Genomic DNA, 72,089 nt, shown 5'->3' on the forward strand with positions numbered 1-72,089 from the left:
CTATGTTTCAAAAAACATTCCATTATTGTTCTTTTCATAGTCGTGGATCTTAAAGTATAGTCCGCAATCCTAGGCTTTGTGTCTTTGGGATTTTTGAGGATTGGCATCGATTGATGAAGACCCCCAGCCTGATTGACTATCCTTGAGGTAGACAGTACTTGTGTATCTTTGACGATATGCATCATTTGGGGTTCTGTTTTGATTAGCCTTTTCATAATTAGTTGCCTGCATTGTTTCATGTAGCTCGGGGGCTTTGAGATTATCCGAAAGTGTTCCACCTCTTAAGTTATACATGTATGCCATGTTGATTTGATCTGCATTGTTTTTGTGTTTAGTGTAGGACATTGCTCCTTCACTAACATATATGGGTCAGCTCCTCTTGTGATTGCCGGCCTAAGTCCTTCACCACTTTCCTCTGTCTTGTTATGTCTGTTGGTAGTCTTTGAGAGAGTGACAGGTTGGGAGCCAAGGGCTCAAATGATTATTACCTGCAGTCACCCTTCGATGAGCAAGTAATAAGTCCCCTTCCGCAACCAAGCAGTTATCATTTCTCTTTCTCAACTATTGTCGAGAGATTGCGTTGTTGTTACTGCTCCTGATACAGAAGGAAGGAAGACCAGTGAGGAGCCACATGCTGGTACCTGCTGTTGACTTCACGCTTTGTATGCCACTCTAGGCACTGAAAAGGATGAACAATAGGTGCCCTGTGTCTGCAACCAACGCTGGCCCCCTTGTTTCAGTGCCTATCGCATGCCACTGATTCCGTGTTGTATGACAAGGGAAAGGGGATGGGGGAGAGGGGAAAGGCGGATCAGGGGAATGGCTTCCCTACTGTTTACTATTCGCTTTGTGGTTAGGTTTACAGTGTTTTTTCAATCACAAAGTCAAATGTAAATACTCACGGTGTCCTTACTTCTTATCACAAAAACTTGGTGTATGCATTCATAGACAGGAATGTCGAGTAGGATTAAAGTCTCAATTACAGCCGACCAGCCGAATGCTGCCGGCCGAACCACAGACCCGCTCACTTGTGCTGTGAGCATGCGCACATGAGTGCGGCACTGCAGGTTAATTAGGAAGTGCGGCAAGATGTCCTCTGAAGGGCCTGGTACGAAATCTGCCAAAAATAAGTTCGGAAAGGAAAAATCCACTGCAAAACCGCTCACATATGCTTTCTTGTACCCCTATTTCACCTTAGCTCTCAGATTGTATGGGGTTTAAAATGTCCCAAAACACATTCACTCACCTCAGATCCTAAAGGAATGCACACAACAGGCACATGAGTCACATATTAAATCGTAAATTGCTGACAGAATGAACATATTCCTTTTTTTGGTCTTGCTTTGCGTGCCCGCAAAGCCAATGCCCACATGGCTGACAATAGCAAGAAGAAGCCGCTAAACAACACACCAAAACACAGATAATAACACTTCATCAATGTACTTGTATACTCATGTAGACTGCAGAGTTTAGTTAGTTCTCACCATTAAAACTAGCACAAACATAAATACTATGTGTTCATCATTTCAAACTGGCACAGATGAAATAGTTTCTCTGAAAGATCACAGATAACTAAACAAATGTTTACGTTTCACACTCCTGGCTTAGAAGATAAGAGTTTATAACACCACAAGCCAAATGAGTGGCACTATGTTCCGATGTGTAACACAATGCCCACTTTTGTGTGCACCTAATTTCCATGCTGCATTCGGCACCACTAGTCCTGCAAATCTTGCAAGACTTACAAAGAAACGGTAGCTCCAATTCGCTGTTCTCACGTCCTCGGGTGTGTGCATGGCAATGTTTTGGGTTCTTTCCGCAGAACGTGCAGCACCCAAAGCCAACAATGTCATCACTTCTCCGAGGCATAGGAGGTTGAAAGGAGCTCCGCTCCAACTCATTGAACTGACAGAGCCTGCCAGCATTTTTCAAGTAGCCGCCATGTAAAATGGCGTCAAGACTTAAAGGCCACCAGCGGTGCACTACAATTTATATTTTTGAGGTCGTGATCTCAATAGATCTGAATTTAAAATCGAGATTCCACCATACAAGTAAAAATAGAGTGAATAACTTGTTTTCCTTATAATTAAATGAAATGGTGGATTTAAAAAAGAGCCTTTGGGTTTTGAGTGGAGCTATGGAAACTACTCAGACAATCAACAACAGTAGCTTTCACATGCCAGCTTGCACTGCCATGTATACATTATCTGATTACTTCACAACACTTTTTATCTAAATGACACACCCATTTCTTCTCAAAAGAATAGAAACATCCAGAACTAGTGACGAAAAACTGATGATATGTCAAACATATGGCTAACTGCTCTTCAATAACATCTAAATTGTGGGTAAACATTAAAAAGAAATAACACCCAAAGACAACGTGCTTCACCCTTATACTCCACTTCACTTCCTTCTCTGATAGGAGGATCTTTTACATTTCAACACCAAGGTCTCCATCAGAGAAGAAATAGTCACTACTATCATCAGACATCCTGTTGAACACTAAAGTGTAAAACCTCATGCAATAGAAAAAAACAATGTGAACAACATCACCTAATGTCAACTACCAACTAAAAAAAAAATCTCTCAATTTGTATTGGTCCACACACTGATTAATTGCAATGAAACAGTGTCTTATTGGTAGAAAAACATACCTATACCTGAGGTACTTTGCATCCTATTGACTACGTGTAAACCTGTACAAAGAGCAAGTCACCATTCACACATCATATACACACATGCCATCCCTTCACTTCAGTGAAGAAAGGGAAAATATTGTATTTCTTCTAATCCCCACAAAAGAACAGAACAAGTAAGTACAAAAATAAACTATTAAAGAAAAGGTCATCAGCTCAAATACATTGACACTAAAATTCCAAAAACACAATTTGTAATATTATAATGGAGAACTATTCTTGTCTTGATATTTGACATAAGTTGTTAATAATATAAAACAATATAAAACAAACAAAAAATTGACAGTGAACATGTTTACCCATATCATCAATTCATAGATTCACGATTGTCACATCTTCATCATCATATAGTCTTGAAATGAATCCACCTATACATAATTATTACTAAGAAAACTCTTTAAAAACAATACTTTAAAAATCAAGAAAAGCTATTGTGACTGGTTGGAGGAAAAAACATTTCAAAAGTAAAAAGAAAATGAGGAAGAGTATGCAGAGGAATTGCACATCTTCACGTTTGTTTAAGTATATTATTGTGTGTGAAATCTAATGAATACTACCAAATGTCACTCATACATTTCAGATTCACATGACAACTTTTTATAGTTCATGATTTTAAATATTCTTACCTTTTTTTACATTAATTCACTTTACAGTCTTTCATTATACAAACGTGACCCGAAACATTTTAAAATACACTATTTTAATTATCTAATACTTATTTTTGTGTTTATTTTTGCATTCATAAATGGTGCTAAAACCAGAATGCACTTAGGTGCTGGTTGCAGAGTGAGAGAAAGGGTGGGAAGAAGGGGAAAATGGGTATGGAGTAACAGTCCTATGCAAAAAGGACCATTGGTATGGTATGGTATGGTATATTGTATAGCGCCTATACACAGGCAAGTGTGTCAAATCGCTCAAGGAGGGTGGGAACAAATGATATGATATGATATTTAATTTGTATCACACTCATACACACAGGTTTCAGAGCACAACGAGGCAAGGGAGGGGAAACAAGAGAGGACAAAACAATGATCTTACTAGGCCCAGTGAAACTGACAACGCACAAGAGAAATTGACAATGCGCACGTGCAGGGGAGATGGAGGTGGGAAAGTGCAAGGGAGAGGGAAGAGGTGGAAAGTGCTGTGCAAGGGTTTAAACAAGGGATACAACAACAACTGGTAGCGCAGCTGGCAGGGTGACAAGTGCAAGGTTTTAAGTGCAGATAAGCGGTAAATGATAAGTGCAGGTAAGGGGACTGTAGAGTTAATAAATACAGACCCAAGTGCAAGGGTTTCTGGGAGGCAGTGCAGGTGTGTGGCTGGGTGGCAGGGACCTGGTCCCGAAATCAGAGGGTAGCCAGGTGCACGGAGCCAAAGTAAACAGATCAGCGGGGGCGAAGAAGACTGAAGGCGGAAGCAAAGAGGAAGGTCTTGAGGTGCTTCCGGAACCAGAGATTGTTCTCCTCAAGTTTCCGAGGGGCAGCGAGGATGTTACAGAGGGAGCCCCAGTTCGAGGAAAGAGATCTATCCCCAACTCATTGCTTGGAGAAGCGACAGACCCTGAGGGAGTTATAGGTGGAGTAGCATAGAGCTTGAGTGGGAAGGTATTTACGGAGGGAGAGTTGAGGGTATTTTGGAACCAGGCCCCAGAAAGCCTTGTGAACAATGCAGAGGGTCTTGAATTTAACCCTTGCAGCCACTGGGAGCCAATGAAGAGATTTCAGGGCTTGAGAGGACACATCTTGCAGTCCCGTTCTGGATGAGTTGCAGAGGGCGGAGAATAGGCATATTTAGAAAGAGGCTGTTGCAGTAGTCTAGCCTAGAGAGAACCAGTGCTCTAGAGACAGTAAGCTTCTGGGGGAAGGAGAGGAAAGGAAGAATACATCTGCGTAAGTGCAGTTGATAGTTTGACCTATTAGAGACGTCAGAGATGTGAGAGGAAATGGAGAGTGTGGAGTCGAAGATGACTCTGATGTTCTTAGCCGCGCAGGTGGGCGCAGGAAGAGGGCCAAGAGATGCCGGCCAGAGAGTGACAGGAAAAGAGGGTGCAGGTGTGCTGATGCGGAGAATCTCTGTCTTGCTAGCATTAAGACAGAGATCATTGGCAGCACACCATTCCTGGATGGCAGCCAAACAGTCATAGATGAGGGAGGGAGAAGAGGTGGTGGAGGGAAGTCTGAAAACGAGCTGAGTGTCATCCGCATAGCACTGAAAATTGCAGAAGAGAGCAGTAATGCAGTGAGCAAGGGGTGCCAGGTATTGGTTGAACAACCAGGGAGAGAGGTTAGACCCTGGGGAACACCACACGTAGAGAGTGAGATGGAGGAAAGGAAGAACCCAAGTTGGAACTGGGAGGGTCAATCCGAGAGGAAAGAGGTCAGCCACGCCAGGGCCTGATCCGTGATACTGAGGTTATCACGGAGCAGGATGGCATGGTTGACCGTGTCAAAGGCAGAAGAGAGATCGAGTAGGATGAGGACAGAAGGGATGTTAAAGTCAAGGTTGGAGAGCAGGTCTTCACGGATGTTCAGGAGAGCAGTTTCCGTGCTTCTGGCTGCTCTGAAGCCAGACTGATGGTCACAGAGACAACCAACAGAGTCGGTGTGAATATTAAGCTGGGAGATGGCAGCTTTTCCAAGAGTTTGATAGGTGATAGATATCGGGCGATAGTTAGCCAGGCAAGAGGGGTCGGCTGTGGTTATTTTGAGAAGAGGGTTCACAAGAGAGCAATTTAGAGGAGAGGGGAAGACTCCAGAGGCAAAGGAATGGTTACAAAAGTCAGCCAGAGTCAGAGCAAGGGTATCAATGTGGTCCTTGATGGTTTTGGACAAACAGGGAAAAACCTGTTTTGATGAGACTTTCATAGATCAGACTTGTCTGGAAATCTTGTCAGGGGAGAACGGAGGAAAAGAGGAGAACAAGGGAGGGAAGGCAGCTGCAAGGGGGCAAGAGCAATCCAAGAGATAAGGGGGGGACGAGAGGGTGGGAAGGATGTCCTCGGTTTTTTATATGAAATTAGAAGCCAAGGCCGTGCAAAGGACCTGGGAGGCGAAAGGAGAGGTAGAGACTGCAGCAGGGTTGGCCAGCTCCTTGCAAATTTTAATGAGTTTGGCTGAGTTGGTAGATGCCACAGAGACGCAGGCTTGGATATGGTCTGTCTTCTTAGGGCGGACAAGGAGCCGGTATTGCCTTTGGAGCAGGTGGCAGTCCAGTTTGTCAGAGGATGCACAAAAAGTCTGTCATTTCCTCTCAGCCCCCCTAAACTTGTGTTTAAGGGTGACTAGGTCAGAGTCGTACCAAGAGTTGCACTTGGCTTTGGGCTTCAAGCGGATACTCATGACAGGGTCAAGAACATCCAGAGTATCAGAGATAGAGGATTAGAGTGAGGAAAGGGCTGTGTCAGGATGTGAGTCAGGCTTAGGTAGAGGAGGGGAGAGTAAGTGGTATCGAAAGCCTCAACTGACACACGCTTCATGGGTCAGATGACTGAGAAGGTAGGTGGGACAATTGGAAAAGGCTTGGCCTGACGGGTACTGAGGGAGAGATGGTAGGAAAGGACATAGTGATCACTCCAGGAGAGAGGAGTGATCAGACAGATAGAGAGGGGGAGGTCTGAGGAAATCAGAGCATCCAGAGTGTGTCCTGCAGAATGAGACGGACCATAGGGAAGAATATAAAAGAGAGAGAGGGTTGCAGAGGTCGTGAAATAGTCTGTAAGAGGGACAAGAAACATCCAGATGTATGTTGAAGTCTCCAAGATGGAGGAGTTGAGTGGCCGAGGCCAGGAGGGAGGAGGAGAGGTCTTCCCACTCAGAGAGGAAGGAGGATATCTGACCAGGTGAACAATACATATTGGCCATGGTAAGAGAGTGGCCAGGAAAGAGAGACAGCCTACAGACAAGGCATTTAAAAGAGGATAGGCCCATATAGGAATAACAGAGGCAGGAATCCACTCCGGGAAGATCAGGGCTACACCACCTCCTGAACAGTTTGGTCTTGGTGCGGAGAGGATCTTGTAGCCATCAGGGAGGAGAGTGTCAAAGCTCGGGACAGAGCTGGATGTGAACCATGTCTCTGTGAGACTGTGAACTTTGAGGTTGAGTTCTTCCAGGAGGCGGCGGATGTCAGAGGAGTGTTTGACAGCTGAGCAGGAATTGAGAGTGGTAATATGGAGAAGGTTGCCATCCTTGAAAGACTTCTGGGGAGGGGTAGAAATCAGAGGTTAGCCCTGCGAAAGTGTAGAAGGAGCCGGGGGGGGAGGGGCAAAAAGAGGAAGGAGGAGAATGCAATGTAGCCAAGGAGGAGGCATAGGGGGGAGGCAAGGAAGCAGAAGCAGGGAGAGATGGGACAGCAGGAGAAGAAAGGAAATTGATGAGGCATGTGAATCATCTGTCAAAGAGGAGAAGGTTGGCCTGAGGACCTTGGACCATGACAGTGCCATTCAGGTAGATATTAATGATGACCTTAGAGGAGTGGAAGGGGTCCAGGAGTGCCTCCCAACAGGTGCCACGATTAAGGGCTGAGGACGAGAAAGGAGAGAGAGCACAGGGAGCATATGAGGAGTCCGAAGATCCGGCAAAGGAATGACAAAGAGGATGCTATAACATATTAATTGATCCATTCATTTTTCTATTTATCATAAACATTCAAGAATCGCCTCCCACATTAACTAACAATACACCAGAGGACACCACAACATTCGTTACATGGCTAAAATAGAATATATTTTATACATACAAAGTATCCTCTACTTTCTTTTCCATTTGGTATCAATCTAGTTCTCAGATCCTGATCCCGCTGTAAAACACAAATATCACTCTAAACCCAGTGACCATGCACTTTTCTTGCCACAAAATATGAATTTCATACTAGAAAACCATGCTGTAATGTCTTTAGCTTTTCTTAACATCCACATTAGAGATTTCAATTTCGCCTGAGCTCAGATGCCCCACTCGAATCTAGGCCTACAGCATAGCCACTCAATGAATAGAAACCTGAGGACAAACGGTGTGGATTTCTCTTTTTTCTAAAAGTGGCTTCACCCAATTTTCCATTTCATATACCCCGTACATCCTCCCTTGATCCACTCAAAGTTACTCACATCTGTAATCCATGTTTAATTTCATTGGATATACGTCTGGAACAAAGTTTTTTTAAAGTGACTTAGTGTGCTTTCACACTTCAGGTAAAACGGTTTTGTATGTAAATGTCCTATTGCTCCATCTAAAAAGATGTTACTCTATACTGTCTCTTTGTTTGATAAACTGTTGTTATCAATCAAGGGACAGTCATACAGAACCATGAGGCAGACACTGTAATCAAGTGAAGTAAGGCAAGAGGTAAGCCATTAGCACATTGTAACAAAGTATCAATTCCAACAATATGAACACTGGAAAAGGACACATTCTGGGATGGCCTGTCCAAGGACATGATCATTAAGTACCAGTTAAAGGTTTCAGGAAACTGCCGCAAGGTGATTCTCTACTTGCTTTCCATTACACCCAATTCTCGAAGGTTCATGGTCTTCGTGATACTGAATTATACACATATGAAAGGCTATGCCAAGGGTGCTGCGCTAAAGGCAGGCATCCTACATGTCCTTGCGCTTTAATTTTATGGACAAGTGGGTATGAAAGGTCTAAATGGATCAACAACTACCTCTGTTTGTATTGGTGCTACATCACCAACCCCGGTCCTTGCAGGCATCAACCCGTTTGAACAACAGCACAGCAGAAGAGCTATACTTTGTTTGGAATCCAGGGTACTGATTGTCTTTGAAATTGTGGCGAGAAATATTGATATAAAAAAGGGGATTTATAAACTTGCTAAAGTGCAAGGGTTGATCTTGTTTGACAGGCAACATTGTTCTAAAATAGCTACATTAGCAATGTGCAAATTACATTCTGAACTAATTGATGCATTGCATTTACCATGGGAGAACCTGATTATCTTAATAGAGATGCAAGGGAATTAGAAGCAATTATCCAATGCAAATGTGTTTCTTTATTTTTAAATAATATTCATTTGTATATTCATAATGGTAGAGGATTGTTGTAAGAGTTTTGACAGAACCATTACGTTTAATTACTTGTTGCATCCTTTGTAGAATGTGGAAATAAACAGAAAATGACTTTTTCAATGCAGTATTAGGTGGAAGCGTGTGGGTCTAGGATTCCAATGAGTCAAGAGCAATTACATGCATACAGCAGAACATAGTCCTTGTGTATGAACAAATGAGGTACATGCGATGCGAGACATCAAGAAAAAAAAACACATGGAAATCAGATGATTCAGAAAGGAACCATGATAACGTGCATGGGTCATGCCCAAACAGCAGAAGGGAAGGAATCATAAGGTCATCTAGAACATGGACCATGTCCTAATGTGCTAATACTTGAATACAGTGTTAAGGGAAATAGCAACAATGCTCATAAGATGTTAACAAACAGTCTAAAGAAGAGATATTGCAACCAGTAGGTGAAATGGGACATAGGGAAGGTTAGGTCTCCCAGAAAAGGAGTACGCATAAGAGAAATGCCAAACAAGATCTGTCAGTATCTTTAAGGAATGTGCCCCAAGCTGAGGATCCTTCCAAAATAAGGATGACCCAGACAGGGTGTTGTATATCTTATGTTAATCTTCTTAAACCGTAGAAGTAGTTTTCAGAGTCTGTGAAGTGTCTATTTTTGCCAGTCCCCTCTTAGGCGGAAAAGTGGTTCCTATTGGGGCTTAATCTAGCAACCCGATGTAAAACTCAATAGGGAATGACATGTCTGAAGCAGAACAAAAAAGAAAACCCATGCATGAATGATTGAAGCTCATCTATCATAATACATGCGATTGCTGAGAGGCTGAGGGGTCAAAGGGGGGGGGGGGTTGCATTCATGCTAGTGGTATATATTCTCCAGTGCCTGTGACTGGGTTGAATGGGACAGGGAAATAACAGATTATGTGCACGTTATATACATTTGTGTTTACATATTTAAAATTAATTACATAGGCATAGGTCATTGCATGTGGGAGACCTGGGTAATTCAAATAATACATGATTGTACAGAGCATCTGACTCACATGGGTAATCCTTTTAAGCAAAACAGAGTCGAAAATCTAGGAGAATATGAGTGAGATACGGATAACCGTATTGTACACAGATCAGACACAGAGATAACTCTGTGGCAGAGTGATGGAAGTGCAGCTTATAGTTGGCAAAGCCAGCGGTTGGAGATAGGTGGGTAGGTTGTTACCCATCAGAAAGTTCTTGAAGAGAAATGGGGTTCCAGTCTTCTCAGGTGCTAGCAGTGGGCAGAGGGAAGAAGCTATGTTGATCATCAGGATTAGCGAAGCAATGTGTGCACTGAACAGTGCAGCTTACAGGCCTCCTAAATTCTAAAAGAAATAGCATACTTGTTTTTTAAAAATATTTTAGGCTGCCATTCCATTAGTTTAATGTTCTGACCGGCGGTTCACACTGTCCCATGGAGCCATGCCATCTTCAGCAGCAGAGTGTCCTGAGCAAAATCACACTTTGTTTGTCATGACTGTACCATATTTACTAGAGCTCAATAAACATCCTGCGATGTCTTCGCTAAATATGGTATGCATACCCTTGACGATGACAAGATACCCTCTACCACAGAGATCATACAAGTAAAAACTGTCTTCTAACAAATTCAACTTTAAAATCTGCATTGCCTTTCGCAAGCTCCTAGGATCACTGTGTGTGCCAAGTGGCAACCCTGGCCATGCAACTATGTGCAATGACATTCAGGGAGAACTTGCCAATTCATCTGCATTAGCTACAAACATTTTGCTACATAAAAAAGGGACAGTTCCCATAGAGGGAAAAAATAAATAAAATGGTTTGATGGTGTTAAGGCCCATCCCCGTTTTAGCACGTGAAATACCAATAAATAAGACACACCCCAACAGGGAATGAGACTAAGAGAACAGGTTGCGAGATTTAGTCTTTCTTTATAAAGAATTGGCATTCAGAGAACTCTGCTGCCTGAGAGCGCTCTGGCCAACAATACACTTACAATTGATTATAAGGGCAAAAAGCGTCATTAATGATGTCAGACATGAATGTTGCAAAGTTCATTATGATTGGACACAAGCTTGCGTTGTATAGGTGCATATAGGTGCTTCTCCTCCATGGTTGGCTGCTGGGTTGTCGGGAGGGTAAGTGTCACGAGGTCCATCTGTCTGTGTCCAGGCGGGGTGAGGGTCAGGTCGCTGTGAGGCAGGGTGGCTGCTAACTAAGCTAACATAATACGCTACCATTAAACATGCACTAAACAATAGTCATTACAGTTCCTTTGAGCAAATCATCATAAACCTATAAATTGCAAACATGTAATCACGCCATTATTTATTGAGACTTATATCGGGTACCAGGTTAAGGGTCTTGACCAGTATGATAACAATGATTGCGTGGTTGGTCTGAACTCATCAAAGAGACTGGGGGCGTGTTGATGTTTGTTAGTTGCAGGATGAAATATACTGTGACAGAGGTCTGATTCTAACTAGGGCCACGCTGGGGTGGGCTTCATAGCAGGGTCACATATCTGGTACATCAAGCGATACCTTACAGGGACACGAGGTTATACTGGCAGTCATTTTCCAACAGTGCGGGTAAGAGGGCATGGGCAGGTTTGTGGAGATTGATGAGCTACAAAGCCTGGTTGTAGCCGGTTCACACACGGGACAGTGATCTCAGAGGAAGAGCAAGATGTTACATTTGTTTATGTTGCAATTACCTCCGGCTCGAGCGTGAGAATGGAGCTGCAAAGCTTTCGGAGACAGTGAGAAAGGGTGGGGGCCATGTGTGCGGTACGTGCAGCACTTCACAGGGGAGAGAATCCTTTTTGTATTATCGCATTGAGGCCTAGTCCAAAAAGATGGAGTCAAGGGTGTACAAAATGGATGCCAAGTGTCTCCCGCAACAGCCCCATCTATGCCAATGTCAGCATAAGGCTGATGTTAACATAAGGGCAATGGAGGCGTCCCCCACCATTGGAAGAGAAAGTGGTCCAAGCCGTACTGAATGTATGGCGGAGGGCCCAAACGACCCCTCATTCCCACACAATGGGAAGTGTCCAATCAATGGGCAGAACAATAAGCTTGTGGTGTGGAAAATCACTTACTATCCACTTAGTATACAGACCATCCGGCCCCCTCGGGACCTTCGAAGAGGATATGCATAGCTTATTAACCAACAATGCTAAAAACACATTACCACAGGATCTGCATAGCTTATTAACCAACAATGCTAAAAACTCATTACCACATAACCTAAGAGCTGACCAACCCTTCTCACACTTTAGAAGGAACCTTATCAAACATTTGAACGCCAACAACCCCTAGCCTTTCTCCTTGTTGTACATATATCTTACTGCACTGTGCTTCTATATCAACTATTAGTCTGTTCAGGATACTGTATATTGTATATTTCTGTAATTTTTGTACATGCATATTTATGCATAAGTGTATAACTCTGTAACATTGTAAGCTTCACATTCTCTTTCCTGCTGCGCCCTGCTGCCTCTGGGTATGGAGCGCATTACAAATAAAGAAACTAACAAACAAACAAACAATTACTAAGTTCAAACAACGTTGCTAATGATAATATCACATGACCTGTAGCTGAGCTCACAAAATCACCCCAGACCATAGCTTTTGAATATGGAAACATGTCTGTTAGGGAAGAATTCTTTTTAGGAAACCTTCCCTCCATAATCCATGGAACCCCAAATGTATTGCTTTTGTTTTTGACTCTGTTCTGACTTTTTTGTTACACTTTTTTAAATATTTTATAGCGCTAAAGATATTAAAGATAACATCTTCTACAGGCAAACAGGTGCAAACAAAGTAAAATATTAGTTTACAAACAGCAATAGAAAATACTGTTAAGGTTACAGAGACATTGAATCCAAGTATTAACAAGATCTATGGTATACCACAATTTCAACAATACAGCAGAGTGTACATGTGCCAGTGTCAACAGTTCATCATTGGAACTGAATACCCATGCGTAACAGCAATGGTGTGTATTTTTGTATTTGTATTTGGTTTATTTATATTGCACACCTGGCCCAGGGGCATCTGGGCGCATTTCTTACAAAGTTGCTGATAAACATTACAGAGCATCATAATACAGTTAATGGTGGTGTGTATGAGTACATATTTTACAGACTATTTTACAGATAATTACAGTGTAGTAAATTACAGGAAAGAGTAGACAAAGGAATCGGTATGCAGAAGTGTATACAGGAATTTCAACAATCTATACATCAAGCTGAGGAGGAGGCTATGTCCTGCTCAATGAGCATAAGTTTGGCTTTATTCTTGAATGCAAGGTAAGGGAGTTCAGTTCTGAGTGTGTTAGGATCTGATTTCCAAAGTTTGGAGGCTAGCACTGGGAAGCAAGACCCCCCAGCTTTCTGCAGTTTGAATCTGTGTATGGCCATTGAGTGGGCTTGAACAGATCTGAGTGGTCGGGTGGCCGTGTGGATAGTAAAGCAGTTGGTGAGGTACTCAGGAGCTTGGTTGGCTTAACATTTGTGAGTGAGTGCAAGGGTTTTTAGTGAGATTCTGAGTGCAACCGGGAGCCAGTGGAGATTCCGTCTTGTGTCGGAGATGTGAGATTTTCTAGGAATATTAAGGGCTGCTCTGATAGCATTATTCTGTGTTACTTGTAGCTTTTTGATATTTTTGAGGCTGGTCCCTAAGTAGAGGGCATTGCAATAATCAACGTGGGCCATAATGAGCGTTCTTGCAAGGATTATGTAGTTTGAGGTGGTGAGGAATGGCCTGCAAGCTGTTAGGAGTTTGCCTGTGTATGCTGATGCTGAGGCCACCGCATTGACTTGCTTCGCAAAGAGAGGGTTGAGTCAAGGTGAAAACTGAGGGTTTTGGTGTTGTTAGACACTTTGATGGTGTTCCCATCGATGTTGAAAGTTTTAAAAGCAAGGTCCATTTTATTGAATTTTAAGTGAGAGCCTAAAATGAGTAGCTCAGTCTTGTCATCGTTTAAACAATGACCGTGATGTGCCATCCAGGCTTGGATGACTGAGTAGAGATTGTTAAGAGCTTTGGAATCTGTTTCATGGTCTGCAGTGATGGGGATGAGTGTGGGTGTCATCTGCGTAATTAGTGTAGGTGACACCTAGATAGTCGAGAATATCAAATAGTGGTTTTGGGAACACATTATACAATGTGGGGGAAACACAAGATCATTGCGGGGCACCGCATGTGACTGGTGATGGCTCAAGCCGGTCAAGTGGCACAGCGAGTAGAGCGCTTGCTTTGACACCCGTGCAGAGCCTGTCAACGCAGGTTCGAATCCCGGCGGGGCCAAACTCAGCCTTTCATCCTTCCGAGGTCGATAAATGAGCACCACACACCGTGGGTAATAATAAGCAGCGCTCGGATACCTGAGGGTTTGTAGCGCTATATAAAAGCCTAATTATTATTATTATTATTTATTATTCAGCAGACGCAGATGGTGAGAATACCCACATGGGTCTGTTTGCTAGAAAGGAACTGATCAAGGAGGGGGCTTCATCTGAGAAGAAGGCGGCTGTTTTTAGATGATGACAGAGAATTTGACGGTTAACCAGGTCTAAGGCTGTTGAGTGGTCTAACAGGCTAACTTGCCCTTATCTTTAATATCCTCGATTTGTATTTTTAAGGCCAATGAGGGCAGTCTCTGTTCTGTGTCTAGGACGGAAACCTGATTGCCGGAGGCCAAGGAGTTTGTTAGATTCAAGGTAGCCCTGTATTTGTAGATATGCTGCACGGTCAGAGATTTTCAAGAGAAACTGCACCGTGGTGATCGGCCTGTAATTTGAGGGGTTGCTTGGATCAAGGGTAGGTTTTTTGATGAGAGGAATGACCCATGCATCTTTGAGATTATCGGGGACTGTATCTGATTTGAATGAGGCATTGATGAAGGAGGTAATGAATGGAGCTAGGTCATGGGCAGCTTCCTTGATGACTGTTGCGAGGCAGGGGTCAGCTTGGCAGTTGGTGGGTTTGAGCTTTTTGATGATGTTTTCCACCTCCCAAATAGAAAGGGGTGAGAAGCTGAACGGTTTGCCGGGGTGGGGCGAGCAGGGTGTTTAGGATTGGGTGTGGTGGAGGGTAGGTCTTCAGACAAGTTGCTTTTTTTGTTATTGATGTTAACCTTTAAGGTGTTTATTTTATCGAGAAGCGCCTTTTGGATGTTGGAGTACCAGTGGGTGTATGTAGTACACTTGTCGATGGGGGTTATAGGAGATTCAAGTTCTTTGAGAATGTTGAAGAGCTCTTTGGTGTTAGATTCCACCTGCAGGATGCGTTTATTGTATGTATCCTTCTTTCCTATGAGTATCGCATCCTTACAGTTAGTAGAGGCAGTGATTAGCGTGCTTTTATTGGCATTGGTTTGGTGACTTTTCCAGTGTAATTCTGCATTTCTTTTTGCTTTGCGTAGATCTCTCAACTGTGGTGTGAACCACGAGTTAAGGTGGGCACGTGGTTTTAATGCAAGCAATGTACTGGGGATATTAGCAAAGAAATAAATTCATATAAGACACATTTTTTATACTAATTGGTCTCTGTGCATCTTTATAGTACCCTCGCAATACAATCAATAGCTACAATGAATAGTCTAAGAGAAGCTAGTGTCTCATAGGTAAGAACCAAGTAAAGGCCTGCAATCTACCCGTCGAGATATGGGGGCACCAATCTCTCTAAATGTGACATCTTGCTCATTACAAAGGGTAAATTGAAAGTAGATGGATACTGAAGAACAGAGAGGAAAAGGAGCTTATTAAGGATCGCAGGAGTAAAAAGCCTGTAGAAAAAATTAATGATTAAGTACTGAAACAGCAAAAGTCAAACACATGAAGATGAGCTAATCCATCTACCTATAAATAAGTACCATTGAGGCACTTTTCCTAAACTAGAAGGATTGGACAGAACAAAACCTTTAATAGATGTGTTCAATGAACCAGACAATTAAATAGTCCTGCTTTAATGACTCTCCAATCAACTGGATGGTCACGCTAACATGGATGGTCAAGCTAAGCACACCCACAGACTATGTCAGTTTAGAGATGTTTGTGCTGATTGAATTGAAAGAAAAGGAAGAACAGAGCTACGTTTCCAGATAGTCTATGTGACTAAAAATGTATTCTCCTGAGGAATGTTGCAAAATAATTTTAGGGAACTGAAACATGTTGAGAGCTATACCATACATGTGTTCATAACAGGTTAATTGTTTACTTTTTTTTTTTTATTGGTTTGTTACAAACCTTTAAAAAATGATGTACAAAAGTTATGAAAAATCACAGAGTTCACAAAAGAAATCATTCTTGAGGAGGAGAGATCCACAGATGGAGCTTCAAGAAAAGGAAAGGAAAATGGAAATCAAGCAGCACGTACAGAAAGCATAAGGAAGGACCACAACACGATGCATGGAAACTTTGCAGTTTAGAAAAAGTTGGCTTTCCAAAGTTCAAGCAGAACTCTTGACGACTTCAATATCGTTTTCATATTTTTCCAGCTTTAGAACCATTTTTTCTAAAAGGAAAGTCAATTCAATTGTTAAACTGCGATCAACGTCTTGATGCATCACAGCCCACCAGTCCTCAACGGACATTGTTGGTCTTGCCACAATGAACTTTCCCAAGTGAGTAGTACGTTCCTGTCGCAGTTGCGTGCAGTGTAGTGTGAGGTGTTTTAATGTTTCATTTTCTTCTCCACATAGGCGACAGATCACCGTTGGAGCTCCATCCTTTTGCCGAATCGGTAACGTCTCTCTTGTTGGAAATTGATTCAGGTGATATTTCATATAAAGGAGTCTACGAGCAGGGTCTGGGAATTTGAGCAGGTAAGCTTGTGGATCGTTTATTTTTCTTGCTTCACTTGGACATGTTCTCATGATTCTGTGAGTCCCTCGTGTGTCACATGTGTCAATACAATCCTGATGCCATAATAACGATTTTACTTTGGTGGGATTCACATGGAGTAACTCTCTAGTGGTGCTTAAGTCACATAAGATGTTTTCACAACGTCTTGTCCATTGAAACAAAACGCTATCTGTGGTGTCTGTGTGTGCATTAGTTAAGATGTGATATTGTGGAGCGGTTGGTTCAATGGTTATCTTTCTGTACTCATTTAGCATAGTCCACGTTATTATTGCATTGATGGACAAGAGACTTAGCTCATACCTTATGCATGCAGTTGGTACACCCATTGGAAGATGCAAAACTTTGGACCAGAAATGATGTTCTAACAATGACCATAATGTGTCTGGACATCCCAGGGCACAATTACAACCATCAACTCTCATTCTTCAGTGTACTATCATAGGATATTCACAGTCACTGAATATTTTTTACAATTTTTTTTTACTTGTAATTTGTTACTAATAAGTATTGATGCTTCAATTTTTTTAATATAATTGTTAAATAAACTTTTGTGGTAGATTGTTTAATTTTTTATTTTTTTATTTATTAGGCTGAAACTTTCAACCGTTCAACAGTTTGTACAAAATATTAACAGTTAATATATTTCTTAATAATCAGTATAAATGAAGTATACATAATAAAAGCAAAATATTGAAAAATATTTCATATCTGAATAACATTTCTCACATGTTTCATAAGACGATACAACTCCATTCAAATCCTCAACCTCATCAATTCAAATCTGAACAATTTCTTCCTCCCCAAAATGTTAGTTCTTGTAGATAATTTAAAATGTTCGTGAAGGTTCTATTGCATGAATTAAATCAATGGATTACTGACCATCATATCTTACCACCTAATCAGATGGGATTCATTAGAAAAGCCACAGCCACCCATAACCTCTTGATACTACTAACCTCCATTGAATACACCTGGCTATGCAGGAAGAGTACTGTCTACTGTGCGTTTATAGATTTCTCTGCTGCGTTTGACTCAATATATCAGAATAGACTGTGGAAGAAACTGGCACAATGAAATATACCACCAGACCGTATATTAATGCTATTATACTCTGACACCTCGATACAAATTTGATTAGATGCTAAAGGGAAACAATCTAAGTCCATACCAACATATCGTGGTGTCAAGCAAGACTGCATAGTGGCAGCAACTCTATTCAACTTGTATTTGGCAGATCTCCCTGCTGTCTTTACAAATGTATCTTCAAATCCGGTAAAGGTAGGCCATCATCGTACCAGCTGGCTGGCCTATGTTGACGACCTTCTCTTAATGGATTACACCCCAAAGGGACTACAAACTCTGATTATCGCTTTGAGTGAATTCTCAGACATTTATGGCTTGTCTATTAATATTGAGAAAACAAAGACCATCATTTCCTCACCCACCCGCTGTGCTAGTAAAAGCCTTAAATGCAACCTTAAAGGTAGTCCTCTGAAATGTGTGACCGCATATAAAACCTAGGGGTCCACATTCAGAACACTCTAAACTGGTCTCTTCATTGATCTGAGACCAAAGCCAAATGTAATAAGGCAATATGCGCAATCAGACTCTTTATCGGACGGCAGGGTGGTTGTTCCATTGCGAAAGTGCTAACGCTGTATCAGGCAAAGGTACTTGCAATTTTGTACTATGGCATTGAAGTATGTGGCCATCGCTATCTATTGCAACTTAAGATCTTCGAAAGTTTAGCACTTTGTAAACTATTTTGAATGCTGCATGCTCTGCCAATTTAATACCTATTTCTTGAATGTGAACTGAAAGGAGTTAAGCACAACTTCTACCTCAAAGCGGCTAAGTCACATGAACACCTCCACTTATTAAATAACTTAACAATGACGGTCATCTTCATGTATGCCTATGTCGAACTTGACAACCACACATCAATGGGAACTTTGGGACGGCTGCTGACTGTATACTCGGAATGGAAAAATGGGTGTATATCGCTATGACGGGAGGGTGATACCTATCTTGTGATACCTAAATTAAAATACAAACTGTGCATGATCGGTAAAGAACAACATTTGGTGACCTTACATACTAAAAGTCTTAGCAGTCCCTTCTGCGACTATATCACTGGAAGACGGGTGAAGCCCGCTTAACATGTCACATTCTCAAAAAGTGCGGTCATGAGACAATACCTCTTGTTGAAATTTAATATAAGTCAGGCATGTCCTACAGATGGAGCACGTAATGGTACCCCACACCTTGAGCGTGTATGTCGCATATGTGGTTCTGGCAACATAGAAAAGCTTGAACATCTGGTCATCGCATGTGAGAGCTTATCCCAAATCTGAGAAAGCTATGTGAAAGCCTTTAGCAACGGTTTTAACTGCACTGATCTTGTTCACTTTGGCTTGATTTTTTAGATGGTTTTAACTAAAATCTAATATTTTATATGGTGATGTTTTATTGGAAATGTGTCGAAATGTTTAAGATTTTTCAATGCTGATTTTCTATGCAATCTCCTTTTAATGGCAATTTAATAATGAATCAATTTAAAGCTCTGATTGACCAGGAGGCTTTTACTGTAAATGCTGCTGTTGTGTTCATTTTGTGTTAATGTTACATGTTTTGTCCTATTTTTATCATTTCTGTATTTCTTATTGTTTTCTCACTGTTATGTATCTACAAAGTCACTTGGCTATACGTATACAAATAAAAAAAATAAAAAAAAATGAGTCCAGGACCCACTGCGTATAAAAGCTCAGTCCTCTATGAAACTAGACCACACATAGCATGCAGGTCTAATGTTCTACAACTAATGTAAAGAGAATAGGAGACAGGGGACAGCCTTGTCTCATAGTTAGATATAATTCAAATGGAGTTGATGTCATGCCATGTATAAGCAACTTGGCCATGGGTTTAAAGTATAATAACCTGATCAAAGAGATCAAATAGTCACCTATACCCGTGCACTGGAGAATGGTGAACAGCAAGGATCAACTTAAAGAGTCAAATACTCTCTCCACATCTAATAGCATAACAGTGGCGTGGTGTCAGTGATTCACTTGGGGAATGTATAGCTAACATGCATTGAAGAATATGTTGTCTGGATCTCCCCAGAATGAATCTGCATTGAACTGGTAGGATCAATTTGTTCACTATGGGGGACAGCCTATTAGCGAGTAATTTAGCTAATGTTGTACTATCCAAATTCAATAAAGAGAGGGTGTATATGAGGAGAAAAGCTGTTTAACTTTCCCAAGTTTAGGAATGGACTTAATTATAGCATCTCTAGTTGTGGGAGGTAGAGATTGTCTGTCTTGTGTTTTCCGGTATACATCCAATAACAAGGAAGCAAGTGTTATCACTTATAGTATTCAATCCATATGCCAATCAGGCACAGAACCTTACCACCCGGGAGACCTTTAATAGATCTTCTAATCTATGCTGCTCAAATGGGGACATTTAGTGGCTCATGATGTTGGTCTATCACCCATGCTAATTCTATATTTTCCAAATACTCAAGCAACTTTTCACCAGTTGTCTTGATATGATGGATATATAGTGCAGTATAGTATCTACCAAACACACTTATCATTGACACCTAGTCCTTCAGCGTCACCCCATTATATCAATCTCAGCAACTAGTGTAGGGGGATTAACTGTGCGGATAGCCCAAGAGAGCATTTTACCTGGTCTATCACCTCCTGCATATTGCCTAGCGGATACTTTGCAGTTTAGACATTTTTTATCACTTTGTACAGCCTTGCGGAACTCACACAGCTTGTTTGTAATCTCTGCCAGCATATTATGGGGATGATATTCTGTGAATTGCATCTCTAGTATCGTCAAGGTCAGCCCAGTTCAAGGTAGTGTGACCCTAAGTACCCTAAGAACACCACTTTCCTTAAAGATACAGGCACCTCAGAGGTAAACCTTATATGTTTCCCACAGCATTGTCACGTTCGTAATAGAGCCCCTATTTATGTCCAGGAAGACATGCATGTCGGACATCAAAGCAGTTTTAAGGGCTACACCATGAAGAGACTCAGGCTTGAAAATCCAGATTCTGGTGCAACAGTTAAAATTGGGAAAATACATTTTCAGGGTGACTGGCGAGTGATCTGAGTAGTAGTATATCACATTGTTTCACCCACAATCCAAGGCACCCACCAATCTATCCAGGAATGAAGTCCTGTACAGACCAGTAGTACCTATATTGAGGTCGCAATTTATGAGGCCCCCTTCATACATACCATAACCCAAATTCAACACAAAGGAAATTCAGTGCTCTAGCCGCACAGCTCAATAGACATATTTTATCTGTGGATCCATCCATTTGTATATCAACAACGGTGTTCATGTCACCAGCCATTATCACATCATAATCAAGAAATTCCTGAGTTATTAGTAAAAAAAAGTTGGGATTGTCTACATTTGGAGCATATACTTTAACCAAAACAATGTGGTTCCCTGATATACTGCCCAGAAGAATAACATACCTGCCCTCAGGACCGTGCACAATAATATGCTGTTGAAATCGTAGAAAACTTTGCATGAATATCACAGTTCCCCTACAATCAGTAGAATACATAGAGTAACATTTCAATTATTCCCGCTCTCTCGCTCTCCGAGGCCGCTTCCGACACGCTTCCCGAATCCATCTGTCCTGTCCCACAGTCCATTCATTTCAATGATGTTCTGGATCACCCAAAACACTAATGTCCAGCCTGTGTGAGGTGGGCCTCCTATAGAAAAACTATGCCACAGCTGTGTCCCTTAAGGAAGGAAATTATGCGGTGCTGCTTAACAACATTTTTCAGCCCTATCACATTCTATGTTAAGTGCCTCATATTAGCCCTGGCACTCATTATGTGGTGATTCATTTTAAGTTCTCTGCCTGGCAAGAATCTCCTTACAAATATTACATATTATCCGTCGCAATATGCATTCCGTGAAGACCTTATGCCTGCCTTATTCATGGTAAACCATTACATAACAATGATATAATAACCAAACATTTGCCAAAAATGTGAATACCATTTCCCACCCTGCACCCTCACTGGAACCACCCCACACTCCACTGTGATACCCCACAATACGCCAAGTGAACAATAATACTAAGTAGTCAACAAAAACAAACAGAAATAAGAAAAATATGACAAACTATGCACATCTCGCAATGGGTGGGAGGCGCTAGTCACACCTGACCATGCATGGAACCTCTCTTGACATAACTCTGTCCCCACAGAGCTACGAGGGGCAGTATTACCATGTGCATAGCATAATCTATAATAGTGAAACATAGCAACCTTTCTAAACTCATATTCAGAAATGTTTGAAGCATCTGTTATGAATCTTGTGATTTCATCACTCATCACTCCTTCTCCAGAGAGACTTTCTCCCCATATGACCAGGGAAAAGCAGCCGTTACCTGACCCCGACACTGGGGATGGCTACCTGAGAGAGGACCATATGGGAGGAAAGGAGACTCACTAGCAGGAACATGGTATCTCCCTTTACACGCAGGGTATGACATGAACCCCTGTAATTCTGAATCACAGATGGCCTATTGCAAAGTAGAACCAGACCATCCAATTTGCATTGACAATTAGACCATTTTCTATACCTTTAATAAAAGGACTGGGTTGAGGAAGAGCATGGAAACAATGCTGAACACTGAAGCCACAGAACCAGAGATGTGTACTAGTTGTTGGATGGATCCGATAGATGCTAGGACAACAAACCCTGCACAGCAGGGAAGATGGAGATCCAGTACTCCTTTTGTGTATCAGGAATCGAGGGAATAGCCAGCTGCTGCTGGGAGCAGGAGAGCTCCAATCAGCAGCGTCATGAGAGGCTCAGAAATTGGAGGTAAGCTCCACAGTGGCCAGCAGCAGGAGAAGCTGTGGAGACAAGGCTGAGTTGTGGTGGGTACTGGAGAGCAGACAGGTCATTATCAGAAGGAAGAGGCACCCTGCTGGAGGAACTGCAGACCACAGAGAATGATTTCTTTTTTATTTCTTTTTTACATGTATACAGTGCACAGACAGCCCAGGGGCATTACGGCGCTATTACTTGCAGCAAACTTAGTTACAATATGCATAAGTTAAAACATTTGAGCGCAGAGATGTAGTACATGTTATACATAACATGATGAACATAGTCAAGATATATATGGATGTCGTGGCAAGGGTGTGGTGATCAGGCGAATAGTGTGGTTTTCAAGGTTTTGCGGAAGGCGAAGAGTGAGGGTTCAGCTCGCAGGGCAGTGGGGAGGGCATTCCAGTGCAGGGCAGCTAGGTAGGGGAAGCTGGCACCACCTGCTCTTGCTCTTTTTACCATGGGTACGGTGAGAAGGTTGGCATAGGAGGTCCTAGTTGGTCTTGAGGATGAGGCAAGGTGGGTCCTTTGTGATAGGTAAGCTGGTGCGGTGAGGTGAATGCATTTGTGGGTGAGGGTCAGGGCTTTGAAGATAATCCTCTGTTTTATGAGGAGCCAGTTTGAGTCTCTTCTGGCAGTAGAAATGTGATCTCTTTTGGAAATGCCTTGAGCTACACGTAGGGCATTATTTTGAATAACTTGTAGTTTCTCAAGATTTTTAGTGGCGGTCCCTAGGAAGAGAATGTTGCAGTGGTCCAACCGTGATCCAGTGATAGCTTTGGCTAAATTAGTGCAGGTGTCATTGGAGAGGTAGGGTCTGACTGCGTTGAGGAGTTTGGCATGGTAGGCAGCTGAGGAGGCAATGGCGTTCACTTGTCTGGTCATGGACAGACCTGAATCCAGGTATACGCCTATGGTTTTTACTGACTCGGACACTGGGATTTTGATGGAGCCAATGTTGAAGTGACTAAACTGGTCGTGAAGTTTTTGAGAGTGTCAGGGGAGCCAACAAGCAGGAGTTCGGTTTTGTCTGAGTTGAGACAGAGGCTGTTAGCAGCCATCCAGGTTTGGATGGTGCTGTAGATGATGTTAAGGGTCGTGGAGTCAGTGTCATAGTCGCCTGTCAGGGTGAGGAGGATTTGCGTGTCGTCCGCGTAATTAGTGTAGGAGATCCCCATGGCGTCAAGGATGAGCAAGAGGGGGCGAGTGAATATATTGTAGAGGGTGGGAGAGAGGCATGAGCCTTGTGGTACCCCACATAGCATGATGGTGCGTGAGGCAGCAGCTAGATCAGAGAAAACATGCATGGTTCTTCCTTGTAAGAAGGAGGTAATCCAGGCACTAGCATGGCTGAGAAGTTTGCAGTGGCAGTCAGGTGATGCCATAGGACGTCGTGATCGACAAGGTCGAACGCGGCGGACAGATCGAGGAGAAGGAGCAGGACGGGTTTGCCTAGGTCTCTTGCTTCATCCATCTGGTTTTTAAGGTCGAGTAGGGCGGTCTCAGTTCCGTGTTTTGGGCGGAAACCGGATTGTCTAAGACCTAGGAGTTTATTCTCTTCGAGAAATTGTTGGACTTGCAGGTAAGCTGCTTTGTCTAGAATTTTCAGGAGGAAGGGGACAGTGGTGATGGGCCTATAGTTGTTGGGTGAGGTGGGGTCGAGTGTGTTTTTTTTAATGAGAGGCCTTACCCACGCTTCCTTGAGGGATGAGGGTACTTTCCCTGAGGTGAAGGAGGAGTTGACAAAGGCTGTAGGAAATGGGGCGAGGGACTCGGCGCAGTCTTTGATAATGGTGGCGGGGCAGGGGTCTCCTTTGCAGTTGGAGGGTTTGATGCCTTTCATTAAGTTAATGATGTCTTTCTCCTGGATGGTTTTGAAGGAGAAGGTGGGGGACGCATCTGAGGTGTGAGGGCGGGTGGGCGTGGGGGGGCAAGGGAGAGTGAGTCTGGAGTTCATAATTTTGGCTTGAAGCAAGTCCAGTTTGTTGTGCATGGCTGTTTGAATGCCATTGCACAAGGCCTCATCTTTCGTGAAGTTTTGGGGTGCGGGGGTTGAGGTTTCAAGTTCCCTGAAAATGGTGAACATTTCCTTCATTTTGGAATTTGCTTTGGTAATTCTGGCTTCGAATGATTTGGCTTTGGCTTGGATGATGGCCTTTTTATACTCCTTGGAGCGGTTTTTGAAGCCAAGTTTGTCTTTGTCATCTTGGGAGGTTTGCCAGCGTGCAAGGGAAGAGCGTTTGTCCGTCCGGAGTTTGAGGAGGTCTGGGGTGAACCAGGAGTTGGTGTGGCTTGTGGGTTTGGATCTCCGGGGTTTGAGGGGAACAATGGAGTTGATTGCTCCCGATATAGCATTGTTGTAATTTTGCACAAGGGTTTCTAGGTCATTGGAGAAGGGAGGTCTGAAGGCAGGTCCCTGTAGGAATGGTAAGAGTCTTTCTTTGGTGAGAAGGCGGGCGCTTCTAGTGAGGGCAGGTGGCAGGGGTTGAGGAGGGTGGGGTGGGGGAGTGGTGGTTGGGATGTCGAAGGTTATGATGTGGTGGTCCGACCACGGGGTGGGAGAGTTGCGTGTGATTGTGAGTGGGCAGTTGTGCTGTGCAATCCAGTCAAGTGTCCTTCCTAAGGGGTGGGGTGGGGTCTGTGACGGTGTTAGTGAAGCCCAGAGTTTCAAGGGCTGAGTTGAATGATTTAGAAGCAAGGTCTTTGGGGTCATTTAGTCCAAGGTTGATATCCCAGAGGATGATAGCTCTGGTTGACTTCTTCAGATTGTCAGCCAAGAGGTGGGTAATGGCAGATTGGAAATCCCCTATGGGGCCAGGTGGCAGATAGATAAGATGGAGCGTGATGGTGCTGTGGTGGGAGATGGCGAGTTTGAGTTGGAGGTAGCCGCTGTTGTCATTGGTAGTTTTATCATTTTTTCTGATGGAGATGGAATCTTTGGCTATGATTGCTACTCCTCCACCTTTGGTAGGGTGATCTTGCCTAATGACAGCATAGCCTGGTGGGAGGGCAAGTGAGAGTGCGAGGCCTGAGGCTTCGTGCAGCCATATTTCAGTGACAAGGAGGAGGTCTAGGTCGTTGCTGGTGATGAGGTCATGGATGTCCAATGCATGGGCATTGACAGACCGGGCGTTGATCAAGGCACATTTGAGGTGAGGGGGGTCGGGGGGGTTGGATTTTGGTAAGGGTGCAGAGGTTTCGGGGATCATAGGCATAGTAGCAGTGGCAAGTGCATCAGTACATTGCATGGTTATGGCAGAAGAATTGGCAATAGTGGGGGTCACATTTTCAGGGGTCATAGGCATAGTAACAGTGGCAAGTGCATCAATACATTGCATGGTTATGGCAGAAGAATTGGCAATAGTGGGGGTCACATTTTCAGGGGTCATAGGCATAGTAACAGTGACAGGTACATCAATACATTGCATGGTTATGGCAGAAGAATTGGCAATAGTGGGGGTCACATTTTCATGGGTTATAGGCTTAGTAACAGTGACAGGTACATCAATACATTGCATGCTTATGGTAGAAGAATTGGCAATAGTGGGGGTCACATTTTCGGGGGTCCCAGCCATTAAGGTTGTGAGGACCGTAGGTTCGGCCTTAGGGGTTCAAGTGCCTTGGTGGTGGGCATAGTGTTTTTTGCCATAGTGATAGTATTGGTTGTTAGGCTGGGTAAGGGGCAGGAGCCTTGGAGAGACATCAGCTGGTGGGAGGAAGCGGCTGCAGTATTTTTTCGGGAGAACGTGATTGCAGCAGTTGAGCGAGATAGTCGGGAGGCAGCCCATGGCCTAGATGGAAGGCATGTATTACACGTGCTGGTAGGCTGCGGTAGAGAACTATGTTGTGGAGTGAAGGTATGTGAACATAGACGATCACGTCTAGATGCCAGTGGTTGGGGCTGCATGGGAGGGGATGCGAGGACCCTCTTACCTGTGAAAATTTGCAGCAAGTCGTGGCAGGCGGTAGGCGGCAAGCAGCGAAGAGCTGCAAAGAGGAGCGCTGGCCTTTTTTCTGCAGCCTTCTTCTCCCGGCTTCGCCTCACGGCCCACTCCTCCTCCATTTAAAGCAGGAGGGGAGGGGCAGGCAGGTCGGGGGAGAGAATAGGTGCACGGGCCTGCTGGTGTCTGTTTCGCGGGCACATTCGCGGGCTTCATGGCATCATGGGTTGCCATGGAGCTGGAGTCGGTGGCCGCCATCTTAGATCCCTCTGGAAGGGCGGCAAATGCAGGATTCAAATCCGAGTCTCCGAAGCGGAGAGAAACAGCTGATCTGGGGGCAGCTTTCATATGCACTCGCAGCGGAGCTGCAAAGAGGAGCGCTGGCCTTTTTCTGCGGCCTTCTTCTACCGGCTTTGCCTCACGGCCCACTCCTCCTCCATTTAAAGCAGGAGGGGAGGGGCAGGCAGCTCGGGGAGCGAATAGGCGCACGGGCCAGCTGGTGTCTGTTTCGCGGGCACATTCGCGGGCTTCGTGGCATCATGGGTTGCCATGGAGCTGGAGTCGGCGGCAGCCATTTTAGATCCCTCTGGAAGGGCGGCAAATGCAGGATTCAAATCCGAGTCTCCGAAACGGAGACAAACAGCTGCTCTGGGGGCAGCTTTCATATGCGCTCGCAGCGGAGCTGCAAAGAGGAGCGCTGGCCTTTTTCTGCGGCCATCTTCTCCCGGCTTCGACTCATGGCCCACTCCTCCTCCATTTAAAGCAGGAGGGGAGGGGCAGGCAGGTCGGGGAGCGAATAGGCGCATGGGCCTGCTGGTGTCTGTTTCGCGGGCACATTTGCGGGCTTCGTGGCATCATGGGTTGCATTGGAGCTGGAGTCGGCGGCGGCCATCTTAGATCCCTCAGGAAGGGCGGCAAATGCAGGATTGAAATCCGAGTCTCCGAAGCGGAGACAAACAGTTGATCTGGGGGCAGCTTTCATATGCGCTCGCAGCGGAGCTACAAATAGGAGCGCTGGCCATTTTCTGCGGCCTTCTTCTCCCGGCTTTGCCTCACTGCCCACTCCTCCTCCATTTAAAAGCATGAGGGGAGGGGCAGGTAGGTCGGGGGAGCGAATACGCGCACGGGCCTGCTGGTGTCTGTTTCGCGGGCACATTCGCGGGCTTCGTGGCATCATGGGTTGCCATGGAGCTGGAGATGGCGGCGGCCATCTTAGATCCCTCTGGAAGGGCGGCAAATGCAGGATTCAAATCCGAGTCTCCGAAGCGGAGAGAAACAGCTGATCTGGGGGCAGCTTTCATATGCACTCGCAGCGGAGCTGCAAAGAGGAGCGCTGGCCTTTTTCTGCGGCCGCCTTCTCCCGGCTTTACCTCACGGCCCACTCCTCCTCCATTTAAAGCAGGAGGGGAGGGGCAGGCAGCTCGGGGAGCGAATAGGTGCACGGGCCAGCTGGTGTCTGTTTCGCGGGCACATTCGCGGGCTTCGTGGCATCATGGGTTGCCATGGAGCTGGAGTCGGCGGCAGCCATTTTAGATCCCTCTGGAAGGGCGGCAAATGCAGGATTCAAATCCAAGTCTCCGAAACGGAGACAAACAGCTGCTCTGGGGGCAGCTTTCATATGCGCTCGCAGCGGAGCTGCAAAGAGGAGCGCTGGCCTTTTTCTGCGGCCATCTTCTCCCGGCTTCGACTCATGGCCCACTCCTCCTCCATTTAAAGCATGAGGGGAGGGGCAGGTAGGTCGGGGGAGCGAATACGCGCACGGGCCTGCTGGTGTCTGTTTCGCGGGCACATTCGCGGGCTTCGTGGCATCATGGGTTGCCATGGAGCTGGAGTTGGCGGCAGCCATCTTAGATCCCTCTGGAAGGGCGGCAAATGCAGGATTCAAATCCGAGTCTCCGAAGCGGAGACAAACAGCTGATCTGGGGGCAGCTTTCATATGCGCTTGCAGCGGAGCTGCAAAGAGGAGCGCTGGCCTTTTTCTGCAGCCTTCTTCTCCCGGCTTTGCCTCACGGCCCACTCCTCCTCCATTTAAAGCAGGAGGGGAGAGGCAGGCAGGTTGGGGAGTGAATAGGTGCACAGGCCTGCTGGTGTCTGTTTCGCGGGCATATTCGCGGGCTTCAAGGCATCATGGTTTGCCATGGAGCTGGAGTCGGCGGCGGCCATCTTAGATCCCTCTGGAAGGGCGGCAAATGCAGGATTCAAATCTGAGTCTCTGAAGCGGAGACAAACAGCTGATCTGGGGGCAGATTTCATATGCGCTCGCAGCGGAGCTGCAAAGAGGAGCGCTGGCCTTTTTCTGCGGCCATCTTCTCCCGGCTTCGACTCATGGCCCACTCCTCCTCCATTTAAAGCAGGAGGGGATGGGCAGGCAGGTCGGGGGAGCGAATAGGCGCATGGGCCTGCAGGTGTCTGTTTCGCGGGCACATTTGCGGGCTTGGTGGCATCATGGGTTGCCATGGAGCTCGAGTCGGCGGCGGCCATCTTAGATCCCTCTGGAAGGGCGGCAAATGCAGGATTGAAATCCGAGTCTCCGAAGTGGAGACAAACAGTTGATCTGGGGGCAGCTTTCATATGCGCTCGCAGCGGAGCTGCAAATAGGAGCGCTGGCCTTTTTCTGCGGCCTTCTTCTCCCGGCTTCGCCTCACGGCCCACTCCTCCTCCATTTAAAGCAGGAGGGGAGAGGCAGGCAGGTTGGGGAGTGAATAGGTGCACGGGCCTGCTGGTGTCTGTTTCGCGGGCATATTCGCGGGTTTCGTGGCATCATGGGTTGCCATGGAGCTGGAGTCGGCGGTGGCCCTCTTAGATCCCTCTGGAAGGGCGGCAAATTCAGGATTCAAATCCGAGTCTCCGAAGCGGAGACAAACAGCTGATCTGGGGGCAGCTTTCATATGTGCTCGCAGCGGAGCTGCAAAGAGGAGCGCTGGCCTTTTTTCTGCGGCCATCTTCTCCCGGCTTCGCCTCACGGCCCACTCCTCCTCCATTTAAAGCAGGAGGGGCAGGCAGGTCGGAGGAGCGAATAGGCGCACGAGCCTGCTGGTGTCTGTTTCGCGGGCACATTCGCAGGCTTTGTGGCATCATGGGTTGCCATGGAGCTGGAGTCGGCGGCGGCCATCTTAGATCCCTCTGGAAGGGCGGCAAATGCAGGATTCAAATCCGAGTCTCTGAAGCGGAGACAAACAGCTGATCTGGGGGCAGATTTCATATGCGCTCGCAGCGGAGCTGTAAAGAGGAGCGCTGGCCTTTTTCTGCGGCCTTCTTCTCCCGGCTTCGCCTCACGGCCCACTCCTCCTCCATTTAAAGCAGGAGGGGAGGGGCAGGCAGGTCGGGGGAGCGAATAGGCGCATGGGCCTGCTGGTGTCTGTTTCGCAGGCACATTTGCGGGCTTCGTGGCATCATGGGTTGCCATGAAGCTGGAGTCGGCGGTGGCCATCTTAGATCCCTCTGGAAGGCCGGCAAATGCAGGATTCAAATCCGAGTCTCCGAAGCGGAGACAAAGAGCTGATCTAGGGGCAGCTTTCATATGCGCTCGCAGCAGAGCTGCAAAGAGGAGCGCTGGCCTTTTTCTGCAGCCTTCTTCTCCCGGCTTTGCCTCACGGCCCACTCCTCCTCCATTTAAAGCAGGAGGGGAGGGGCAGGCAGGTTGGGGAGTGAATAGGTGCACGGGCCTGCTGGTGTCTGTTTCGCGGGCATATTCGCGGGCTTCAAGGCATCATGGTTTGCCATGGAGCTGGAGTCGGCGGCGGCCATCTTAGATCCCTCTGGAAGGGCGGCAAATGCAGGATTCAAATCCGAGTCTCCGAAGCGGAGACAAACAGCTGATCTGGGGGCAGCTTTCATATGCGCTCGCAGCGGAGCTGCAAAGAGGAGCGCTGGCCTTTTTCTGCGGCCTTCTTCTCCCGGCTTCGCCTCACGGCCCACTCCTCCTCCATTTAAAGCAGGAGGGGCAGGCAGGTCGGAGGAACGAATAGGCGCACGAGCCTGCTGGTGTCTGTTTCGCGGGCACATTCGCAGGCTTTGTGGCATCATGGGTTGCCATGGAGCTGGAGTCGGCGGCGGCCATCTTAGATCCCTCTGGAAGGGCGGCAAATGCAGGATTCAAATCCGAGTCTCCGAAGCGGAGACAAACAGCTGATCTGGGGGCAGCTTTCATATGCGCTCGCAGCAGAGTTGCAAAGAGGAGCGCTGGCCTTTTTCTGCGGCCTTCTTCTCCCGGCTTTGCCTCACGGCCCACCCCTCCTCCATTTAAAGCAGGAGGGGAGGGGCAGGCAGGTCGGGGAGCGAATAGGCGCACAGGCCTGCAAGTATCTGTTTCGCGGGCACATTCGCAGGCTTCGTGGCATCATGGGTTGCCATGGAGCTGGAATCGGCGGCGGCCATCTTAGATCCCTCTGGAAGGGCGGCAAATGCAGGATTCAAATCCGAGTCTCCGAAGCGGAGACAAACAGCTGATCTGGGGGCAGCTTTCATATGCGCTCGCAGCGGAGCTGCAAAGAGGAGCGTTGGCCTTTTTCTGCGGCCTTCTTTTCCCGATGAAGCAGCCACAAGTGACCGATGTGCCCATCAAGGAGAATTGGGATGCATGGGTGCTTTGTGGCATATACCGTGCATTGATAAGAGACGGCAATACTGATGGGGTGGACCTGAGCAAGGGAACTGAGGCGCTGAGTACAATACTAATTAAAGCAGAAGAAAGTGGGTCAAATACCCAGTGCCTCAATTAGTAAAGCTGTTACATGTTGAGAAAGTCGTGGCATGAGAGTATACAAGGCAATCAGATAGGAAATCAGGGACCTGCACGCAAATATAGGTGAACACTGAGAAAGTCCTGGTAGGGGAATATACCAGGTGAATTGATTGCAAGTCTGGGACCCACACCTAAGTGTGTGAAATCCAGGTGAAGGGAACCATACCCCCTGGCATATTGTGGAAAAGAAAGAGATCACAGGAAGATCCATACCCTGTTAAGCACTGTGAACTATAAGGTGCCTAAGGAGCTCAAGGGAAGGGAAGCCCTCTGGAGAACTGAGATTGTGAACAGTAAAGCACTCGAGAAACTCAGAGGACCACACACATCTTTCATGAGAATTGTCAAACTTTGAATATTCAATTATTTTTGCACTTTTGAAACTTTTTGTTGGAATTATTGAAAAAGCTACCAGAGGCCAGTTGAGAGTCTATGGGCCTCATTACGGATCCGGCAGTAACCGTGCCGGTGTTGGCGGTGGTCCCGTACAAAATTACCAGTGCCTGACTTCCCAGTGCCACCAGGCTATTCCAATATATATATATATATATATATAGGACTGTATGGGAATGGGGACACAGACGCACTGACACAGTTGTTAACAGTGCTGGTGCTTCTGTGACGGCTTTACCTGCCGTGATCGATGTTCTTGGCAGGGTCAATCATGTTGGGCACAGCGGCTCCGGCAGGCAAACCTGTAGTTTGCAGGTCTGGAAACAATGGTGCTGGTATGATACCAGCACCATTGTTTCCGGACAAGCAAACTTTGAATGAGGCCCAATATCCATTTTCAATTTATTTTAAGTTTAGCATGTAAGGGTCAGGTTAATATTTTGGGGCAGGGAAACCCCTCATAGTGAATAGATAGGTCTTTCTCCAACCCTCTGTTTACTTTTATAACAATCACCATAATGCTGCTGCGTCCGAGACTTAATCCTGATTCCTTAGAATCATACAAAGATATGAAAAAATGTAGTTTGCCATATGTATCACTTTCAGCTTAGCAGGGAAGAACATCTGGTATTTCGTATCTGTATCCCTCAGGCACAGCGTGACGTCAAATAATGTCCTCATTTTGCTTGCACAGTGACACTTAATTGGTATCTTAACTCTCCTTTCTTCCTAGCAGCTTTGAGTATCAGATCTCTATAATGTAACAGCCTGGCAATGACTGTGCATGGGAGATATCCTGGGGTAGGACACAGCCCAGGCATTCAATGAGCCCTTTTGACTAAGCAAGATCAGTAGTTGTTTTCCCAAGAACATCTCCAGGGGTACCTTTGCAGCTGCGTCAAGGAGACTAAGTATATGGATGTTGTTCAATCGCACACTGGATTCCAGGTCATCATTCGTATCCTGGACAGATTTCTTATCTTTTTCCAAGCCAGACACCTTCACTTTAATAGTTTTAATTGAACCCTCTGCTACACTAATACAATCTAAGCTGCCATCATTCGATCTTGTGCTATGAGCTCTCAAATCTGCTAGTTAAAGTACACATTTTTTGATCCAGCATAGTCAGATTGTCTTTGATCTCAAGCATTAGGGCATGAACTTCTGAAGATTCCTGCTCCCCAGCATGACCAGAAGAATATTTGGACTCCAGCAGGGATCTTTGTCCCTTCAGGAATAGGGTGGCTTTAGTGAAAACATCAAACCTTTCAAAGAAACAAGCTGGGGGTAGATCTCTCTCTTCAGCTGGGGCCTCCTTCTGGAATAGCATCCCTGCCACTCTAAAACTTGAGGAGAACCATCTCCGGTTCCAGAAGCACCTCAAGACCTTCCTCGTTTCTTCTGCCTTTGCTCCCTCTCTCTCCTGCTGATCTGTTCTCTCTTGGCACTGTGCACCTTGGCCACCCTCTGTCCTTTGGCCCAGGTGCCTGCTCACCCTGCCACCCTCCCGCACAGCCTCCGGGCCACCCCTTGCACTGGGGTCTGTATCTGTACCCATACAGCCCCCCCCTTTTTCTTCCTGCACTTATCAAACCTACCCTGTCTGCTGCCTTAAACCTAGCACTTGCAAATTGCTGGCTGCATTACCACTGTTTGTTGCCTTTATTATTTATTTATTGTTATGTATCTGTTTCTCCTCTGCTTCGCACTTTCCACTTCTTCCTCCTTCCAGGCACTTTTCCCCTCCCCCTCTCCCATGCACTTGCGTGTTCTCAATGTCACTGGGCCTAGTAAGATCGCTGTTTTGTTCTCCCCTGTTCCTCTCCCTTGCCTTGTCGCGCTCTGAAACACTTGTGTACGAGCGCAATGGAAATAAAATATCAATCAATCAATCAATGGATCAATCAATCCAGATGGCTATGCATCTTGGAGCTGGTGCCAGGCATCAAAACAATACATGAGGAGCCACAAGATACGAGCTGTGCAGACCGCTGTTAGGATTAGAAGCCTGATCCCAGCAAATTGTGGCCTTGAACAGAACGAATGGTCACAGTCAAGCAAACATTACGAATATGCCGGTAACCTGCCTGTGTTACCCACAGGTTACTGGAAGACTTGCCTTACCGTTTCCACTGTCCGATATATCTTGGTGTTACTCCCCATGATGTCACATAGAAAGGGCCAGTCCCACCCCCCTATCATACAGACACACCTCAAATCCAATAAAAAGAGAGTTACCTGGGGACCATAATCACCACAAGACTACTACCTGTACAGCACACTGTTGCCCTATTTCTATCACACCCTACCTTGGACAACTCCTGGGCAAGCTGGCATTCTCCCAAATTACCTCTCACACTGAACTTGTTGGCGGTCTCCACGACCAGCAATCTGGATTTTGAGCATCCAGAGGCACAGAAACTGCTCTTCTGAATGCCTGTGAAGTACTGCTTGCATCTCTGGACTCTAACTCCCCAGCTGTCCTCATTCTACTCGATCTCTCCTCTGCCTTTGACATGCTCAACTACTCCATCCTCATAAAACGGCTCCATGACACCCTGCGTATCTCGGAGTGGGCACTGGACTAGCTGACCTCCTTCCTAAACAATTGTTCATTCCAGGTTATTCTGGGCACCTTCTCACTTACATCTTTCTCCACTTGTGGGGTCCCCCAGGGCTCCAATCTCTCCCACTTTTGTGGTCACAGTTTGTCTCACTATGTGAGAGAGGGTATGCCCAGACATGGGTCCCATGCTCGCTGCGCCATGGGGAACCAAGCTGCACCTCACTGAGGAGGCCCTACAAGGCCAAAACCATTGGTGGCAGTACCTGACTGATTTGCATATGGCTGGACCCCTATTGCAATGGCGCAGACGGGCTAAAAAACGGTGGTGTGAAAGGTTGCCCAGAGCATTGCCAGTGGTACAGATTCGTTCAAAACCTTCCACCCATCACTTTTGTGGACACAGTTTGTCTCACTATGTGAGAGAGGGTATGCCCAGACATGGGTCCCTTGCTTGCTGCGCCATAGGGAACCAAGCTGCACTTCACTGAGGAGGCCCTACAAGGCCGAAACATGTCTGGGGTTGCTTGTGTTTCCATGCAGAGGGGACCTGGCCTAGCAGTTCGTGCTGGGATGCTACCATTGGTGGCAGTACCTGACTGATTTGCATATGGCTGGACCCCTTTTGCAATGGAGCAGACGGGCTTTAAAACCGTGGTGTGGAAGGTTGCCCAGAGCATTGCCAGTGGTACAGATTCGTTCAAAACCTTCCACCCATCACTTTTGTGGTCACAGTTTGGCTCACTATGTGAGAGAGGGTATGCCCAGACGTGGGTCCCTTGCTCGCTGCACCATAGGGAACCAAGCTGCACCTCACTGAGGAGGCCCTTCAAGGCCGAAACATGTCTGGGGTTGCTTGTGTTTCCGTGCAGAGGGGACGTGGCATAGCAGTTCGCGCTGGGCTGCTACCATTGGTGGCAGTACCTGACTGATTTGCATATGGCTGGACCCCTTTTGCAAATGCGCAGACGGGCTAAAAAACAGTGGTGTGGAAGGTTGCCCAGAGCATTGCAGTGGTACAGATTCGTTGAAAACCTTCCACCCATCACTTTTGTGGTCACAGTTTGTCTCACTATGTGAGAGAGGTTATGCCCAGACATGGGTCCCTTGCTCGCTGCGCCATAGGGAACTAAGCTGCACCTCACTGAGGAGGCCCTACAAGGCCAAAACATGTCTGGGGTTGCTTGTGTTTCCGTGCAGAGGGGACCTAGCCTAGCAGTTCGGGCTGGGCTTCTACCATTGGTGGCAGTACCTGACTGATTTGCATATGGCTGGACCCCTATTGCAATGGCGCAGACGGGCTAAAAAACGGTGGTGTGAAAGGTTGCCCAGAGCATTGCCAGTGGTACAGATTCGTTCAAAACCTTCCACCCATCACTTTTGTGGACACAGTTTGTCTCACTATGTGAGAGAGGGTATGCCCAGACATGCGTCCCTTACTTGCTGCGCCATAGGGAACCAAGCTGCACTTCACTGAGGAGGCCCTACAAGGCCGAAACATGTCTGGGGTTGCTTGTGTTTCCATGCAGAGGGGACCTGGCCTAGCAGTTCGGGATGGGATGCTACCATTGGTGGCAGTACCTGACTGATTTGCATATGGCTGGGCCCCTTTTGCAATGGCACAGACGGGCTAAATAATGGTGGTGTGGAATGCCCAGAGCATTGCCACTGGTACAGATTCGTTCAAAACCTTCCACCCATCACTTTTGTGGTCACAGTTTGTCTCACTATGTGAGAGAGGGTATGCCCAGACGTGGGTCCCTTGCTCGCTGCGCCATATCGAACCAAGCTGCACCTCACTGAGGAGGCCCTAAAAGGCCGAAACATGTCTGGAGATGCTTGTGTTTCCGTGCAGAGGGGACCTGGCCTAGCAGTTCGGCTGGGCTGCTACCATTGGTGGCAGTACCTGACTGATTTGCATATGGCTGGACCCCTTTTGCAATGGCGCAGATGGGCTTTAAAACCGTGGTGTGGAAGGTTGCCCAGAGCATTGCCAGTGGTACAGATTCGTTCAAAACCTTCCAGCCATCACTTTTGTGGTCACAGTTTGGCTCACTATGTGAGAGAGGGTATGCCCAGACGTGGGTCCCTTGCTTGCTCCACCATAGGGAACCAAGCTGCACCTCACTGAGGAGGCCCTTCAAGGCTGAAACATGTCTGGGGTTGCTTGTGTTTCCGTGCAGAGGGGACGTGGCATTGCAGTTCGCGCTGGGCTGCTACCATTGGTGGCAGTACCTGACTGATTTGCATATGGCTGGACCCCTTTTGCAATGGCGCAGACAGGCTAAAGAACGGTGGTGTGGAAGGTTGCCCAGACCATTGCCAGTGTTACTGATTCGTTCACCCATCACTTTTGTGGTCACAGTTTGTCTCACTATGTGAGAGATGGTATGCCCAGACGTGGGTCCCTTGCTCGCTGCGCCTGGGGGAACCAAGCTGCACCTCACTGAGGAGGCCCTACAAGGCTGAAACATGTCTGGGGTTGCTTGTGTTTCCGTGCAGAGGGGACCTGGCCTAGCAGTTTGTGCTGGGCTGCTACCATTGGTGGCAGTACCTGACTGATTTGCATATGGCTGGACCCCTTTTGCAATGGCGCAGATGGGCTAAATAATGGTGGTGTGGAATGCCCAGAGCATTGCCACTGGTACAGATTCGTTCAAAACCTTCCACCCATCACTTTTGTGGTCACAGTTTGTCTCACTATGTGAGAGAGGGTATGCCCAGACGTGGGTCCCTTGCTCGCTGCGCCATATCGAACCAAGCTGCACCTCACTGAGGAGGCCCTAAAAGGCCGAAACATGTCTGGAGATGCTTGTGTTTCCGTGCAGAGGGGACCTGGCCTAGCAGTTCGGCTGGGCTGCTACCATTGGTGGCAGTACCTGACTGATTTGCATATGGCTGGACCCCTTTTGCAATGGCGCAGACGGGCTTTAAAACCGTGGTGTGGAAGGTTGCCCAGAGCATTGCCAGTGGTACAGATTCGTTCAAAACCTTCCAGCCATCACTTTTGTGGTCACAGTTTGGCTCACTATGTGAGAGAGGGTATGCCCAGGCGTGGGTCCCTTGCTCGCTGCACCATAGGGAACCAAGCTGCACCTCACTGAGGAGGCCCTTCAAGGCTGAAACATGTCTGGGGTTGCTTGTGTTTCCGTGCAGAGGGGACGTGGCATTGCAGTTCGCGCTGGGCTGCTACCATTGGTGGCAGTACCTGACTGATTTGCATATGGCTGGACCCCTTTTGCAATGGCGCAGACAGGCTAAAGAACGGTGGTGTGGAAGGTTGCCCAGAGCATTGCCAGTGTTACTGATTCGTTCACCCATCACTTTTGTGGTCACAGTTTGTCTCACTTTGTGAGAGATGGTATGCCCAGACGTGGGTCCCTTGCTCGCTGCGCCTGGGGGAACCAAGCTGCACCTCACTGAGGAGGCCCTACAAGGCTGAAACATGTCTGGGGTTGCTTGTGTTTCCGTGCAGAGGGGACCTGGCCTAGCAGTTTGTGCTGGGCTGCTACCATTGGTGGAAGTACCTGACTGATTTGCATATGGCTGGACCCCTTTTGCAAATGCGCAGACGGGCTAAAAAACGGTGGTGTGGAAGGTTGCCCAGAGCAATGCCAGTGGTACAGATTCGTTGAAAACCTTCCACCCAACACTTTTGTGGTCACAGTTTGTCTCACTATGTGAGAGAAGTTATGCCCAGACATGGGTCCCTTGCTCGCCATAGGGAACTAAGCTGCACCTCACTGAGGAGGCCCTACAAGGCCGAAACATGTCTGGGGTTGCTTGTATTTCTGTGCAGAGGGGACCTGGCCTAGCAGTTCGCGCTGGGCTGCTACCATTGGTGGCAGTACCTGACTGATTTGCATATGGCTGGACCACTTTTGCAATGGCGCAGACGGGCTAAAAAACGGTGGTGTGGAAGGTTGCCCAGAGCATTGCCAGTGTTACAGATTCGTTCACCCATCACTTTTGTGGTCACAGTTTGTCTCATTATGTGAGAGATGGTATGCCCAGACGTGGGTCCCTTGCTCGCTGCGCAATAGGGAACCAAGCTGCACCTCACTGAGGAGGCCCTACAAGGCTGAAACATGTCTGGGGTTGCTTGTGTTTCCGTGCAGAGGGGACCTGGCCTAGCAGTTCGGGCTGGGCTGCTACCATTGGTGGCAGTACCTAACTGATTTGCATATGGCTGGACCCCTTTTGCAAATGCGCAGACGGGCTAAAAAACGGTGGTGTGGAAGGTTGCCCAGAGCATTGCCAGTGGTACAGATTCGTTGAAAACCTTCCACCCATCACTTTTGTGGTCACAGTTTGTCTCACTATGTGAGAGAGGTTATGCCCAGACATGGGTCCCTTGCTCGCTGCGCCATAGGGAACTAAGCTGCACCTCACTGAGGAGGCCCTACAAGGCCAAAACATGTCTGGGGTTCCTTGTGTTTCCGTGCAGAAGGGACCTGGCCTAGCAGTTCAGGCTGGGCTTCTACCATTGGTGGCAGTACCTGACTGATTTGCATATGGCTGGACCCCTATTGCAATGGCGCAGACGGGATAAAAAACAGTGATGTGAAAGGTTGCCCAGAGCATTGCCAGGGGTACAGATTCGTTCAAAACCTTCCACCCATCACTTTTGTGGACACAGTTTGTCTCACTATGTGAGAGAGGGTATGCCCAGACATGGGTCCCTTGCTCGCTGCGCCATAGGGAACCAAGCTGCACTTCACTGAGGAGGCCCTACAAGGCCGAAACATGTCTGGGGTTGCTTGTGTTTCCGTGCAGAGGGGACCTGGCCTAGCAGTTCGGGCTGGGATGCTACCATTGCTGGCAGTACCTGACTGATTTGCATATGGCTGGACCCCTTTTGCAAATGCGCAGACGGGCTAAATAATGGTGGTGTGGAATGCCCAGAGCATTGCCAGTGGAACAGATTTGTTCAAAACCTTCCACCCATCACTTTTGTGGTCACAGTTTGTCTGGCTATGTGAGAGAGGGTATGCCCAGACGTGGGTCCCTTGCTCGCTGCGCCATATGGAACCAAGCTGCACCTCACTGAGGAGGCCCTACAAGGCCGAAACATGTCTGGGGTTGCTTGTGTTTCCGTGCAGAGGGGACCTGGCCTAGCAGTTCGTGCTGGGCTGCTACCATTGGTGGCAGTACCTGACTGATTTGCATATGGCTGGACCCCTTTTGCAATGGCGCAGACAGGCTAAAAAACGGTGGTGTGGAAGGTTGCCCAGAGCATTGCCAGTGGTACAGATTCGTTCAAAACCTTCCACCCATCACTTTTGTGGTCACAGTTTGGCTCACTATGTGAGAGAGGGTATGCCCAGACGTGGGTCCCTTGCTCGCTGCGCCATAGGGAACCAAGCTGCACCTCACTGAGGAGGTCCTACAAGGCTGAAACATGTCTGGGGTTGCTTGTGTTTCCGTGCAGAGGGGACCTGGCATAGCAGTTCGCGCTGGGCTGCTACCATTTGTGGCAGTACCTGACTGATTTGCATATGGCTGGACCCCTTTTGCAATGGCGCAGACGGGCTAAAAACGGTGGTGTGGAAGGTTGCCCAGAGCATTGCCAGTGTTACAGATTCGTTCACCCATCACTTCTGTGGTCACAGTTTGTCTCACTATGTGAGAGATGGTATGCCCAGACGTGGGTCCCTTGTTCGCTGCGCCATAGGAAACCAAGCTGCACCTCACTGAGGAGGCCCTACAAGGCTGAAACATGTCTGGGGTTGCTTGTGTTTCCGTCCAGAGATGACCTGGCCTAGCAGTTCGTGCTGGGCTGCTACCATTGGTGGCAGTACCTGACTGATTTGCATATGGCTGGACCCCTTTTGCAAATGCGCAGACGGGCTAAAAAACGGTGGAGTGGAAGGTTCCCAGAGCATTGCCAGTGGTACAGATTTGTTGAAAACCTTCTGCCCATCACTTTTGTGGTCACAGTTTGTTTCACTATGTGAGAGAGGTTATGCCCAGACGTGGGTCCCTTGCTCGCTGTGCCATAGGGAACTAAGCTGCACCTCACTGAGGAGGCCCTACAAGGCCGAAACATGTCTTGGGTTGCTTGTGTTTCTGTGCAGAGGGGACCTGGCCTAGGAGTTCGAGCTGGGCTGCTACCATTTGTGGCAGTACCTGACTGATTTGCATATGGCTGGACCCCTATTGCAATGGCGCAGACGGGCTAAAAAACGGTGGTGTGAAAGGTTGCACAGAGCATTGCCAGTGGTACAGATTCGTTCAAAACCTTCCACCCATCACTTTTGTGGACACAGTTTGTCTCACTATGTGAGAGAGGGTATGCCCAGACGTGGGTCCCTTGCTCGCTGCGCCATATGGAACCAAGCTGCACCTCACTGAGGAGGCCCTACAAGGCCGAAACATGTCTTGGGTTGCTTGTGTTTCTGTGCAGAGGGGACCTGGCCTAGCAGTTCGGGCTGGGCTGCTACCATTGGTGGCAGTATCTGACTGATTTGCATATGGCTTGTCCACTTTTGCAATGGCGCAGATGGGCTAAAAAACAGTGGTGTGGAAGGTTGCCCAGAGCATTGCCAGTGGTACATATTCGTTCAAAACCTTCCACCAATCACTTTTGTGGTCACAGTTTGTCTCACTATGTGAGAGAGGGTATCCCCAGATGTGGATCCCTTGCTCGCTGCGCCATAGGGAAGCAAACTGCACCTCACTGAGGAGGCCCTACAAGGCCGAAACATGTCTGGGGTTGCTTGTGTTTCCATGCAGAGGGGACCTGGCCTAGCAGTTCGGGCTGGGCTGCTACCATTGGTGGCAGTACCAGACTGATTTGGATATGGCTGGACCCCTTTTGTAATGGCGCAGACTGGCTAAAAAACGGTGGTGTGGAAGGTTTCCCAAAGCATTGCCAGTGGTACAGATTCGTTCAAAACCTTCCACCCACCAGTTTTGTGGTCACAGTTTGTCTCACTATGTGAGAGAGGGTATGCCCAGACGTGGGTCCCTTGCTCGCCGCCATAGGGAACCAAGCTGCACCTCACTGAGGAGGCCCTACAAGGCCGAAACATGTCTGGGGCTGCTTGTGTTTCCGTGCAGAGGGGACCTGGCCTAGCAGTTCGCGCTGGGCTGCTACCATTGGTGGCTGTAACTGACTGATTTGCATATGGCTGGACCCCTTTTGTAAATGCGCAGACGGGCTAAAAAACAGTGGTGTGGAAGGTTTCCCAGAGCATTGCCAGTGGTACACATTCGTTGAAAACCTTCCACCCATCACTTTTGTGGTCACAGTTTGTCTCACTATGTGAGAGAGGTTATGCCCAGACATGGGTCCCTTGCTCGCTGCGCCATAGGGAACTAAGCTGCACCTCACTGAGGAGGCCCTACAAGGACGAAACATGTCTGGGGTTGCTTGTCGTTTCGTGCAGAGGGGACCTGGCCTAGCAGTTCGGGCTGGGCTGCTACCATTGGTGGCAGTACCTGACTGATTTGCATATGGCTGGACCCCCTTTGCAATGGCGCAGACGGGCTAAAAAACGGTGGTGTGTAAGGTTTCCCAGAGCATTGCCAGTAGTAGGGAATTCGTTCTAAACCTTCCACCCATCACTTTTGTGGTCACAGTTTGTCTCACTATGTGAGAGATGGTATGCCCAGACGTGGGTCTCTTGCTCGCTGCGCCATAGGGAACCAAGCTCCACCTCACTGAGGAGGCCCTACAAGGCTGAAACATGTCTGGGGTTGCTTGTGTTTCCGTGCAGAGGGGACCTGGCCTAGCATTTCGGGCTGGGCTGCTACCATTGGTGGCAGTACCTGACTGATTTGCATATGGCTGGACCCCTTTTGCAAATGCGCAGACGGGCAAAAAAAACCGGTGGTGTGGAAGGTTGCCCAGAGCATTGCCAGTGGTACAGAGTCGTTGAAAACCTTCCACCCATCACTTTTGTGGTCACAGTTTGTCTCACTATGTGAGAGAGGGTATGCCCAGACATGGGTCACTTGCTCGCTGTGCCATAGGGAACCAAGCTGCACCTCACTGAGGAGGCCCTTCAAGGCCGAAACATGTCTGGGGTTGCTTGTGTTTCTGTGCAGAGGGGACCTGGCCTAGCAGTTCGGGCTGGGCTGCTACCATTGGTGCAGGACCTGACTGATTTGCATAGGGCTGGACCCCTTTTGCAATGGCGCAGACGGGCTAAAAAACGGTGGTGTGGAAGGTTGCCCAGAGCATTGCCAATGTTACAGATTCGTTCACCCATCACTTTTGTGGTCACAGTTTGTCTCACTATGTGAGAGATGGTATGCCAAGACGTGGGTCCCTTGCTCGCTGCACCATAGGGAACCAAGCTCCACCTCACTGAGGAGGCCCTACAAGGCTGAAACATGTCTGGGGTTGCTTGTGTTTCCGTGCAGAGGGGACCTGGCCTAGCAGTTCGGGCTGGGCTGCTACCATTGGTGGCAGTACCTGACTAATTTGCATATGGCTGGACCCCTTTTGCAATGGCGCAGATGGGCTTTCAAACCGTGGTGTGACAGGTTGCCCAGAGCATTGCCACTGGTACAGATTCGTTCAAAACCTTCCACCCATCACTTTTGTGGTCATAGTTTGGCTCACTATGTGAGAGAGGGTATGCCCAGATGTGGGTCCCTTGCTCGCTGCGCCATAGGGAACCAAGCTGCACCTCACTGAGGAGGCCCTACAAGGCCGAAACATGTCTGGGGTTGCTTGTGGTTCCGTGCAGAGGGGACCTGGCATAGCAGTTCGCGCTGGGCTGCTACCATTGGTGGCAGTACCTGACTGATTTGCATATGGCTGGACCGCTTTTGCAATGGCGCAGACGGGCTAAAAAACGGTGGTGTGGAAGGTTGCCCAGAGCATTGCCAGTAGTACAGATTCGTTGAAAACCTTCCACCCATCACTTTGGTGGTCACAGTTTGTCTCACTATGTGAGAGAGGTTATGCCCAGACGTGGGTCCCTTGCTCGCTGTGCCATAGGGAACTAAGCTGCACCTCACTGAGGAGGCCCTACAAGGCCGAAACATGTCTTGGGTTGCTTGTGTTTCTGTGCAGAGGGGACCTGGCCTAGCAGTTCGGGCTGGGCTGCTACCATTGGTGGCAGTACCTGACTGATTGGCATGGCTGGATCCCTATTGCAATGGCGCAGACGGGCTAAAAAACGGTGGTGTGAAATGTTGCCCAGAGCATTGCCAGTGGTACAGATTCGTTCAAAACCTTCCACCCATCACTTTTGTGGTCACAGTTTGTCTCACTATGTGAGAGAGGGTATGCCCAGACGTGGGTCCCTTGCTTGCGGCACCATAGGGAACCAAGCTGCACCTCACTGAGGAGGCCCTACAAGGCCGGTACATGTCTGGGGTTGCTTGTGTTTCTGTGCAGAGGGGACCTGGCCTAGCAGTTCGCACTGGGCTGCTACCATTGGTGGCAGTACCTGACTGATTTGCATATGGCTGCACCACTTTTGCAATGGCGCCGACGGGCTAAAAAACGGTGGTGTGGACGGTTGCCCAGAGCATTGCCAGTGTTACAGATTCGTTCACCCATCACTTTTGTGGTCACAGTTTGTCTCACTATGTGAGAGATGGTATGCCCAGACGTGGGTCCCTTGCTCGCTGCGCCATAGGGAACCAAGCTGCATCTCACTGAGGAGACCCTACAAGGCTGAAACATGTCTGGGGTTGCTTGTGTTTCCATGCAGAGGGGACCTGGCCTAGCAGTTCCTGCTGGGCTGCTACCATTGGTGGCAGCACCTGACTGATTTGCATATGGCTGGACCCCTTTTGCAAATGCGCAGACGGGCTAAATAATGGTGGTGTGGAATGCCCAGAGCATTGCCAGTGGTACAGATTTGTTCAAAACCTTCCACCCATCAATTTTGTGGTCACAGTTTGTCTCACTATGTGAGAGAGGGTATGCCCAGACGTGGGTCCCTTGCACGCTGCGCCATATGGAACCAAGCTGCACCTCACTGAGGAGGCCCTACAAGGCCGAAACATGTCTGGGGTTGCTTGTGTTTCCGGGCAGAGGGGACCTGGCCTAGCAGTTCGGGCTGGGCTGCTACCATTGGTGGCAGTACCTGACTGATTTGCATATGGCTGGACCCCTTTTGCAATGGCGCAGACAGGCTAAACAACGGTGGTGTGGAAGGTTGCCCAGAGCATTGCCAGTGGTACAGATTCGTTCAAAACCTTCCACCCATCACTTTTGTGGTCACAGTTTGGCTCACTATGTGAGAGAGGTTATGCCCAGACGTGGGTCCCTTGCTCGCTGCGCCATAGGGAACTAAGCTGCACCTCACTGAGGAGGCCCTACAAGGCCGAAACATGTCTTGGGTTGCTTGTGTTTCTGTGCAGAGGGGACCTGGCCTAGCAGTTCGGGCTGGGCTGCTACCATTGGTGGCAGTACCTGACTGATTTGCCTATGGCTGGACCCCTTTTGCAATGGCGCAGACAGGCTAAACAACGGTGGTGTGGAAGGTTGCCCAGAGCATTGCCAGTGGTACATATTTGTTCAAAACCTTCCACCCATCACTTTTGCGGTCATAGTTTGGATCACTATGTGAGAGAGGGTATGCCCAGACGTGGGTCCCTTGCTCGCTGTGCCATAGGGAACCAAGCTGCACCTCACTGAGGGGGTCCTACAAGGCCGATGCATGTCTGGGGTTGCTTGTGTTTCCGTGCAGAGGGGACCTGGCATAGCAGTTCGCGCTGGGCTGTTATCATTGGTGGCAGTATCTGACTGATTTGCATATGGCTGGACCCCTTTTGCAATGGAGCAGACGGGCTAAAGAACGGTGGTGTGGAAGGTTGCCCAGAGCATTGCCGGTGTTACAGATTCGTTCACCCATCACTTTTGTGGTCACAGTTTGTCTCACTATGTGAGAGATGGTATGCCCAGACGTGGGTCCCTTGCTCGCTGCGCCAGGGGGAACCAAGCTGCACCTCACTGAGGAGGCCCTACAAGGCTGAAACATGTCTGGGGTTGCTTGTGTTTCCGTGCAGAGGGGACCTGGCCTAGCAGTTTGTGCTGGGCTGCTACCATTGGTAGCAGTACCTGACTGATTTGCATATGGCTGGACCCCTTTTACAAATGCGCAGACGGGCTAAAAAACGGTGGTGTGGAAGGTTGCCCAGAGCATTGCCAGTGGTACAGATTCGTTGAAAACCTTCCACCCATCACTTTTGTGGTCACAGTTTGTCTCACTATGTGAGAGAGGTTATGCCCAGACGTGGGTCCCTTGCTCACTGCGCCATAGGGAACTAAGCTGCACCTCACTGAGGAGGCCCTACAAGGCCGAAACATGTCTTGGGTTGCTTGTGTTTCTGTGCAGAGGGGACCTGGCCTAGCAGTTCGGGCTGGGCTGCTACCATTGGTGGCAGTACCTGACTGATTTGCATATGGCTGGATCCCTATTGCAATGGCGCAGACGGGCTAAAAAACGGTGGTGTGAAATGTTCCCCAGAGCATTGCCAGTGGTACAGATTCGTTCAAAACCTTCCACCCATCACTTTTGTGGTCACAGTTTGTCTCACTATGTGAGAGAGGGTATGCCCAGACGTGGGTCCTTTGCTTGCGGCACCATAGGGAACCAAGCTGCACCTCACTGAGGAGGCCCTACAAGGCCGAAACATGTCTGGGGTTGCTTGTGTTTCTGTGCAGAGGGGACCTGGCCTAGCAGTTCGCGCTGGGCTGCTACCATTGGTGGCAGTACCTGACTGATTTGCATATGGCTGGACCACTTTTTCAATGGCGCAGACGGGCTAAAAAACGGTGGTGTGGAAGGTTGCCCAGAGCATTGCCAGTGTTACAGATTCGTTCACCCATCACTTTTGTGGTCACAGTTTGTCTCACTATGTGAGAGATGGTATGCCCAGACGTGGGTCCCTTGCTCGCCGCGCCATATGGAACCAAGCTGCACCTCACTGAGGAGGCCCTACAAGGCTGAAACATGTCTGGGGTTGCTTGTGTTTCCATGCAGAGGGGACCTGGCCTAGCAGTTCGTGCTGGGCTGCTACCATTGGTGGCAGCACCTGACTGATTTTCATATGGCTGGACCCCTTTTGAAAATGCGCAGACGGGCTAAAAAACGGTGGTGTGGAAGGTTGACCAGAGATTTACCAGTGGTACAGATTTGTTGAAAACCTTTCAACCCATCAATTTTGTGGTCACTGTTTGTCTCACTATGTGAGAGAGGTTATGCCCAGACATGGGTCCCTTGCTCGCTGCGCCATAGGGAACTAAGCTGCACCTCACTGAGGAGGCCCTACAAGGCCGAAACATGTCTTGGGTTGCTTGTGTTTCTGTGCAGAGGGGACCTGGCCTAGCAGTTCGGGCTGGGCTGCTACCATTGGTGGCAGTACCTGACTGATTGGCATATGGCTGGATCCCTATTGCAATGGCGCAGACGGGCTAAAAAACGGTGGTGTGAAATGTTGCCCAGAGCATTGCCAGTGGTACAGATTCGTTCAAAACCTTCCACCCATCACTTTTGTGGTCACAGTTTGTCTCACTATGTGAGAGAGGGTATGCCCAGACGTGGGTCCCTTGCTTGCGGCACCATAGGGAACCAAGCTGCACCTCACTGAGGAGGCCCTACAAGGCCGAAACATGTCTGGGGTTGCTTGTGTTTCTGTGCAGAGGGGACCTGGCCTAGCAGTTCGCACTGGGCTGCTACCATTGGTGGCAGTACCTGACTGATTTGCATATGGCTGCACCACTTTTGCAATGGCGCAGACGGGCTAAAAAACGGTGGTGTGGACGGTTGCCCAGAGCATTGCCAGTGTTACAGATTCGTTCACCCATCACTTTTGTGGTCACAGTTTGTCTCACTATGTGAGAGATGGTATGCCCAGACGTGGGTCCCTTGCTCGCTGCGCCATAGGGAACCAAGCTGCATCTCACTGAGGAGACGCTACAAGGCTGAAACATGTCTGGGGTTGCTTGTGTTTCCATGCAGAGGGGACCTGGCCTAGCAGTTCCTGCTGGGCTGCTACCATTGGTGGCAGCACCTGACTGATTTGCATATGGCTGGACCCCTTTTGCAAATGCGCAGACGGGCTAAATAATGGTGGTGTGGAATGCCCAGAGCATTGCCAGTGGTACAGATTTGTACAAAACCTTCCACCCATCAATTTTGTGGTCACAGTTTGTCTCACTATGTGAGAGAGGGTATGCCCAGACGTGGGTCCCTTGCTCGCTGCGCCATATGGAACCAAGCTGCACCTCACTGAGGAGGCCCTACAAGGCCGAAACATGTCTGGGGTTGCTTGTGTTTCCGGGCAGAGGGGACCTGGCCTAGCAGTTCGGGCTGGGCTGCTACCATTGGTGGCAGTACCTGACTGATTTGCATATGGCTGGACCCCTTTTGCAATGGCGCAGACAGGCTAAACAACGGTGGTGTGGAAGGTTGCCCAGAGCATTGCCAGTGGTACAGATTCGTTCAAAACCTTCCACCCATCACTTTTGTGGTCACAGTTTGGCTCACTATGTGAGAGAGGTTATGCCCAGACGTGGGTCCCTTGCTCGCTGCGCCATAGGGAACTAAGCTGCACCTCACTGAGGAGGCCCTACAAGGCCGAAACATGTCTTGGGTTGCTTGTGTTTCTGTGCAGAGGGGACCTGGCCTAGCAGTTCGGGCTGGGCTGCTACCATTGGTGGCAGTACCTGACTGATTTGCATATGGCTGGACCCCTTTTGCAATGGCGCAGACAGGCTAAACAACGGTGGTGTGGAAGGTTGCCCAGAGCATTGCCAGTGGTACAGATTTGTTCAAAACCTTCCACCCATCACTTTTGTGGTCATAGTTTGGCTCACTATGTGAGAGAGGGTATGCCCAGACGTGGGTCCCTTGCTCGCTGTGCCATAGGGAACCAAGTTGCACCTCACTGAGGAGGTCCTACAAGGCCGAAGCATGTCTGGGGTTGCTTGTGTTTCCGTGCAGAGGGGACCTGGCATAGCAGTTCGCGCTGGGCTGTTACCATTGGTGGCAGTATCTGACTGATTTGCATATGGCTGGACCCCTTTTGCAATGGAGCAGACGGGCTAAAGAACGGTGGTGTGGAAGGTTGCCCAGAGCATTGCCAGTGTTACAGATTCGTTCACCCATCACTTTTGTGGTCACAGTTTGTCTCACTATGTGAGAGATGGTATGCCCAGACGTGGGTCCCTTGCTCGCTGCGCCAGGGGGAACCAAGCTGCACCTCACTGAGGAGGCCCTACAAGGCTGAAACATGTCTGGGGTTGCTTGTGTTTCCGTGCAGAGGGGACCTGGCCTAGCAGTTTGTGCTGGGCTGCTACCATTGGTAGCAGTACCTGACTGATTTGCATATGGCTGGACCCCTTTTACAAATGCGCAGACGGGCTAAAAAACGGTGGTGTGGAAGGTTGCCCAGAGCATTGCCAGTGGTACAGATTCGTTGAAAACCTTCCACCCATCACTTTTGTGGTCACAGTTTGTCTCACTATGTGAGAGAGGTTATGCCCAGACGTGGGTCCCTTGCTCACTGCGCCATAGGGAACTAAGCTGCACCTCACTGAGGAGGCCCTACAAGGCCGAAACATGTCTTGGGTTGCTTGTGTTTCTGTGCAGAGGGGACCTGGCCTAGCAGTTCGGGCTGGGCTGCTACCATTGGTGGCAGTACCTGACTGATTTGCATATGGCTGGATCCCTATTGCAATGGCGCAGACGGGCTAAAAAACGGTGGTGTGAAATGTTGCCCAGAGCATTGCCAGTGGTACAGATTCGTTCAAAACCTTCCACCCATCACTTTTGTGGTCACAGTTTGTCTCACTATGTGAGAGAGGGTATGCCCAGACGTGGGTCCCTTGCTTGCGGCACCATAGGGAACCAAGCTGCACCTCACTGAGGAGGCCCTACAAGGCCGAAACATGTCTGGGGTTGCTTGTGTTTCTGTGCAGAGGGGACCTGGCCTAGCAGTTCGCGCTGGGCTGCTACCATTGGTGGCAGTACCTGACTGATTTGCATATGGCTGGACCACTTTTTCAATGGCGCAGACGGGCTAAAAAACGGTGGTGTGGAAGGTTGCCCAGAGCATTGCCAGTGTTACAGATTCGTTCACCCATCACTTTTGTGGTCACAGTTTGTCTCACTATGTGAGAGATGGTATGCCCAGACGTGGGTCCCTTGCTCGCCGCGCCATAGGGAACCAAGCTGCACCTCACTGAGGAGGCCCTACAAGGCTGAAACATGTCTGGGGTTGCTTGTGTTTCCATGCAGAGGGGACCTGGCCTAGCAGTTCGTGCTGGGCTGCTACCATTGGTGGCAGCACCTGACTGATTTTCATATGGCTGGACCCCTTTTGAAAATGCGCAGACAGGCTAAAAAACGGTGGTGTGGAAGGTTGACCAGAGATTTACCAGTGGTACAGATTTGTTGAAAACCTTTCAACCCATCAATTTTGTGGTCACAGTTTGTCTCACTATGTGAGAGAGGTTATGCCCAGACATGGGTCCCTTCCTCGCTGCGCCATAGGGAACTAAGCTGCACCTCACTGAGGAGGCCCTACAAGGCCAAAACATGTCTGGGGTTGCTTGTGTTTCCGTGCAGAGGGGACCTGGCCTAGCAGTTCGGGATGGGCTGCTACCATTGGTGGCAGTACCTGACTGATTTGCATATGGCTGGACCCCTTTTGCAATGGCGCAGACAGGCTAAACAACGGTGGTGTGGAAGGTTGCCCAGAGCATTGCCAGTGGTACAGATTCGTTCAAAACCTTCCACCCATCACTTTTGTGGTCATAGTTTGGCTCACTATGTGAGAGAGGGTATGCCCAGACATGGGTCCCTTGCTCGCTGCACCATAGGGAACCAAGCTGCACCTCACTGAGGAGGTCCTACAAGGCCGAAGCATGTCTGGGGTTGCTTGTGTTTCCGTGCAGAGGGGACCTGGCATAGCAGTTCGCGCTGGGCTGTTACCATTGGTGGCAGTATCTGACTGATTTGCATATGGCTGGACCCCTTTTGCAATGGCGCAGACGGGCTAAAGAACGGTGGTGTGGAAGGTTGCCCAGAGCATTGCCAGTGGTACAGATTCGTTCAAAACCTTCCACCCATCACTTTTGTGGTCATAGTTTGGCTCACTATGTGAGAGAGGGTATGCCCAGATGTGGGTCCCTTGCTCGCTGCGCCATAGGGAACCAAGCTGCACCTCACTGAGGAGGTCCTACAAGGCCGAAGCATGTCTGGGGTTGCTTGTGTTTCCGTGCAGAGGGGACCTGGCATAGCAGTTCGCGCTGGGCTGTTACCATTGGTGGCAGTATCTGACTGATTTGCATACGGCTGGACCCCTTTTGCAATGGTGCAGACAGGCTAAACAACGGTGGTGTGGAAGGTTGCCCAGAGCATTGCCAGTGGTACAGATTCGTCCAAAACCTTCCACCCATCACTTTTGTGGTCATAGTTTGGCTCACTATGTGAGAGAGGGTATGCCCAGACGTGGGTCCCTTGCTCGCTGCGCCATAGGGAACCAAGCTGCACCTCACTGAGGAGGTCCTACAAGGCCGAAGCATGTCTGGGGTTGCTTGTGTTTCCGTGCAGAGGGGACCTGGCATAGCAGTTCGCGCTGGGCTGTTACCATTGGGCGCAGTACCTGACTGATTTGCATATGGCTGGACCCCTTTTACAAATGCACAAACGGGCTAAAAAACGGTGGTGTGGAAGGTTGCCCAGAGCATTGCCAGTGGTACAGATTCGTTGAAAACCTTCCACCCATCACTTTTGTGGTCACAGTTTGTCTCACTATGTGAGAGAGGTTATGCCCAGACGTGGGTCCCTTGCTCGCTGCGCCATAGGGAACTAAGCTGCACCTCACTGAGGAGGCCCTACAAGGCCGAAACATGTCTTGGGTTGCTTGTGTTTCTGTGCAGAGGGGACCTGGCCTAGCAGTTCGGGCTGGGCTGCTACCATTGGTGGCAGTACCTGACTGATTTGCATATGGCTGGATGCCTATTGCAATGGTGCAGACGGGCTAAAAAACGGTGATGTGAAATGTTGCCCAGAGCATTGCCAGTGGTACAGATTGGTTCAAAACCTTCCACCCATCACTTTTGTGGTCACAGTTTGTCTCACTATGTGAGAGAGGGTATGCCCAGACGTGGGTCCCTTGCTTGCGGCACCATAGGGAACCAAGCTGCACCTCACCTGAGGAGGCCCTACAAGGTCGAAACATGTCTGGGGTTGCTTGTGTTTCTGTGCAGAGGGGACCTGGCCTAGCAGTTCGCGCTGGGCTGCTACCATTGGTGGCAGTACCTGACTGATTTGCATATGTCTGGACCACTTTTTCAATGGCGCAGACGGGCTAAAAAACGGTGGTGTGGAAGGTTGCCCAGAGCATTGCCAGTGTTACAGATTCGTTCACCCATCACTTTTGTGGTCACAGTTTGTCTCACTATGTGAGAGATGGTATGCCCAGACGTGGGTCCCTTGCTCGCCGCGCCATAGGGAACCAAGCTGCACCTCACTGAGGAGGCCCTACAAGGCTGAAACATGTCTGGGGTTGCTTGTGTTTCCATGCAGAGGGGACCTGGCCTAGCAGTTCGTGCTGGGCTGCTACCATTGGTGGCAGCACCTGACTGATTTGCATATGGCTGGACCCCTTTTGCAAATGCGCAGACGGGCTAAAAAACGGTGGTGTGGAAGGTTGACCAGAGATTTACCAGTGGTACAGATTTGTTGAAAACCTTTCAACCGATCAATTTTGTGGTCACAGTTTGTCTCACTATGTGAGAGAGGTTATGCCCAGACATGGGTCCCTTGCTCGCTGCGCCATAGGGAACTAAGCTGCACCTCACTGAGGAGGCCCTACAAGGCCAAAACATGTCTGGGGTTGCTTGTGTTTCCATGCAGAGGGGACCTGGCCTAGCAGTTTGGGCTGGGCTTCTACCATTGGTGGCAGTACCTGACTGATTTGCATATGGCTGGACCCCTATTGCAATGGCGCAGACGGGCTAATAAACGGTGATGTGAAAGGTTGCCCAGAGCATTGCCAGTGGTACAGATTCGTTCAAAAACTTCCACCCATCACTTTTGTGGATACAGTTTGTCTCACTATGTGAGAGATGGTATGCCCAGACATGGGTCCCTTGTTCGCTGCGCCATAGGGAACCAAGCTGCACCTCACTGAGGAGGCCCTACAAGGCTGAAACATGTCTGGGGTTGCTTGTGTGTCTTTCCGTGCAGAGGGGACCTGGCCTAGCAGTTCGGGCTGGGATGCTACCATTGGTGGCAGTACCTGACTGATTTGCATATGGCTGGACCCCTTTTGCAAATGCGCAGACGGGCTAAATAATGGTGGTGTGGAATGCCCAGAGCATTGCCAGTGGTACAGATTTGTTCAAAACCTTCCACCCATCACTTTTGTGGTCACAGTTTGTCTCATTATGTGAGAGAGGGTATGCCCAGACGTGGGTCCCTTGCTCGCTGCGCCATATGGAACCAAGCTGCACCTCACTGAGGAGGCCCTACAAGGCCGAAACATGTCTGGGGTTGCTTGTGTTTCCGTGCAGAGGGGACCTGGCCTAGCAGTTCGGGCTGGGCTGCTACCATTGGTGGCAGTACCTGACTGATTTGCATATGGCTGGACCCCTTTTGCAATGGCGCAGACAGGCTAAACAACGGTGGTGTGGAAGGTTGCCCAGAGCATTGCCAGTGGTACAGATTCATTCAAAGCCTTCCACCCATCACTTTTGTGGTCACAGTTTGGCTCACTATGTGAGAGAGGGTATGCCCAGACGTGGGTCCCTTGCTCGCTGCGCCATAGGGAACCAAGCTGCACTCACTGAGGAGGCCCTACAAGGCCGAAACATGTCTGGGGTTGCTTGTGTTTCCGTGCAGAGGAGACCTGGCCAAGCAGTTCGGGCTGGGCTGCTACCATTGGTGGCAGTACCTGACTGATTTGCATATGGCTGGACCCCTTTTGCAATGGCGCAGACGGGCTAAAAAACGGTGGTGTGGAAGGTTGCCCAGAGCATTGCCAGTGTTACAGATTCGTTCACCCATCACTTTTGTGGTCACAGTTTGTCTCACTATGTGAGAGATGGTATGCCCAGACGTGGGTCCCTTGTTCGCTGCGCCATAGGGAACCAAGCTGCACCTCACTGAGGAGGCCCTACAAGGCTGAAAAATGTCTGGGGTTGCTTGTGTTTCCGTGCAGAGGGGACCTGGCCTAGCAGTTCGTGCTGGGCTGCTACCATTGGTGGCAGTACCTGACTGATTTGCATATGGCTGGACCCCTTTTAAAAATGCGAGGACAGGCTAAAAAACGGTGGAGTGGAAGGTTGCCCAGAGCATTGCCAGTGGTACAGATTCGTTGAAAACCTTCCGCCCAACACTTTTGTGGTCACAGTTTGTCTCACTATGTGAGAGAGGTTATGCCCAGACGTGGGTCCCTTGCTCGCTGCGCCATAGGGAACTAAGCTGCACCTCACTGAGGAGGCCCTACAAGGCCGAAACATGTCTTGGGTTGCTTGTGTTTCCGTGCAGAGGGGACCTTGCCTAGGAGTTCGAGCTGGGCTGCTAACATTGGTGGCAGTACCTGACTGATTTGCATATGGCTGGACCCCTATTGCAATGGCGCAGACGGGCTAAAAAACGGTGGTGTGAAAGGTTGCACAGAGCATTGCCAGTGGTACAGATTCGTTCAAAACCTTCCACCCATCACTTTTGCGGACACAGTATGTCTCACTATATGAGAGAGGGTATGCCCAGACGTGGGTCCCTTGCTCGCTGCGCCATATGGAACCAAGCTGCACCTCACTGAGGAGGCCCTACAAGGCCGAAACATGTCTGGGGTTGCTTGTGTTTCCGTGCAGAGGAGACCTGGCCAAGCAGTTCGGGTTGGGCTGCTACCATTGGTGGCAGTACCTGACTGATTTGCATATGGCTGGACCCCTTTTGCAATGGCGCAGACGGGCTAAAAAGCGGTGGTGTGATAGGTTGCCCAGAGCATTGCCAGTGGTAACAATTCGTTCAAAACCTTCCACCCATCACTTTTGTGGTCACAGTTTGGCTCACTATGTGAGAGAGGGTATGCCCAGACATGGGTCCCTTGCTCGCTGCGCCATAGGGAACCAAGCTGCACCTCACTGGGGAGGCCCTACAAGTCTGAAACATGTCTGGGGTTGCTTGTGTTTCCGTGCAGAGGGGACCTGGCCTAGCAGTTCGGGCTGGGCTGCTACCATTGGTGGCAGTACCTGACTGATTTGCATATGGCTGGACCCCCTTTGCAATGGCTCAGACGGGCTAAAAAACGGTGGTGTGGAAGTTTGCCCAGAGCATTGCCAGTGGTACAGATTCGTTCAAAACCTTCCACCCATCACTTTTGTGGTCACAGTTTGTCTCACTATGTGAGAGATGGTATGCCCAGACCTGGGTCCCTTGCTCGCTGCGCAATAGGGAACCAAGCTGCAACTCACTGAGGAGGCCCTACAAGGCCAAAACATGTCTGGGGTTGCTTGTGTTTCCGTACAGAAGGGACCTGGCCTAGCAGTTCGGCTGAGCTACTACCATTGGTGGCAGTACCTGACTGATTTGCATATGGCTGGACCCCTTTTGCAATGGGGCAGACTGGCTAAAAAACAGTGGTGTGGAAGGATGCCCAGAGCATTGCCAGTGGTACAGATTTGTTCAAAAACCTCCAACCATCACTTTTGTGGTCACAGTTTGTCTCACTATGTGAGAGAGGGTATTCCCAGACATGGGTCCCTTGCTTGCTGCGCCATAGGGAACCAAGCTGCACATCACTGAGGAGGCCCTAGAAGGCCGAAACATGTCTGGGGTTGCTTGTTTTTCCGTGCAGAGGGGACCTGGCCTAGCAGTTTGCGCTGGGCTGCTACCATTGGTGGCAGTACCTGACTGATTTTGCAATGGCGCAGACGGGCTAAAAAACGGTGGTGTGGAAGGCTGCCCAGAGCATTGCCAGCGGTACAGATTCGTTCAAAACCTTCCACCCATCACTTTTGTGGTCACAGTTTGTCTCACTATGTGAGAGAGGGTATGCCCAGATGTGGGTCACTTGCTCTCTGCGCCATAAGGAACCAAGCTGCACCTCACTGAGGAGGCCCTACAAGGCCGACACATGTCTGGGGTTGCTTGTGTTTCCGTGCAGAGGGGACCTGGCCTAGCAGTTTGGGCTGGGCTGCTACCATTGGTGGCAGTACCTGACTGATTTGTATATGGCTCTACCCCTTTTGCAATGGCACAGATGGGCTAAAAAACGGTGGTGTGGAAGTTGCCCAGAGCATTGCCAGTGGTACAGATTTGTTCAAAACCTTACACCCATCACTTTTGTGGTCACAGTTTGTCTCACTATGTGAGAGATGGTATGCCCAGACGTGGGTTCCTTGCTCCCTGCGCCATAGGGTATCAAACTACACCTCACTGAGGAGGCCCTACAAGGCCAAAACATGTCTGGGGTTGCTTGTGTTTCCGTGCAGAGGGGACCTGGCCTAGCAGTTCGGGCTGGGCTGCTACCATTGGTGGCAGTACCTGACTGATTTGCATATGGCTGGACCCCTTTTGCAATGGCGCAGACTGGCTAAAAAACGGTGGTGTGGAAGGTTGCCCAGAGCATTGCCAGTGGTACAGATTCGTTCAAAACTTCGACCCATCACTTTTGTGGTCACAGTTTGTCTCACTATGTGAAAGAGGGTATGCCCTGACGTGGGTCCCTTGCTTGCTGCGCCATAAGGAACCAAGCTGCAACTCACTGAGGAAGCCCTACAAGACTGAACCATGTCTGGGGTTGCTTGTGTTTCCGTGCAGAGGGGACCTGGCCTAGCAGTTCGCGCTGGGCTGCTACCATTGGTGGCAGTACCTGACTGATTTGCATATGGCTGGAACCCTTTTGCAATGGCGCAGACGGGCTAAAAAACGGTGGTGTGGAAGGTTGCCCAGAGCATTGCCAGTGTTACAGATTAGTTCAAAACCTTCCACCCATCACTTTTGTGGTCACAGTTTGCCTCACTATGTGAGAGAGGGTATGCCCAGACGTGGGTCCCTTACTTGCTGAGCCATAGGGAACAAGCTGCATCTCACTGAGGAGGCCCTACAAGGCCGACACATGTCCGGGGTTGCTTGAGTTTCTGTGCAGAGGGGACCTGGCCTAGCAGTTTGCGCTGGGCTGCTACCATTGGTGGCAGTACCTGACTGATTTGCATATGGCTGGACCCCTTTTGCAATGGCGCAGACGGGCTAAAAAACGGTGGTGTGGACGGTTGCCCAGAGCATTGCCAGTGTTACATATTCGTTCACCCATCACTTTTGTGGTCACAGTTTGTCTCACTATGTGAGAGATGGTATGTCCAGACGTGGGTCCCTTACTCGCTGCGCCATAGGGAACCAAGCTCCACCTCCACCTCACTGAGGAGGCCCTACAAGGCTGAAACATGTCTGGGGATGCTTGTGTTTCCGTGCAGAGGGGACCTGGCCTAGTAGTTTGTGCTGGGCTGCTACCATTGGAGCAGTACCTGACTGATTTGCATATGGCTGGACCCCTTTTGCAAATGCGCAGACGGGCTAAAAAACGGTGGTGTGGAAGGTTGCCCAGAGCATTGCCAGTGGTACAGATTCATTCAAAACCTTCCACCCATCACTTTTGTGTTCACAGTTTGTCTCACTATGTGAGAGAAGGTATGCCCAGATGTGGGTCCTTTGCTCGCTGCGCCATAGGGAACCAAGCTGCACCTCACTGAGGAGGCCCTACAAGGCTGAAACATGTCTGGGGATGCTTGTGTTTCCGTGCAGAGGGGACCTGGCCTAGCAGTTCGGGCTGGGCTGCTACCATTGGTGGCAGTACCTGACTGATTTGCATATGGCTGGACCCCTTTTGCAATGGCACAGATGGGCTAAAAAACGGTGTTGTTGAAGCTTGCCCAGAGCATTGCCAGTGGTACAGATTCGTTCAAAACCTTGCACCCATCACTTTTGTGGTCACAGTTTGTCTCACTATGTGAGAGAGGGTATGCCCAGACATGGGTCTGTTGCTCGCTGCGCCATAGGGAACCAAGCTGCAACTCACTGAGGAGGCCCTACAAGGCCGAAACATGTCTGGGGTTGCTTGTATGTCCGTGCAGAGGGGACCTGGTCTAGCAGTTAGGGCTGGGCTGCTACCATTGGTGGCAGTACCTGACTGATTTGCATATGGCTGGACCCCTATTGCAATGGCGCAGACAGGCGAAAAAACAGTGGTGTGGAAGGTTGCCCAGAGCATTGCCAGTGGTACAGATTCGTTCAAAACCTTCCACCCATCACTTTTGTGGACACAGTTTGTCTCACTATGTGAGAGAGGGTATGCCCAGACATGGGTCCCTTGCTCGCTGCAACATAGGGAACCAAGCTGCACTTCACTGAGGAGGCCCTAAAAGGCCGAAACATGTCTGGGGTTGCTTGTGTTTCCAAGCAGAGGGAACCTGGCCTAGCAGTTCGGGCTGGGATGCTACCATTGGTGGCAGTACCTGACTGATTTGCATATGGCTGGACCCCTTTTGCAATGGCACAGACGGGCTAAATAATGGTGGTGTGGAATGCCCAGAGCATTGCCAGTGGTACAGATTCGTTCAAAACCTTCCACCCATCACTTTTGTGGTCACAGTTTGTCTCACTATGTGAGAGAGGGTATGCAAAGACGTGGGTCACTTGCTCGCTGCACCATATGGAATCAAGCTGCACCTCACTGAGGAGGCCCTACAAGGCCGAAACATGTCTGGGGTTGCTTGTGTTTCCGTGCAGAGGGGACCTGGCCTAGCAGTTCGGCTGGGGTGCTACCATTGGTGGCAGTACCTGTCTGATTTGCATATGGCTGGACCCCTTTTGCAATGGCGCAGACGGGCTAAAAAGCAGTGGCGTGGAAGGTTGCCCAGAGCATTGCCAGTGGTACAGATTCGTTCAAAACCTTCCACCCATCACTTTTGTGGTCACAGTTTGTCTCACAATGTGAGAGAGGGTATGCCCAGACGTGGGTCCCTTGCTTGCTGTGCCATAGGGAACCAAGCTGCACCTCACTGAGGAGGTCCTACAAGGCCAAAACATGTCTGGGGTTGCTTGTCTTTCCGTGCAAAGGGGACGTGGCCTAGTAGTTTGGGCTGGGCTGCTACCATTGGTGGCAGTACCTGACTGATTTGCATATGGCTGGACCCCTTTTGCAATGGCGCAGATGGGCTAAAAAGCGGTGGTGTGATAGGTTGCCCAGAGTATTTCCAGTGGTACCGATTCGTTCAAAACCTTCCACCCATCACTTTTGTGGTCACAGTTTGGCTCACTATGTGAGAGAGGGTATGCCCAGACGTGGGTCCCTTGCTCGCTGCGCCATAGGGAACCAAGCTGCACCTCACTGACGAGGCCCTACAAGGCCGAAACATGTCTGGGGTTGATTGTGTTTCCGTGCAGAGGGGACCTGGCCTAGAAGTTCGGGCTGGGCTGCTACCATTGGTGGTAGTACCTAACTGATTTGTATATGGCTGGACCCCTTTTGCAATGACGCAGACAGGCTAAAAAACAGTGGTGTGGAAGGTTGCCCAGAGCATTGCCAGTGGTACAGATTCGTTCAAAACCTTCCACCCATCACTTTTGTGTTCACAGTTTGTCTCACTATGTGAGAGATGGTATGCCCATACGTGGGTCCCTTGCTCGCTGCGCCATAGGGAACCAAGCTCCACCTCACTAAGGAGGCCCTACAAGGCCGAAACATGTCTGGGGTTGCTTGTGTTTCCGTGCAGAGGGGACCTGGCATAGCAGTTCGCGCTGGGCTGTTACCATTGGTGGCAGTACCTGACTGATTTGCATATGGCTGGACCCCTTTTGCAATGGCGCAGACGGGCTAAAAAACGGTAGTGTGGAAGGTTGCCCAGAGCATTGCCAGTGTTACAGATTCGTTCACCCATCACTTTTGTGGTCACAGTTTGTCTCACTATGTGAGAGATGGTATGCCCATACGTGGGTCCCTTGCTCGCTGCGCCATAGGGAACCAAGCTCCCCCTCACTGAGGAGGCCCTACAAGGCTGAAACATGTCTGGGGTTGCTTGTGTTTCCGTGCAGAAGGGACCTTGCCTAGCAGTTCGGGCTGGGCTGCTACCATTGGTGGCAGTACCTGACTGATTTGCATATGGCTGGACCCCTTTTGCAATGGCACAGATGGGCTAAGAAACGGTGGTGTGGAAGGTTGCCCAGAGCATTGCCAGTGGTACAGATTCGTTCAAAACCTTACACCCATCACTTTTGTGGTCACAGTTTGTCTCACTATGTGAGACAGGGTATGCCCAGACATGGGTCCGTTGCTCGCTGCGCCATAGGGAACCAAGCTGCAACTCACTGAGGAGGCCCTACAAGGACGAAACATGTCTGGGGTTGCTTGTCTTTCCGTGCAGAGGGGACCTGGCCTAGCAGTTCGGGCTGGGCTGCTACCATTGGTGACAGTAACTGACTGATTTGCATATGGCTGGACCCCCTTTGCAATGGCGCAGACGGGCTAAAAAACGGTGGTGTGTAAGGTTGCCCAGAGCATTGCCAGTGGTAGGGAATTCGTTCTAAACCTTCCACCCATCACTTTTGTGGTCACAGTTTGTCTCACTATGTGAGAGATGGTATGCCCAGACGTGGGTCTCTTGCTCGCTGCGCCATAGGGAACCAAGCTCCACCTCACTGAGGAGGCCCTACAAGGCTGAAACATGTCTGGGGTTGCTTGTGTTTCCGTGCAGAGGGGACCTGGCCTAGCATTTCGGGCTGGGCTGCTACCATTGGTGGCAGTACCTGACTGATTTGCATATGGCTGGACCCCTTTTCAATGGTGCACACGGGCTAAAAAATGGTGGTGTGGAGGTTGCCCAGAGCATTGCCATTGGTATATATTCGTACAAAACCTTCCACCCATCACTTTTGTGGTCACAGTTTGTCTCACTATGTGAGAGAAGGTATGCCCAGACATGGGTCACTTGCTCGCTGCGCCATAGGGAACCAAGCTGCACCTCACTGAGGAGGCCCTACATGGCTGAAACATGTCTGGGGTTGCTTGTGTTTCCATGCAGAGGGGACCTGGCCTAGTAGTTCGTACTGGTCTGCTACCATTGGTGGCAGTACCTGACTGATTTGCATATGGCTGGACCCCTTTTGCAAATGCGCAGACGGGCAAAAAAAAACGGTGGTGTGGAAGGTTGCCCAGAGCATTGCCAGTGGTACAGAGTCATTGAAAACCTTCCACCCATCACTTTTGTGGTCACAGTTTGTCTCACTATGTGAGAGAGGGTATGCCCAGACATGGGTCACTTGCTCGCTGCGCCATAGGGAACCAAGCTGCACCTCACTGAGGAGGCCCTACAAGGCCGAAACATGTCTGGGGTTGCTTGTGCTTCTGTGCAGAGGGGACCTGGCCTAGCAGTTCGGGCTGGGCTGCTACCATTGGTGGCAGTACCTGACTGATTTGCATAGGGCTGGACCCCTTTTGCAATGGCGCAGACGGGCTAAAAAACGGTGGTGTGGAAGGTTGCCCAGAGCATTGCCAATGTTACAGATTTGTTAACCCATCACTTTTGTGGTCACAGTTTGTCTCACTATGTGAGAGATGGTATGCCAAGACGTGGGTCCCTTGCTCGCTGCACCATAGGGAACCAAGCTCCACCTCACTGAGGAGGCCCTACAAGGCTGAAACAAGTCTGGGGTTGCTTGTGTTTCCGTGCAGAGGGGACCTGGCCTAGCAGTTCGTGCTGGGCTGCTACCATTGGTGGCAGTACCTTACTCATTTGCATATTGCTGGAACCCTTTTGCAATGGCGCAGACGGGCTAAAAAACGGTGGAGTGGAAGGTTGCCCAGAGCATTGCCAGTGGTACAGATTTGTTCAAAACCTTCCACCCATCACTTTTGTGCTCACAGTTTGCCTCACTATGTGAGAGAGGGTATGCCCAGACGTGGGTCCCTTACTTGCTGAGCTATAGGGAACAAGCTGCATCTCACTGAGGAGGCCCTACAAGGCCGAAACATGTCTGGAGTTGCTTGTGTTTCTGTGCAAAGGGGACCTGGCCTAGCAGTTCGCGCTGGGCTGCTACCATTGGTGGCAGTACCTGACTGATTTGCATATGGCTGGACCCCTTTTGCAATGGCGCAGACGGGCTAAAAAACGGTGGTGTGGAAGGTTGCCCAGAGCATTGCCAGTGTTACATATTCGTTCACCCATCACTTTTGTGGTCACAGTTTGTCTCACTATGTGAGAGATGGTATGTCCAGACGTGGGTCCCTTGCTCGCTGCGCCATAGGGAACCAAGCTCCACCTCCACCTCACTGAGGAGGCCCTAATAGGCTGAAACATGTCTGGGGATGCTTGTGTTTCCGTGCAGAGGGGACCTGGCCTAGCAGTTCGTGCTGGGCTGTTACCATTGGAGCAGTACCTGACTGATTTGCATATGGCTGGACCCCTTTTGCAAATGCGCAGACGGGCTAAAAAACGTTGGTGTGGAAGGTTGCCCAGAGCATTGCCAGTGGTACAGATTCATTCAAAACCTTCCACCCATCACTTTTGTGTTCACAGTTTGTCTCACTATGTGAGAGAAGGTATGCCCAGATGTGGGTCCTTTGCTCGCTGCGCCATAGGGAACCAAGCTGCACCTCACTGAGGAGGCCCTACAAGGCTGAAACATGTCTGGAGATGCTTGTGTTTCCGTGCAGAGGGGACCTGGCCTAGCAGTTCGGGCTGGGCTGCTACCATTGGTGGCAGTACCTGACTGATTTGCATATGGCTGGACCCCTTTTGCAATGGCACAGATGGGCTAAAAAACGGTGGTGTTGAAGCTTGTCCAGAGCATTGCCAGTGGTACAGATTCGTTCAAAACCTTGCCCCCATCACTTTTGTGGTCACAGTTTGTCTCACTATGTGAGAGAGGGTATGCCCAGACATGGGTCTGTTGCTCGCTGCGCCATAGGGAACCAAGCTGCAACTCACTGAGGAGGCCCTACAAGGCCGAAACATGTCTGGGGTTGCTTGTCTTTCCGTGCAGAGGGGACCTGGCCTAGCAGTTCGGTCTGGGCTGCTACCATTGGTGGCAGTACCTGACTGATTTGCATATTGCTGGACCCCTATTGCAATGGCGCAGACAGGCTAAAAAACGGTGGTGTGAAAGGTTGCCCAGAGCATTGCCAGTGGTACAGATTCGTTCAAAACCTTCCACCCATCACTTTTGTGGACACAGTTTGTCTCACTATGTGAGAGAGGGTATGCCCAGACGTGGGTCCCTTGCTCGCTGCACCATAGGGAACTAAGCTGCACCTCACTGAGGAGGCCCTACAAGGCCGAAACATGTCTGGGGTTGCTTGTGTTTCCGTGCAGAGGGGACCTGGCCTAGCAGTTCGGTCTGGGCTGCTACCATTGGTGGCAGTACCTGACTGATTTGCATATGGCTGGACCCCTATTGCAATTGCGCAGACAGGCTAAAAAACGGTGGTGTAAAAGGTTGCCCAGAGCATTGCCAGTGGTACAGATTCGTTCAAAACCTTCCACCCAGCACTTTTGTGGACACAGTTTGTCTCACTATGTGAGAGAGGGTATGCCCAGACATGGGTCCCTTGCTCGCTGCGCCATAGGGAACCAAGCTGCACTTCACTGAGGAGGCCCTAAAAGGCCGAAACATGTCTGGGGTTGCTTGTGTTTCCGTGCAGAGGGGACCTGGCCTAGCAGTTCGGGCTGGGATGCTACCATTGGTGACAGTACCTGACTGATTTACATATGGCTGGACCCCTTTTGCAATGGCACAGACGGGCTAAATAATGGTGGTGTGGAATGCCCAGAGCATTGCCAGTGGTACAGATTCGTTCAAAACCTTCCACCCATCACTTTTGTGGTCACAGTTTGTCTCACTATGTGAGAGAGGGTATGCAAAGACGTGGGTCACTTGCTCGCTGCACCATATGGAACCAAGCTGCACCTCACTGAGGAGGCCCTACAAGGCCGAAACATGTCTGGGGTTGCTTGTGTTTCCGTGCAGAGGGGACCTGGCCTAGCAGTTCGGCTGGGGTGCTACCATTGGTGGCAGTACCTGTCTGATTTGCATATGGCTGGACCCCTTTTGCAATGGCGCAGACGGGCTAAAAAACAGTGGTGTGGAAGTTTGCCCAGAGCATTGCCAGTGGTACAGATTCGTTCAAAACCTTCCACCCATCACTTTAGTGGTCACAGTTTGTCTCACTATGTGAGAGAGGGTATGCCCAGACGTGCGTCCCTTGCTTGCTGTGCCATAGGGAACCAAGCTGTACCTCACTGAGGAGGCCCTACAAGGACAAAACATGTCTGCGGTTGCTTGTGTTTCCGTGCAGAGGGGACGTGGCCTAGTAGTTTGGGCTGGGCTGCTACCATTGGTGGCAGTACCTGACTGATTTGCATATGGCTGAACCCCTTTTGCAATGGCGCAGACGGGCTAAAAAACGGTGGTGTGGAAGGTTGCCCAGAGCATTGCCAGTGTTACATATTCGTTCACCCATCACTTTTGTGGTCACAGTTTGTCTCACTATGTGAGAGATGGTATGTCCATACGTGGGTCCCTTGCTCGCTGCGCCATAGGGAACCAAGCTCCACCTCCACCTCACTGAGGAGGCCCTACAAGGCTGAAACATGTCTGGGGATGCTTGTGTTTCCGTGCAGAGGGGACCTGGCCTAGCAGTTCGTGCTGGGCTGCTACCATTGGAGCATTACCTGACTGATTTGCATATGGCTGGACCCCTTTTGCAAATGCGCAGACGGGCTAAAAAACGGTGGTGTGGAAGGTTGCCCAGAGCATTGCCAGTGGTACAGATTCATTCAAAACCTTCCACCCATCACTTTTGTGTTCACAGTTTGTCTCACTATGTGAGAAAAGGTATGCACAGATGTGGGTCCTTTGCTCGCTGCGCCATAGGGAACCAAGCTGCACCTCACTGAGGAGGCCCTACAAGGCTGAAACATGTCTGGGGATGCTTGTGTTTCCGTGCAGAGGGGACCTGGCCTAGCAGTTCGGGCTGGGCTGCTACCATTGGTGGCAGTACCTGACTGATTTGCATATGGCTGGACCCCTTTTGCAATGGCACAGATGGGCTAAAAAACGGTGGTGTTGAAGCTTGCCCAGAGCATTGCCAGTGGTACAGATTCGTTCAAAACCTTGCACCCATCACTTTTGTGGTCACAGTTTGTCTCACTATGTGAGAGAGGGTATGCCCAGACATGGGTCTGTTGCTCGCTGCGCCATAGGGAACCAAGCTGCAACTCACTGAGGAGGCCCTACAAGGCCGAAACATGTCTGGGGTTGCTTGTCTTTCCGTGCAGAGGGGACCTGGCCTAGCAATTAGGGCTGGGCTGCTACCATTGGTGGCTGTACCTGACTGATTTGCATATGGCTGGACCCCTTTTGCAAATGCGCAGACGGGCTAAAAAACAGTGGTGTGGAAGGTTGCCCAGAGCATTGCCAGTGGTACAGAGTCATTGAAAACCTTCCACCCATCACTTTTGTGGTCACAGTTTGTCTCACTATGTGAGAGAGGTTATGCCCAGACGTGGGTCCCTTGCTCGCTGCGCCATAGGGAACTAAGCTGCACCTCACTGAGGAGGCCCTACAAGGCCGAAACATGTCTGGGGTTGCTTGTGTTTCTGTGCAGAGGGGACCTGGCCTAGCAGTTCGGTCTGGGCAGCTACCATTGGTGGCAGTACCTGACTGATTTGCATATGGCTGGACCCCTATTGCAATGGCGCAGACAGGCTAAAAAACGGTGGTGTGAAAGGTTGCGCAGAGCATTGCCAGTGGTACAGATTCGTTCAAAACCTTCCACCCATCACTTTTTTGGACACAGTTTGTCTCACTATATGAGAGAGGGTATGCCCAGACATGGGTCCCTTGCTCGCTGCGCCATAGGGAACCAAGCTGCACTTCACTGAGGAGGCCCTAAAAGGCCGAAACATGTCTTGGGTTGCTTGTGTTTCCGTGCAGAGGGGACCTGGCCTAGCAGTTCGGGCTGGGATGCTACCATTGGTGGCAGTACCTGACTGATTTGCATATGGCTGGACCCCTTTTGCAATGGCACAGACGGGCTAAATAATGGTGGTGTGGAATGCCCAGAGCATTGCCAGTGGTACAGATTCGTTCAAAACCTTCCACCCATCACTTTTGTGGTCACAGTTTGTCTCACTATGTGAGAGAGGGTATGCCCAGACGTGGGTCCCTTGCTTGCTGTGCCATAGGGAACCAAGCTGTACCTCACTGAGGAGGCCCTACAAGGCCAAAACATGTCTGGGGTTGCTTGTGTTTCCGTGCAGAGGGGACGTGTCCTAGTAGTTTGGGCTGGGCTGCTACCATTGGTGGCAGTACCTGACTGATTTGCATATGGCTGGACCCCTTTTGCAATGGCGCAGACGGGCTAAAAAGCGGTGGTGTGATAGGTTGCCCAGAGTATTTCCAGTGGTACCGATTCGTTCAAAACCTTCCACCCATCACTTTTGTGGTCACAGTTTGGCTCACTATGTGAGAGAGGGTATGCCCAGACGTGGGTCTCTTACTTGCTGAGCCATAGGGAACAAGCTGCACCTCACTGAGAAGGCCCTACAAGGCCGAAACATGTCTGGGGTTGCTTGTGTTTCCGTGCAGAGGGGACCTGGCCTAGCAGTTCGCGCTGGCCTGCTACCATTGGTGGCAGTACCTGACTGATTTGCATATGGCTGGACCCCTTTTGCAATGGCGCAGACGGGCTAAAAAACGGTAGTGTGGAAGGTTGCCCAGAGCATTGCCAGTGTTACAGATTCGTTCACCCATCACTTTTGTGTTCACAGTTTGCCTCACTATGTGAGAGAAGGTATGCCCAGATGTGGGTCCTTTGCTCGCTGCGCCATAGGGAACCAAGCTCCACCTCACTGAGGAGGCCCTACAAGGCTGAAACATGTCTGGGGTTGCTTGTGTTTCCGTGCAGAAGGGACCTTGCCTAGCAGTTCGGGCTGGGCTGCTACCATTGGTGGCAGTACCTGACTGATTTGCATATGGCTGGACCCTTTTTGCAATGGCACAGATGGGCTAAGAAACGGTGGTGTGGAAGGTTGCCCAGAGCATTGCCAGTGGTACAGATTCGTTCAAAACCTTACACCCATCACTTTTGTGGTCACAGTTTGTCTCACTATGTGAGACAGGGTATGCCCAGACATGGGTCCGTTGCTCGCTGCGCCATAGGGAACCAAGCTGCAACTCACTGAGGAGGCACTACAAGGACGAAACATGTCTGGGGGTGCTTGTCTTTCCGTGCAGAGGGGACCTGGCCTAGCAGTTCGGGCTGGGCTGCTACCATTGGTGACAGTAACTGACTGATTTGCATATGGCTGGACCCCCTTTGCAATGGCGCAGACGGGCTAAAAAACGGTGGTGTGTAAGGTTGCCCAGAGCATTGCCAGTGGTAGGGAATTCGTTCTAAACCTTCCACCCATCACTTTTGTGGTCACAGTTTGTCTCACTATGTGAGAGATGGTATGCCCAGACGTGGGTCTCTTGCTCGCTGCGCCATAGGGAACCAAGCTCCACCTCACTGAGGAGGCCCTACAAGGCTGAAACATGTCTGGGGTTGCTTGTATTTCCGTGCAGTGGGGACCTGGCCTAGCATTTTGGGCTGGGCTGCTACTATTGGTGGCAGTACCTGACTGATTTGCATATGGCTGGACCCCTTTTCAATGGCGCACACGGGCTAAAAAATGGTGGTGTGGAAGGTTGCCCAGAGCATTGCCAGTGGTATATATTCGTACAAAACCTTCCACCCATCACTTTTGTGGTCACAGTTTGTCTCACTATATGAGAGATGGTATGCCCAGACACGGGTCACTTGCTCGCTGCGCCATAGGGAACCAAGCTGCACCTCACTGAGGAGGCCCTACAAGGCTGAAACATGTCTGGGGTTGCTTGTGGTTCCATGCAGAGGGGACCTGGCCTAGTAGTTCGTACTGGTCTGCTACCATTGGTGGCAGTACCTGACTGATTTGCATATGGCTGGACCCCTTTTGCAAATGCGCAGACGGGCAAAAACAAAACGGTGGTGTGGAAGGTTGCCCAGAGCATTGCCAGTGGTACAGAGTCGTTGAAAACCTTCCACCCATCACTTTTGTGGTCACAGTTTGTCTCACTATGTGAGAGAGGGTATGCCCAGACATGGGTCACTTGCTCGCTGCGCCATAGGGAACCAAGCTGCACCTCACTGAGGAGGCCCTACAAGGCCGAAACATGTCTGGGGTTGCTTGTGTTTCTGTGCAGAGGGGACCTGGCCTAGCAGTTTGGGCTGGGCTGCTACCATTGGTGGCAGTACCTGACTGATTTGCATAGGGCTGGACCCCTTTTGCAATGGCGCAGATGGGCTAAAAAACGGTGGTGTGGAAGGTTGCCCAGAGCATTGCCAATGTTACAGATTCGTTAACCCATCACTTTTGTGGTCACAGTTTGTCTCACTATGTGAGAGATGGTATGCCAAGACGTGGGTCCCTTGCTCGCTGCACCATAGGGAACCAAGCTCCACCTCACTGAGGAGGCCCTAAAAGGCCGAAACATGTCTGGGGTTGCTTGTGTTTCCAAGCAGAGGGGACCTGGCCTAGCAGTTCGGGCTGGGATGCTACCATTGGTGGCAGTACCTGACTGATTTGCATATGGCTGGACCCCTTTTGCAATGGCACAGACAGGCTAAATAATGGTGGTGTGGAATGCCCAGAGCTTTGCCAGTGGTACAGATTCGTTCAAAACCTTCCACCCATCACTTTTGTGGTCACAGTTTGTCTCACTATGTGAGAGATTGTATGCAAAGACGTGGGTCACTTGCTCGCTGCACCATATGGAATCAAGCTGCACCTCACTGAGGAGGGCCTACAAGGCCGAAACATGTCTGGGGTTGCTTGTGTTTCCGTGCAGAGGGGACCTGGCCTAGCAGTTCGGCTGGGGTGCTACCATTGGTGGCAGTACCTGTCTGATTTGCATATGGCTGGACCCCTTTTGCAATGGCGCAGACGGGCTAAAAAACAGTGGTGTGGAAGGTTGCCCAGAGCATTGCCAGTGGTACAGATTCGTTCAAAACCTTCCACCCATCACTTTTGTGGTCACAGTTTGTCTCACTATGTGAGAGAGGGTATGCCCAGACGTGGGTCCATTGCTTGCTGTGCCATAGGGAACCAAGCTGCACCTCACTGAGGAGGCCCTACAAGGCCAAAACATGTCTGGGGTTGCTTGTGTTTCCGTGCAGAGGGGACGTGGCCTAGTAGTTTGGGCTGGGCTGCTACCATTGGTGGCAGTACCTGACTGATTTGCATATGGCTGGACCCCTTTTGCAATGGCGCAGACGGGCTAAAAAGCGGTGGTGTGATAGGTTGCCCAGAGTATTTCCAGTGGTACCGATTCGTTCAAAACCTTCCACCCATCACTTTTGTGGTCACAGTTTGGCTCACTATGTGAGAGAGGGTATGCCCAGACGTGGGTCCCTTGCTCGCTGCGCCATAGGGAACCAAGCTGCACCTCACTGACGAGGCCCTACAAGGCCGAAACATGTCTGGGGTTGATTGTGTTTCCGTGCAGAGGGGACCTGGCCTAGAAGTTCGGGCTGGGCTGCTACCATTGGTGGTAGTACCTAACTGATTTGTATATGGCTGGACCCCTTTTGCAATGACGCAGACAGGCTAAAAAACAGTGGTGTGGAAGGTTGCCCAGAGCATTGCCAGTGGTACAGATTCGTTCAAAACCTTCCACCCATCACTTTTGTGTTCACAGTTTGTCTCACTATGTGAGAGATGGTATGCCCATACGTGGGTCCCTTGCTCGCTGCGCCATAGGGAACCAAGCTCCACCTCACTGAGGAGGCCCTACAAGGCCGAAACATGTCTGGGGTTGCTTGTGTTTCCGTGCAGAGGGGACCTGGCATAGCAGTTTGCGCTGGGCTGTTACCATTGGTGGCAGTACCTGACTGATTTGCATATGGCTGGACCCCTTTTGCAATGGCGCAGACGGGCTAAAAAACGGTAGTGTGGAAGGTTGCCCAGAGCATTGCCAGTGTTACAGATTCGTTCACCCATCACTTTTGTGGTCACAGTTTGTCTCACTATGTGAGAGATGGTATGCCCATACGTGGGTCCCTTGCTCGCTGCGCCATAGGGAACCAAGCTCCACCTCACTGAGGAGGCCCTACAAGGCTGAAACATGTCTGGGGTTGCTTGTGTTTCCGTGCAGAAGGGACCTTGCCTAGCAGTTCGGGCTGGGCTGCTACCATTGGTGGCAGTACCTGACTGATTTGCATATGGCTGGACCCCTTTTGCAATGGCACAGATGGGCTAAGAAACGGTGGTGTGGAAGGTTGCCCAGAGCATTGCCAGTGGTACAGATTCGTTCAAAACCTTACACCCATCACTTTTGTGGTCACAGTTTGTCTCACTATGTGAGACAGGGTATGCCCAGACATGGGTCCGTTGCTCGCTGCGCCATAGGGAACCAAGCTGCAACTCACTGAGGAGGCCCTACAAGGACGAAACATGTCAGGGGTTGCTTGTCTTTCTGTGCAGAGGGGACCTGGCCTAGCAGTTCGGGCTGGGCTGCTACCATTGGTGACAGTAACTGACTGATTTGCATATGGCTGGACCCCCTTTGCAATGGCGCAGACGGGCTAAAAAACGGTGGTGTGTAAGGTTGCCCAGAGCATTGCCAGTGGTAGGGATTTCGTTCTAAACCTTCCACCCATCACTTTTGTGGTCACAGTTTGTCTCACTATGTGAGAGATGGTATGGCCAGACGTGGGTCTCTTGCTCGCTGCGCCATAGGGAACCAAGCTCCACCTCACTGAGGAGGCTCTACAAGGCTGAAACATGTCTGGGGTTGCTTGTGTTTCCGTGCAGAGGGGACCTGGCCTAGCATTTCGGGCTGGGCTGCTACCATTGGTGGCAGTACCTGACTGATTTGCATATGGCTGGACCCCTTTTCAATGGTGCACACGGGCTAAAAAATGGTGGTGTGGAAGGTTGCCCAGAGCATTGCCAGTGGTATATATTCGTACAAAACCTTCCACCCATCACTTTTGTGGTCACAGTTTGTCTCACTATGTGAGAGAAGGTATGCCCAGACATGGGTCACATGCTCGCTGCGCCATAGGGAACCAAGCTGCAACTCACTGAGGAGGCCCTACAAGGCTGAAACATGTCTGGGGTTGCTTGTGTTTCCATGCAGAGGGGACCTGGCCTAGTAGTTCGTACTGGTCTGCTACCATTGGTGGCAGTACCTGACTGATTTGCATATGGCTGGACCCCTTTTGCAATGGCGCAGACGGGCTAAAAAACGGTGGTGTGGAAGGTTGCCCAGAGCATTGCCAATGTTACAGATTTGTTAACCCATCACTTTTGTGGTCACAGTTTGTCTCACTATGTGAGAGATGGTATGCCAAGACGTGGGTCCCTTGCCCGCTGCACCATAGGGAACCAAGCTCCACCTCACTGAGGAGGCCCTACAAGGCTGAAACATGTCTGGGGTTGCTTGTGTTTCCGTGCAGAGGGGACCTGGCCTAGCAGTTCGTGCTGGGCTGCTACCATTGGTGGCAGTACCTGACTGATTTGCATATTGCTGGAACCCTTTTGCAATGGCGCAGACGGGCTAAAAAACGGTGGTGGGAAAGGTTGCCGAGAGCATTGCCAGTGGTACAGATTCGTTCAAAACCTTCCACCCATCACTTTTGTGGTCACAGTTTGCCTCACTATGTGAGAGAGGGTATGCCCAGACGTGGGTCCCTTACTTGCTGAGCCATAGGGAACAAGCTGCATCTCACTGAGGAGGCCCTACAATGCCGAAACACGTCTGGGGTTGCTTGTGTTTCTGTGCAGAGGGGACCTGGCCTAGCAGTTCGCGCTGGGCTGCTACCATTGGTGGCAGTACCTGACTGATTTGCATATGGCTGGACCCCTTTGCAATGGCGCAGACGGGCTAAAAAACGGTGGTGTGGAAGGTTGCCCAGAGCATTGCCAGTGTTACATATTCGTTCACCCATCACTTTTGTGGTCACAGTTTGTCTCACTATGTGAGAGATGGTATGTCCAGACGTGGGTCCCTTGCTCGCTGCGCCATAGTGAACCAAGCTCCACCTCACTGAGGAGGCCCTAATAGGCTGAAACATGTCTGGGGATGCTTGTGTTTCCGTGCAGAGGGGACCTGGCCTAGCAGTTCGTGCTGGGCTGCTACCATTGGAGCAGTACCTGACTGATTTGCATATGGCTGGACCCCTTTTGCAAATGCGCAGACGGGCTAAAAAACGTTGGTGTGGAAGGTTGCCCAGAGCATTGCCAGTGGTACAGATTCATTCAAAACCTTCCACCAGCACTTTTGTGTTCACAGTTTGTCTCACTATGTGAGAGAAGGTATGCCCAGATGTGGGTCATTTGCTCGCTGCGGCATAGGGAACCAAGCTGCACCTCACTGAGGAGGCCCTACAAGGCTGAAACATGTCTGGAGATGCTTGTGTTTCCGTGCAGAGGGGACCTGGCCTAGCAGTTCGGGCTGGGCTGCTACCATTGGTGGCAGTACCTGACTGATTTGCATATGGCTGGACCCCTTTTGCAATGGCACAGATGGGCTAAAAAACGGTGGTGTTGAAGCTTGCCCAGAGCATTGCCAGTGGTACAGATTCGTTCAAAACCTTGCACCCATCACTTTTGTGGTCACAGTTTGTCTCACTATGTGAGAGAGGGTATGCCCAGACATGGGTCTGTTGCTCGCTGCGCCATAGGGAACCAAGCTGCAACTCACTGAGGAGGCCCTACAAGGCCGAAACATGTCTGGGGTTGCTTGTCTTTCCGTGCAGAGGGGACCTGTCCTAGCAGTTCGGTCTGGGCTGCTACCATTGGTGGCAGTACCTGACTGATTTGCATATGGCTGGACCCCTTTTGCAATGGCACAGACGGGCTAAATAATGGTGGTGTGGAATGCCCAGAGCATTGCCAGTGGTACAGATTCGTTCAAAACCTTCCACCCATCACTTTTG

The sequence above is a fragment of the Ambystoma mexicanum genome, chromosome 5q, assembly GCF_040938575.1.
Source record: "Ambystoma mexicanum isolate Mex_15411 chromosome 5q, UKY_AmexF1_1, whole genome shotgun sequence".
Classification (NCBI taxonomy): domain Eukaryota; kingdom Metazoa; phylum Chordata; class Amphibia; order Caudata; family Ambystomatidae; genus Ambystoma; species Ambystoma mexicanum.